At 38.2% G+C, this 72,089-nt stretch overlaps 1 protein-coding gene across 2 annotated transcripts; it reads right to left on the reverse strand.

The window, feature by feature from the left end:
• Positions 1 to 8,779: 8,779 nt before the first annotated feature.
• On the reverse strand, positions 8,780 to 44,356 carry LOC122001436. Of its 2 annotated transcripts, none has more exons than XM_042556175.1 (3): positions 43,942 to 44,356; positions 9,279 to 9,403; positions 8,780 to 9,182 (listed from the first exon to the last, which is right to left on the reverse strand). In XM_042556175.1, the coding sequence occupies exons 1-3, from the start codon at positions 44,345 to 44,347 to the stop codon at positions 8,985 to 8,987; spliced, it is 729 nt and encodes a 242-aa protein (XP_042412109.1). In that variant the 5' UTR covers positions 44,348 to 44,356; the 3' UTR covers positions 8,780 to 8,984. The 2 variants fall into 2 exon arrangements, with proteins under 2 accessions (XP_042412109.1, XP_042412107.1); XM_042556173.1 differs by having other exon boundaries at positions 9,279 to 9,415.
• Between the last annotated feature and the right edge of the window lie 27,733 nt (positions 44,357 to 72,089).

Consider the following 72,089-nt stretch of genomic DNA (forward strand, 5'->3'; position numbering starts at 1 on the left):
ACACGGACACGTAGGTGGAGAAAACCTCACACAAAGGTGTGCTAGCACCTTGGTGAGATTCGGCCAAGCAAGGAGGAGAGGGAGAGGGAGAGCATGAGAGGAAGAAGGAGGAAGATTCAACACACTTGAATGAAAATGAATTCAAAATTCCTTCACAAAGTGGTCGGCCACTTTCTTCTTGTGTAACTCCCCATTAAATGCAATTAATGTGAAGTTAATAAGAAAATGGCTTTGTAACTTCCATGAGGTGGCACCCATGATGATGTAGAATATCATTTTTGGTCCACCTAATGCCAACTCACCAATGAGGTGGCAAAAGGTCAAGTCAAAATTGACCTTTGGACTTCCTTCTCAAGTCAAGTCAAACTTGACCCAATCTCTACCATGGTTGATCTAATCTAACCATTTGATTCGAGTCAACTTAATATAATGAATCTAATTCATTAAATTAAATTAATTCAATGAGTCAAAATCTAAATTAGACTCATTGAACACATGAATCAACTTGAGTCGAACTCAAGTTAGCCCAATTAGGATTACTCTTAATCCAATTTGATTCATCAAATGAATCTAATCCTCTTGGTTCATCATATGAACCTAATCTCCATCTAATTGTCCTAAGTGTGTGACCCTATAGGTTCTTGTAATGTTGGCAATGCCCTAAACCCATTTAGGAGCATAAGTAATGAGCGGTATCTAGCAACACATCATTACTATCCAAGTTACAAGAATGTCGAGATCCGACATCACCTTGTGACTACCAATTGTGACTCCTCACAAAATAATGACAAGTGTCCTTCTATCCTAGACATCTAGATTGATCAATATGAGGCATAGACCGTGTCATCCTCTAATCAATCTAAATCTTGAACTCCAAGTAGACTCACTCGATCAAATGAGCTCAACATCTAATGTTGACTCATTTGGGCATAGCCATGCACTTAGTGGTCTCACTCTATCAAGAATACCGATGTCGCTCCCGTCATATGGGAGGAATAGATCATCTAAATCTAGTACAAGCCCAGAGGGCAGAGATAGCTGATAAGTTCCTACAGCAACAGCAGCAACCCGTGCTCCATTGCCTACTAGTAGGTCCACCTCGCCCTTTGCCAATGCTTTGTTATTTCTCAGCGCCTGCACATCAGTACAAATGTGAGAAGCACATCCAGTATCTAATACCCATGTTGTAGAAATAGATAGATTGACTTCTATAACATATATACCTGAAGTGGAAGTCTCACTTCTCTTCTTCTTAAGATCCTCCAAGTATACCTTGCAGTTCCTCTTCCAGTGCCCGGTCTGACCGCAGTGGAAGCAGGTAGCATCCTTGGCGACCCCTCCTTTAGGCTTCAGTGCCTTGCCTTTGCCCTTGGTTTGGGACTTTCCCTTACCTTTGGGCTTGCCCTTGCCCTTGTGCTTCTGGACCATCAGAATGGGCTTAACCTTCTTAAGGTTAATCTCAGCAGTTCGTAACATACTAAGTAACTCGGGCAGTGGCTTGTCAATCTCGTTCATGTTATAGTTGAGAACGAATTGACTATAGCTATCTGGCAAGGACTACAAGATCAAGTCAGTGGCCAGCTCTTGGCCAAGTGGGAATCCCAGTCTTTGTAGGTTCTCTATGTACCCAATCATCTTGAGTACATAAGGACCTACAGGAGCCCCGTCCGACATCTTGCACTGAGATCTCAAATCTCTCATGCCTCGCTTGTCCCGATATAGTTGGCGAAGATGCTCAACCATATCAAAAGCGCCCATCAACTCATGTTGCTTAGCTCGAGTTCATGATCGCGAGCATTAGACAGGACACATCTAATGCGTCGTCTTGATGCTTCTTGTAAGCATCTTTGTCAGCTGGCATTGGCAGGAGGAGCCTCGGAATGGGCTGCTCTTACGCTCCTCGGTGAGAACTATTCTCAAGTTCCTGCATCCAGGAAATTCGCTCCGTTGAGCTTGTCCTTCTCAAGGGCAGCGGGGAGAAGGAATTCGTGTTCGACGTCATGGTTATCTACAATAGAAAATTTGCGAAATAAATATCATATTCTTTAAAAATCATTTAATTAGGCCTTTAACTAAATGATGCTCCCACTGAATACTATAATTCTTGTGGGACAAGATCCACATCATACTAACCCTTGAGTTAGCTTTGGCTAATACACCCAAGGCTTAGTATGATCGGTAGGTAACGATTACCAATTACATCTCTATGCAACTCTTGTTTATAGAATAAAATCCGCATTTATATTAAAACTCGAGTTAGCTTTGGCTAATACGCCCGAGAATTAATATAAACGTGATTTTATCCTACCTTTCCAACTATTGGAAGAATGCCTATAGTTGACTCGATCCAACCGAGTAACTAGGAATACTCAATCTAATTGAGTTTGTATTCACCCATGCGTTGATAGGCGGGACCAAGATTATCCCTCCGTACCCTACCAAGATAATATGTATTGCTCTGCTTTGGCAGATTCAACAATACATGTGATCGAGGTAGTGATAGGTATCACGGCACGGTTAGGCATTTTAGAGTTGGTTCGATCTAGATCTAATCTAATCGAGAAGGATGCATCTTGTGCACGACTTAGATCTAATCTAATCGCAAGGGTGCATCATGTGCACGACTTAGATCTAATCTAATCGTTAAGGCACTAATTAATTAATTAATTATTAAACATGCATCAAATACATAACAATTAATTAATTAATCTATTTGTGATTTAGTCATGGTCCTACTACGATCTTCTCAAGCCAATGAGAAGATCGATTGCTCAACCTAGGGTCAACAGCTTCTCCAAGCGCCTCCCTTTGACCACCTTGTGTTGCTCGTGCCCTCCTCGGAACTCCGTCTCGTGTGGACCCTCCATCGCTCCAATTTGTACATTACAATTTGAAACTCGAGTTACATTCAAGTCTAAATCTAATTTACAACAAGAATATAAGAGAAGGCACGACGCGCAGGTCGCGAATAAATAAAACATACAACACGCGCAAACACATAACGACACGCAGGCCGTATTATGAATTACAACACAACCAATCATATTGGGTTTTTGGGCCATGACTATCACAAAATTTATATATAATTCAAAATTATATATTTTCATAATTTTCTATAATTTTAAAATTAATTTTTTAAAATTTTTACAAGTAAAATTTCCCGGCGGTCCCGTTTAGCGCAATCGCGGAACGGATCCCCTTGCGGGGCCCAGGGGCAGCGCCCCTACCCGCGATCTAACCATCGCGAGGGTTCCTTTGCGATCCAACAGCGCCTAAACCCGCTGTCCCAAAACGATTTGGGCCGAGACATTGCCGTTTCGGAAAAATCTTCCCGGCGAGTTCGTTTTTAGCGATTTCGGGTGCAACCGCGGAGCAAATCCCCTTGCGGGGTTAGGGGCAGTACCCCTACCCACAATCTAACCATCGTGAGTTGCTCCTTTGCGATCTAATGGCACCCGACCCCGCTGTCCCAAACGGATTTGGGGCAAAACGAAGTCGTTTAAAAGAAAACTTTCCGGTAGACGAAGCCTACAAGTGCCGAGACACTTGTGCTTCTCTTCTACGGAAAAATTACTCATAAAAACTCTAAAAACTCAATTTTTACAGAAAATCACAGAAGGTATATTTTTCATAAAAATACAAACGAACTCGTACAAGTCTTTGCACGTGGCTCTGATACCACTATTGGGTTCTTCGGGCCGCGAAAACCGCTTTTTCGCGTCGCGGAAACCCCGAGTAACCCAAAGCCGTAGATCCGTGCAAAGATTCGTAAACAAAACTTTTTCGAAAAACCTTTTCTTGTACGAGTTTGTAAAACTTTAGATCTACACTAAAGTTAAGATTATACCTTTGATACGCGCCCCACGCGAGTCCCGCTCGTCCAAATGATGCCGGATCTCAAGACCGTCAAGTGTCGGTCCTCTAGAAGTATCCACACGGACACACTAGATGGAGGTGACCAAAAACCAAGGTGTGCTAGCACCTATGTGGTTCGGCCAAAGGAGGAGGAGAGGGAGAGGGAGAGCACGGCGAGAACCCAAGGAAGAACAAGAAGCTACACCACTTGAATGAAAATGAAATCCACACACATCACAAAGTGGCCGGCCACTCTCCCTTGTGAAAACACCCAAATTAATTGCATTAATTGCAATTAATATGAAACCATTAAGAGAGTGGCTTTGTAACTTCCATGAGGTGGCACCCATGATGATGTGGAACATCATTATTGGTCCACCTAATGCCAACTCACCAATGAGGTGGCAAAAGGTCAAGTCAAAATTGACCTTTGGTCTTCCTTCTCAAGTCAAGTCAAACTTGACTCAATCTCAACCATGGTTGATCTAATCTAACCATTTGATTCGAGCCAACTTAATATAATGAATCTAATTCATTAAATTAAATTGATTTAATGAGTCAAAATCTAAATTAGACTCATTGAACACATGAATCAACTTGAGTCGAACTCAAGTTAGCCCAATTAGGATTACTCTTAATCCAATTTGATTCATCAAATGAATCTAATCCTCTTGGTTCATCATATGAACCTAATCTCCATCTAATTGTCCTAAGTGTGTGACCCTATAGGTTCTTGTAACGTTGGCAATGCCCTAAACCCATTTAGGAGCATAAGTAATAAGCGGTATCTAGCAACACATCATTACTACCCAAGTTACAAGAATGTCGAGATCCAACATCACCTTGTGACTACCAATTGTGACTCCTCACAAAATAATGACAAGTGTCCTTCTATCCTAGACATCTAGATTGATCAATATGAGGCATAGACCGTGTCATTCTCTAATCAATCTAAATCTTGAACTCCAAGTAGACTCACTCGATCAAATGAGCTCAACATCTCATGTTGACTCATTTGGGCATGGCCATGCATTTCGTGGTCTAACTCTATCAAGAATATTGATGTCGCTCCCGTCATATGGGAGGGATAGATCTCATCTACATCACTCACATCCCTCTGCATAATTTGTTACATACCCAGTAATCGCCTTTATAGTCCACCCTGTTACGGGTGACGTTTGACGAAACTAAAGTACATAACTCCTTATGTAGGGATCCATGGTGACTTCAGGTCAAAGGACTAATAGTCATACTAATAGCCACATGAGAAAGTATATGACACTCATATAACGATCCATGATACTTTCTCATGGCGGGTCATTCAGTATACATTCTCTAATGCATACCCATGTGTCAGCTTGATATCTCTATATCCATGACTTGTGAGATCAAGTCATCGAGCTGACCTACATGCTAGTCTTATTGTATTAACATTGTCCCTGAATGCTAATACTCGATTAGGAATGATTTAGAGTAGTGTTCCCTATATCATCTCACTATCGATTCAACTAATCGATTGATATAGGTATGAACCTTCTACTCAAGGACGCTATTATACTTAGTCTATTTGGCACTAATATAAATAAGTATAATAACCAAACAAATGTCTTTATTAATATAAAAGAATATGATATACATGAGTCCATACAATCATCAAATGATTGGCTCTAGGGCTCTAACTAACATGCATCTCATACATTCATGGCATATTATGGCATACATCAACATATATGCTAAAATAGAAGATGACATGGTTATAACCTCATCTATTATGATCTTCTCAAGTCAATGAGAAGATCGAACGGTCAACCTAGATAAGAGCATTTTCTCTAAGTGCTTCCTTGGTCGTTGTATGTTGTTGTCTTTCTCCCTTTTCACCATCATCTAGTAGACTAGCTCTTTTAAAATTTGTACATTACAAAATCTAAAGAAAACTCGAGTTACATTCAAGGGTTGTTTAAATTTATAACAGGAATGAAAAAGATGAAACGCACGATACGCAGGCCATATTATGAATTACAACATATACACATACATCCAATCACATTGGGGTAAAGGGTCAAAACCATGCATCATGTCATATAGCATTCACAGTAAATCTATGACATATAATTTACTATGATTTCAACAACGAATTACAAGCCGCAACGCCATGGTGGTCTCACTAATCGGTTAGTTGGCGGGGGTCAAGGGGGCAACACCCCTTGCGGGGGGGTTTTAGGGGGCAGTGCCTCTGAAACAAAATTATTTAACAAACTCATTTGAATGAGTTGCTGCCATACATAAGACCACCATGTACCCAAGATAAACAAAACTGTTCACAATAGTTTGTGTGTTTCACACAATCTGTTCTCAACAGATGTCAACTAGAGGCCACCCATAGCCATGTATATTTCTGTAGAATGAAATCAGACTATAGTATGCGTTCATTGTTGGAATGTATACTAAAAATCTAACTTTTGTATAAATATTTATTTAGAAATAAGAATCATATTGGTCAAATGTCTATATTTATGCTAAATGTAGTTGTTCATTTAATTTATATTGTAGATAACATGGTGTGAGGAGACACATAGAAGATCATGTTATCAAATCCTTATAAATTATAAATAGTAGCTCACGACCAAGATGGAATGAGACAAACCATTGGAGTGGTTGTAGCGTAATTTGGTAACAGTTTATCTTGACTATAATATTACACTAGTGCACTATGAGTGTATTGAGTAGGATCATTTGAGGTAGTTTCTTTTTATACTGACTATATAAAAGAACATAATCTCTGTTATTATGGAAGTCCGTACTCTTAATCATGATATAATAACAAGCACGTATATTTAATATTTATTTCTCTAATTTATCAAAGGGTGTGATTTAGTTCGTTAAATCAATAGGTCCGATAAGTTGAGAAATAATATTATTTATATGGTGTGTTGTTGATTATAGAATGAAACTGTGTCCTAGTAATCTAAGTTGATGATATCTCCTTGAGGAGCTCATAAGGATTGTCATATAAACCCTACATGTGGACCTAGTCCGTCATGACAATAAAGTTGAGTGGTACTACTCGGAGCTAGATATTAATTAAGTGAGTTGTCAGTAACTCATTTAATTAGTGGTCATTCGATATCTTAAGCACAGGGAGATTAATGCACTCATAATAAAAAGGAGCTCATAATGTAATTTGGGATTGGTGCAGTAGTTCAATAATAACTCTTTAGTGGTATGAGTTATTATTGATGAACTTGAGTTGGGTGTTCGGCCGAACACAGGAAGCTCAAGCTCATTGGGAGACCAAAACTAATTTCTCCTCTCGATTCCTGTTGTAGCCTCTATAAATCCTTGTATCCATAAAGTCCACTTCTTACCCAAGTAATAGGTCAGTCACATCCTTACTTGGTGCAAGGGGGCTAGCCAAGCATGGGCTTGGAAGCCAAGAGGTGGCCGGCCAAAGCTTGGTGCCCAAGCGAAGGGCCGGCCACATGAAGAATAAAAGGAAAAGGAAGTTTTGTTTTGAAATAAAATTTTGTTAAAATTTTTCCTTATTTGTAGTTATCTATAATGGTTAAAAGAGAGATTTTATTTTGTTAAACTCTTTCCTTTTTGTAGTTATCTACAATGGATAAAAGAAAGATTTCAATTTCCTTTTATAATCATCCTCATGGTTTTAAAAGAGAGTTTTAAAATTTTAAAATCTTTCCTTTTATAACTATCTACAAAAGGATAAAAGAGAGATTTTATTTTGTTAAAATCTTTCCTTATTTGTAATTATCTATAATGTTTAAAAGAGATATTTTAATTTTTGATAAAACTTTCTTTTTTTGTAACCATGATTTAAAAGGAGAAGTTTTAATTAATCTTTCATTTTTGTAGTTGTCTACATGTTTTAAAAGAGAGAGATTGATTTTAAAATATTCCTTTATTGCCATGTACAATAAGAAATTTAAAAAAGAGAGATTTTAATTGTTATTAAAATTTCTTTTTTAAGGGAGGCCACAAATAAGGAAGTTTTAATTATGTTTAAAACTTTCCTTTTTTGCCATGAGCAAAGATTATAAAAGAAAAGGAGGTGATGTCTTAAGGGTTACACAACCTTAAGCCCTCTCTCTTATCCTTGGTGTGGTCGACCCCTTCCCTTCTCCCTTTCTCTTAGGCCAACGGCACTCTTTCATCTAGTCTCCTCTTTTGCTTCCTTAGGGTCGGCGGCATAAAGGATTGGAAAATCCTTGTGGCCAGTTGCTTGGAGAGGAAGAAGAAGAAGAGGAGAAGCACTTGGTGGACGGTTGCTTGGAGGAGGAGAAGAAGGAAATTTCTTATTTTGACATCCCTTGGTGGCTCGAGAGTACTTGGAGGAGAAGAAGTGGTTCGAGTGTATTCTATCTTAGTATATCGTTATTCACACGACGTCCAAGAGGAGGAGAAGAATACAACAGAAAATCAAGAGATCTTTAGCTACAAAGAAAGGTATAACTAATTATTTGTTTCCGCATCATAACTAATTCATGTTCTTTTATAGTCTATTTTACTGTAATCAAATATAAACCACCCACAAGTTGACAAAATTGGTAACTAGATAAATGATTACTCCAATAGATCTTGAGATTAATACCCCGTTAGGTGTCCAACCTTCCATATAAGGGTAAAAACGATCCTCATAATTTATATGTATATATCTAGCCAGGAGACCGACAATATATATTGGAGTGAGCGTTATCAAGCTCCAAAAGAATTCATCAAATATGATTTTGTAAATGATCTCTCTAAATTGAATAAAGGAACAGAACTAATGTTGCAGAGACATTTTAACAAGGATGTAGAAAGACGCAGGAAAATGGAAAATAATGAAAGGTGAGGATACTTCGAGTAGTCTCGGCACTTGAATTATCTGGAAGACTGTCACAGTTGGAAGAAAAATCGAGGCACTCAGTAAGACACCAACAAGCTTACAGGATGGATCCCTTTGTACAAAATGATAGAATGGAAAGAACATCAAAAACTGTATGATAAAGACTCATAATAACATCTTATAGCATCACAATGACTAGGGATTACAAGACTGAATTGCCATCTACAGAGTTGACTCAGAGATGAGGTTTAAAAGAAGTGTTTATATTGCACAAACAGAGTTTGCTTCACAAGTCTTTCCACACATTATAATCAGTACCGGAGCTGTTTTTTATTATATTATCTTGACAGCCAAGAATAAAAGTGGCCCGTGAAGGATCAATGTTGATTATAGCATGTGCAGTTCCCTGTGGACTCACAGCTAGCACAACCTCATCAGGTCCAAAAGTAACTTCTGTATACCCTTTGTCTTTAGGATTTTCCAACTGAATGAGGGAATAGAATTGAAGACGTTAGAACTCCAGCCATGTATGCTATATCTAAAATCATGAAATAGGAGTGCATACAAAATAAAGATTTACCCTAAACTTTGTCTCTGCACCCCAAAGGATAAAGGTCTCGTTGCACATATTATGCCGGTGATTGCCTCTAATACCTCCAGGTTGGATCTGACCCACATGAACTGATGCACATTTTAGTGCCCTTCCTGTAAATATGCCTACCTAAAATAGTTAGATACACCAGGCCATAACTTGTGACTTGACATCCAAGCAAGGAAAAACGTAACTAGAGTACAAAATTAACAAAGTGAAAAGACCTGAAAAATATATTGCTTAGCTACTGGAGAATGCCTGAAACTACAGGATGAACTTGTAACTCTGTAACATCAACAAAGTGAAATCCAATCCCGGTCGATAACTGACAATAACTAATACTTCATATATATATTAGAACCGTAGCAAATAGATGAAGACAGTGTTGGATTGAATGGAAGATGATAAGATGCTAGAGGGCGTGAATAATTTTAACCTTCGAATATCTTTCTTAAAAACAAGATAAGTGCGCAGATATTAAAGTAAAATAAGAAAGAGCAAAATGCTGACAAAAGTTACTTACGTGGTTTGATACTCATGATCCTTACTCTATGGCCTATGGACTTTTATGAGAAGACTAACTTTGGCATTCATGTATAAGATGAATATATTGTTAGACCCCGTGGATGTTTTGATGTGATCAACTAAGTTGGTTAGGTCCTGCTTTGTGTTTGAACCCTGTGTCTGAGTGTGCAAGAGCTTAGGAGCGCAGGAAGTCGAGCGGAAGACGCAGCAGCTAGCGAGAAGGACGACACGGGAAGGGAGCCGACGGGCTCGGTGCGTCCGAAGGACGAGAGAGCTGCGGAAGAGTACACCGGTGGGTGAGAAGAACGTGTGCAGCGTTCGAGGGATATTAAGCCGGGGAGGAAGGCTGCTCGAGGAGAAGGCTATAAATTGAATTCGGGTGAGCCCTATTTCGGTTGGCCGGAATCACCCAAAAGAATGGGACTTCGGAAGACGAAGCAAAGAAGCAAGCAAGCTGGAAAAAGCTGCCAGCCAGCTTGGAGGCGCCTCCAGCAGGCTTGGAGACGCCTCCAGCTTGGAGGCGCCTTCAATGCCTGTTGGAGGCGCCTCGGACTTGGCAGAAGTGAACGTTATCCACTCTCTCGATGGAGGCGCCTTGGACGTCTATTGGAAGCGCCTTGGACATCCGAGATAGAATTTCCAGAGGCTATATAAAGGCCTCTGGAACTAGGAATTAGATATCAATTGTTCCATCAACTCTGTAATCAATTCCTAACAATAGTTCTGAGCCGTTAGTGTGTAAAAGGCTTCTCCGCCTTCAGCAAAGGAGACTTTTCTAGTGCGCTCTTTCATTGCCCTGGATTAACAACCCTCTTGGTTGTAACCAGGTTAACTCCCGGTCTTCTCTGTCCTTTTTGTTTAATTGCTTTATTATTTTATTGCTATTGCACTTTTGAGTTGAAAAATCCGAGGAGGGTATAGTTTTAATTTTTTTTAGGCAATTCACCCCCCTCTTGCCGGCCAAGGACTAACCGCCGTCTGAAGCAACAAAACGATGGTCGGAGCTAGCGATTATCCACCAGTTCGAGAGTTTTCTTCATGGAAACAACAAATGGAGGTATATCTTAATACAGATTTTAATATTTTTTCAATAATAAAATTTGGATATGAAGCACCAAAGACAACGAATGGAGAAGAACTCGAGATACACCTCTAGAACAATAAACAACGTGACGAGTCTATGGCAAACGCTCGAGCTGAATTTCACCTTCTAAGCGTACTACCAAATGAAGATCTCGATAAAATTGGCGACTACCGAAGTACAAAAGAACTTTGGGAAAAGTTCTTAAAACTCCACGAAGAACCAATTGAAGTTGAATCCGACTCCTCGATGGACACTGATCCGACGTCAGAAGAGTCCGAAATCGAGGTAAGTGCCGAGACAGAACAAGCAACCGAACCCCAACTTGAAGATCTAGAATGCTCATCACAAATGAGCATCGATAAAGGGGGAGAATCTGTGGAAGAAAGCAACTCAACAGGGGGAGAATCAACCGCCGACAAGGTAAGTCAGGTATGGTCTCCACCTCTTGGCAAATTAATTGATTCAATTGAAATATTGCCGAAAGATTCTTGTGAATTACTAATTATTTTGTCGAAAGAATATTTTGAATTAAAAACTGAAAAAATATTAAAGAATATTGAGTTAAAAGACACAATTTGTCAATTAAGAGATTTCAACAAACTAACAATAGAAAATATACAATTTTTTGCATGCTCAATATTTTTTGCTACAATTATAAAAAACTGTGATTTGAGAAATTATGAGAAGCTAAAATGGAAATTTAAGAATCATAGAGAATTTTTAAATTGAAATGATTAGACTTAGCACCTTCAGAAAAGAAAATTAAACAGAAAATTTCCTTATGTGGCTTTTACTATAAAGTGGTTGTTGCTCCAATAACCAAGAAAACCTAGTGCCTCGCCACTGCTTGAAAGCCAAATATAGAAATGAAATGTTTAATTAATTTTTTGATAAAAGCATTAAAAGTTAAAAGTTAAATAATGCTTTGAAAGTTTTTTTTACATTTTTATGGAACAACAACAAACAACAACCAAGCCTTTTCCACTAGGTGGGGTCGGCTGTATGAATCCTTTTACGCCATTGAGCTCTATCTCCTATTATATCATCATCTATATTTAAATAAATTTTATCTTGTTACATTTTTATGGAAAATTCAAAAAAAAAAATCATTTTAGTTAGAAATTTTCTTTGGAAAATTTTTGTAAAAGTTCATATTGCTCAGAAATTTTTTGAAAATTCTAAAAATTCATCTTGCTCAGAAATTTTTCTAACTTAAGTATTTGCTAAATATTTTTTAAATTATTCGCTTATTATTATCCTGTTTTTGCTGTGATCAAAGGGGGAGAGAAAAGTATAAGTTTAGGGGGAGAGAATTTTTAAATCAGAGAATTTTTAAATCTTAAAAATTAAAAATAGTTTTAAATTCTGTTTAATTCTTAATTAAGTAGTTGCAATTTTATTTATTGCAAACTTATGCTTAAAATGTTAGTTTAGTCATTTTCTTTAAAAATTACTATTTGTCTATTTTTACCCTAACTTGAACTTGGGTTGATGCACATCAAAAAGGGGGAAATTGTTGGACCCCGTGGGTGTTTTGATGTGATCAACCAAGTTGGTTAAGTCCTGTTTTGTGTTTGAACCCTGTGTCTGAGTGTGCAGGAGCTTAGGAGCGCAGGAAGTCGAGTGGAAGACGCAGCTAGCAAGAAGGACGGCACGGGAAGGGAGCCGACGGCCTCGGTGCGTCCGAAGGACGAAAGAGTTGCGGAAGAGTACACCGGTGGGCGAGTAGAACGTGCGCAGCGTTCGAGGGACGTTAAGTCGGGGAGGAAGGCTGCTCGAGGAGAAGGCCGAAAATTGGATTCGGGTGAGCCCTATTTTAGTTGGCCGGAATAACCCAAAAGAACGGGACTTCGGAAGACGAAGCAAAGAAACAAGCAAGCTGGAAAAAGCTGCCAGCCAGCTTGGAGGTGCTTCCATCAGGCTTGGAGGCGCCTCACTTCAATGCCTGTAGGAGGCGCCTCGGACCTGGCAGAAGTGAGTGTTGAGTTTCCGGATAAAGTTTTATCCACTCTCTCGATGGGGGCACCTTGGACGTCTATTGGAGGCGCCTCGGACATCCGAGATAGAATTTCCAGAGGCTATATAAAGGTCTCTGGAACTAGGAATTAGATATCAATTGTTCCATCAACTCTATAATCAATTCCTAGTAATAGTTCTGAGTCGTTAGTGTGTAAAAGGTTTCTCCGCTTTCAACAAAGGAGACTTTTCTAGTGCGCTCTTTCATTGCCCTGGATTAACTATCCTTTTGGTTGTAACCAGATTAACTCCCGGTCTTCTCTGTCCTTTTTGTTTAATTGCTTTATTATTTTATTGCTATTGCACTTTTGAGTTGAAAAATCCGAGGAGGGTATAGTTTTTGTACAAAGTAAAACCTAAAATCTCGTGTCTTTAGGAACCACGAGTTAGGCCTTTATATAGAAAAGAAGAAATGAACCAAAAGACCAAACTACCCCTATACTTATTCTAACACTCCCCCTCAAGCTTGAGAATATAGATCATATACGCCAAGCTTGTTACATATGTAGTCAATCCGAGGACCTCCAAGTGATTTAGTGAATATATCTGCTAGCTGATCATTTGAGTTGACAAAACTAGTAGATATTTCTCCAGATATGACTTTCTCTCTGACAAAGTGACAGTCAACTTCAATATGCTTTGTTCTCTCATGGAAGACTGGATTTGAGGCAATATGCATAGCGGTCTGGTTGTCACATATGAGTGACATTTGTGTAACCTCTCCAAACCTTAGTTCCTGAAGCAACTGTTTTAACCATATAAGTTCTTGACTGACAATAGCCATAGCTCGATATTCTGCTTCTGCACTGGATCTTGCCACAACATTCTGTTTTTTGCTTTTCCAAGAAACAAGGTTACCTCCGACAAATATACAAAATCCAGAAGTAGATCTTCTATCAGAGGGAGATCCTGCCCAATCTGCATCAGAATACCCCACGACTTGAGTATGTCCTTTGTCTTCATATAGAAGACCCTTTCCTGGTGCACCCCTGATATATCGAATAATGCGAGTCACGGCATCCCAATGTTCTTTGCACGGAGAGCTAAGAAACTGACTTACTACACTTACTGCAAATGAGATATCCGGACGAGTGACAGTAAGGTAGCTTAGTTTCCCTACCAATCGCCTGTACCGTTCAGGATCTGAAAGAGGCTCCCCCTGATTTGGCAGGAGCTTGACATTAGGATCCATGGGATTGTCGACTGTCTTTGAGTTTAACATTCCTGTTTCTTCCAAAATATCCATTGCATACTTCCTTTGGGATATAATGATCCCATCTTTAGACTATGCCACTTCTATCCCTAGAAAATATTTGAGTTTGCCGAGATCCTTTGTCTGGAAATGTTTGAAAAGATGTTGTTTTACTTGTGAAATCCCAAGATGATCATTACCTGTGATGACAATATCATCAACATAAACCACTACATAGATGCAACCAGTAGACGAGTGGCGATAAAAAACAGAATGATCAGTTTGCTCTGGGTGACTGCTTGAGACCATATAAAGATTTCCGCAAGCGACATACAAGACTAGAAGACTCCCACTGAGCAACAAAACACGGAGGTTGCTCCATGTAGACTTCCTCGAGCAGGTCACCATGTAAGAATGCATTCTTTATGTCCAATTGATGAAGAGGCCAATGGCGAATTGCAGCAATAGACAGAAAAAGACGCACAGAAGACATCTTGGCAACAGGAGAAAAGGTGTCTCCATAATCCAATCCAAATACCTGAGTATAGCCTTTAGCGACAAGACGAGCCTTAAGCCGATCAACCGTGCCGTCTACACCAATTTTTACCGTAAACACCCATCGACAACCAACCACTGACTTCCCAGGAGGTAGAGGAACGAGATCCCAAGTCCCACTGCTCTGTAAGGCACTCATTTCATCAAGCATAGCTTGTTTCCATCCTGGATGAGCAAAGACATCACCTGCAGTCTTTGGAAGAGAAACAGACGACAGGGAAGACAGACAATAATAATAGGATGGGGAAAGACGATGATAGCTTAAAGAAACATAGTGAGGAGAAGGATTACGAGTGGAACACATACCCTTTCGAAGTGCAATAGGAACATCAGAGTCAGGAGATGGGACCAGAGGAAACGACGAAGGACTTGGCTCCAAAGATGTGCCCACAGCAGTGTCAGTGTTGGTCGGCGGCAAAGCAGAACGAGGACGATGCTGATAAACCTGCAAAGGAGGAGACGAGGCCGGAGGTGATAGAGGCGCCTCCGGAGGGTAAAAGATAGTCACTGGTGCAGGTGGAGAGGGAGAAACCTGTGAAGCGGAAGGACCAAAAAAGGAAACCGACTCAAAGAATGTGACGTCAGCAGAGATGAAGTATCGACGAAGAGTAGGGGAATAACACTTGTACCCTTTCTGAGATCGTGGGTACCCAAGGAAGACACACTTATGAGACCGGGGAGAGAGTTTGTCAATGCCAGGATCAAGAGCATGAGCAAAACAAATAGAACCAAAGACCCGAGGTGGTAGAGGATGAAGGGATTGATGTGGATAAAGTACCTGATGAGGTATTTTACCCTGGAGAGTGGATGAAGGCATGTGATTGATGAGATAACACGCAGTAAGTACCGCATCACCCCAAAACTGATGAGGGACATGAGAATGGAGAAGAAGAGTCCGAGTGGTTTCAAGGAGATAACGATTCTTGCGTTCTGCAACCCCATTCTGTTGAGGGGTATGAGGGCAAGACGTACGATGCAGCACACCATGAGATGTCAAGAAGGTACGAAACTGAGTAGACAAATACTCGCGTGCATTATCACTTTGTAAAGTTCGAAGGGAAGTACCAAATTGAGTTTTTATTTCAAAGAAAAAGGATTCAAAAATAGAAAACAATTCTGAACGATCCTTCATTAGATATAACCATGTACAACGGGAAAAATCGTCTATAAAAGTAACAAAATACCTTGCCCCCATTGTAGAGGAAACACGACTCGGACCCCAAACATCAGAATGAACCAAAGCAAAAGGAGACATAGCCCGACCTTCAATACGAGGAGAAAAAGAACTACGAACATGTTTGCCTAATTGACACGACGCACAAGATAAAGACTCTAAGTGAGAAAGACTAGGATGTAACTGTTTCAACTTATTAAGACCTGGATGTCCCAACTGAGCATGAATAAGTAGTGGAGATGCCGCCGCCGAACCAACAAAAGAAGGTTGTTGAAGTCGATATAGGCCATGGGATTCACATCCGAAGCCAATCATCCTCCCCGTACTCCGGTCCTGTAAGGAAACAGATGTGTTAGTAAAAGAAATAACACAATCAAGAGATCGAGTAAGTTGACTTATAGACAATAAATTAAATGGAGCGCCGGGAACATAAAGAACATTATGAATGGAAAGAGATGAAGAAGAATGAACAATACCAATACCCAGGAATTGAGTTTGAGAACCATTGGCCATGGTGACCATTGGTAGAGTACCAGAAGTAGTGAGAGAGGAAAATAGGAATTTATTACCAGTGATATGATCAGTGGCCCCAGAATCAAGAACCCAAGGACCCGAAGAACGAGATATGCCAGCAAAGGAAGTACCAGCGTCTCGAAGCCTGTCGATCCTCAAACCATTTCAGAAAGTCAGTATAAGAAGGTGTTGAAGTCGAATCAGGTGTTAACTGTGAAGTGGAAGCTGAAGGAGCAACAGAACTCTGAACAATCTGAGCAGCACGAGGAGGACGACCATGTAGACTCCAGCATTTATCAATCGTGTGTCCCGGTCGGTGGCAATGATCACACCAAGGGCGTCCTTTGCCACCCTTGCGAGGTGGAGGTCCTTTGTGTCGAGAGACCAAAGCTGACGAGTCGACAGGAACAGAAGAAGGCATCGTCAAGACTTTGGCCGGGACACGGAGAAGAGTCACCCAGGTATTTTCCATAGTAGCTTCTGTGGGGCTGCCCAGGATCTGGTCACGGACATGAGAAAATCTGTGTGCAGACCATATAAAGCCAAAGAAATAAAAAATTTCTTCCGATTTTCAAGCTCTTCAACAGGATCAGCCGCAGGTGGGAGCAGTTCATTGAAGTCACAAAGAAGGCTAGAAACTGAACCCAGATAAGTTAACATTGAATCCTTAATCTGGTTGGCGTTGAGGATAGTCATGAGATCTTCACAAACTTGATAGAGTCGCCGAGAGGTGTTTGTAAAGAGTTGTTGGGCTTGTGTCCAAACAGCTTTGCAGGTTTTGTGAGTACGGAAGATATTCTTAAGAGATGAATGGATGGTGGCTCGGATAATACAACACAACTGAGCGTCAACCTTCTTCCACAGAGGACGATCGGCGTCTTGAACATCTTCTTCAGTTTGAGTGAGATGTGTCTCATACCCCTGTCCAACAAGCCAAAGTTCAATGTGAGATGCCCAGGAGATATAATTTTTACCATCCAACTGCTCGGAAGAGAGGGGTGCAGTAATATGGTTGGTAAAGATTGAGGTATCTGGCTTTGGAGCGCCAGATGTAGCCATGAATAAAGCTATGAACCAGACAGCGCTTGCTTGATCTCTCAAATCGGAAACAACAACCGGAAGGAGCTCCACCTCAATCAGAAAGGGCAAGGGCTGCTTATGACAGAGATGCTGCTGGTGGAGGTTCTTGGCTGCTGATGACAGAGATGCTGCTGGATAAAGGCTGTTTGCTTGATCTTGGCGATCTCATAGACGTGGCAAAGGGTGAGGGAGGAGGACGCGACCAACTCGAGGCCCTATGATGGACTTGCAGATGGCCTCGATGGAGAGATGCTTGCAAGAGACGTCTGCTGGAGAGGCCACGGCAGACGAAGACAGCGCCACTGGAGAACTCGCGCGGCAGAAGGAGACGGGCTCACTGCTGGAAAAGAGAAGGCGCGCGGCAGCGCGGAGGCGACGCGAGAAGACAGCGGCAGCGGGTGTGCGTTCGAAGGAGGGCAGCGAGGCGACGTAGGCGGCGGCGCGTCGTCGACCGTCCAGGAGACGCGGAAAGAGGCCGCGCGAGGAAGGAGGCGGCGAGAGAGAGACGCGGTGAGAGAGAGAAGCGGCGCTGAGATAAGAGAATTAGGTTTAGGGTTTTAACCTGGCTCTGATACCATGTACAAAGTAAAACCTAAAATCTCGTGTCTTTAGGAACCACGAGTTAGGCCTTTATATAGAAAAGAAGAAATTAACCAAAAGACCAAACTACCCCTATACTTATTCTAACAGTTTTAATTTTTTTTAGGCAATTCATCCCCCCCTTGCCGGCCTCCGCTGCACCTACATATATTCCATATATCATGAAATCTAATAGTGCATCTAGATTCTATAATATTTTTATTATAATAGTCATTTTGAAGAATAAGTCATGTTACCAATCTATAAAAAGATTTAGAATCCCTTGTATTTGAAAAGTTTTTGAATTAATATAATTTTTAATTTCAAAATGGTATCAGAGTTATCTATTTCCTTTCTCTTCTCATCAAAATATCTGCTTTCTTCTTTTTCTCTTATTTTATTCTATTTTTTTCTTTCTTTTACTTATGACGGCTTCAATCGAAATTCTAAACCAACAATCTCATAATTCACATATTTTTTTCTTTCCTCCTCTCCTTGTCATCACATATTGTTGAATTGCATCCTCTGTATATCTGTCATCATCTCTGCCTTTCATAGTTTTGTTTCACCACTATCATTAATCCCTTATTTTCATCCATTCTCAATTTTGAGTTCCCACCTCGTTACTAGATTTCCATTGGCCTTCATTGTCAATTTTTTTTACCAACCTTCATGGCTGGAATTTTTTCTTTTTGCTCGCCTTTCATTGCTGATTTTTCCTATTTCTAGCCTTCATATTCCTTTTACCGGTTTTTATAGTTATATTTTTCCCTTTTGCTCGATTTTCATTGCCACTTTTTCCTATAACCAACCTTAATAATTGAATTCCTTTTACCCGCATTTATAGTTAGATTTTAATCTTTTGCTCAACATTCATAGTTGTCAAAAGCACAAGGCACACACAAAAAAAAAACTCAACGATCTTGGGGCTTAAAGCACAAAGCGAAGCACACGCTTTACAGAAAAGGTGCAATAAACAAAATATTTTGAAAAAACTAAAAATAAATCAAAAGTTTTTAAAAATATGATAGATGAAATATCAAATATCAAAATAATCATTATCTTCATATTTATCTTCGTTGTCCAAATCTACGTCACCAGCTTCATCGCTTGATTTGTATCAATTAGTATCTTTTTCTTCAGTTTCATCATCAAGGTTGATCTCTTCTTCATCTACAAGACTAATTCGAGCTGAAGATTTCTCTCTTTTTGCTGAAGTAGATCATGATGCTCCTTTTGAAGTAGACGCGTTTCGAGATCGAAAGTCAATACACATTTTCACCAACCCCGGAGGTTCATGCTACATCACTCCAACGCATCTTCACCTTCATAGAAAAAATCATTATCGTCTTCATGATTGTCATCCAATTTTTCCAACAACCATTCATTACTATCATCTATCTCTAACAAACCAATAGGATCGATCTTATCTTGCATGTCATATCTTCGACTCAAAGTTTTGTACTTGATATATACCAAATCATTCAATCGTTGTTCAGACGACTTATTTCTTTTCTTCGAATGTATATGCAAAAAAAATTAAAAAGTAAGAAATTAAGTCCATAATAGAAATTTTAATATGTATTAAAAAACTCCAACTTATATGTTCAGAAACATTCTAATTACGTTCACAGCCTGAAAAAGAACATATGAGGTTCAAAATCTTTATTGTAAATATTTTTAATTCAAGTGTTGATACATTATAAGAAGACCACCAATAAGCTTGAAACACAAAAACATATAAGATTAACTTTATTACCATCCAATATTGATATCGCACAATATATTATTTACGAATTTATCCGGTGATTTTGAAGTTCTTTGTCTGAAATTAGAAAACCAAAAAAGTTATTCCGCATTCTTGTATTTTTCCAATTTATGATCTTATCTTATAAATCATCACCTCACCAATCTAGATATGTAGTTATACAAACCCTCCATCACTTCTGCATCATTTTCTATGCCTTGAGTAAAAAAACTCTGGATTCAAGAAATATTTGACTGCGTGCAAAGGTCGATAGGGTTGAACATTCTATCTTTTCTCAATGAATTCAAAAACACTACGATATTTCTCTTCATTGTTGTTAAATGATGCAACGATAGCTTCTTCTGCTCTGTCCATTGACTCATAAATATAATCTATAGGAGACCTTTTTTCATCGTCTACCAACCACAATACTTTCACCAATGAGCCGCCAACTTTTAATGCAAAAATCATTTTTTTTCAAAAAAAACAAGACATCAATATCACTTCTATATATTTTCCAACCGCCTCTTTAGAAAATTAACTATTTGCCCACTTTTCATATGTAAGCATCTTTCTCAGATACATTTGTTATACGTGAAACTACTTTAAAGTCAAAAAAACAATTGTGAAACATGTCTTTGTGGTTTTTACCATGTCTCTCGGCGTAATAAACTCTCTCATCATGCTCAATATTTGTGGTCTATTGTAAATATAACCATTCATCATTAACGATTATTCATATAATTTTATGAGATGAGGAATTTTGAATATATCATCAAGCAACAAATGTAAATAATGAGCAACACAGGAGTCCAGAACAAGTGAAAATTAATTTTCCAAAAGACAATATGAATCAACAAAGTAAATTTAGTAAAAAAAAACTTAATTAAAAGTATTACCTGTACTAACATCGCACCTTGCATTATTTATTACAACCTGAACCACATTTTTTTCTCCAATGCGATACACAAATTTAGAAAGGTTGTGTGACAATAGCCTAAAGCATCAACTGATTCAACCAATGCGCTTCCTTTAGAACCATTTACCAAAAAAAATTATAAGAGTCCTACCCTTTTTATCCTTCCAGCCATCTATCATGATTGTGCACCTAAACTTAGCATAATCTTCTTTGTGGGATTTGAGAAGTATTTATTTGACAATTCTTTTAAATACTTAACCCTCACTTCATGATATGATGGAGATTTCATCCCCGATCCAAATTGCTCAATAGCTTTATTAGCTATATATAGCTATCAATTAGCTAGTTGTCAATTCATTTAATTATAGTTTCTTAAGATAGATTCCAAATTTTGTATATAAATATTCCTCATTTTACAATAAAGGATTGTGATTCTTTTTATCTCAAATAACATGGTATCAGAGCAATCAAAATTAGGGATTTGAAATTAGGTTTCAATCTCCATTCTTCTACCTTTCATGTACTTTCATCTGGATTGTGATATTATCTAGTCGCCTATGCATATTCGTCTCTACCGCTGTGTTTCAAAGTCTTATCGCTGACAATAAGTCTTATATTATGACAGATATGATGCCTATGATGTCTAAAATCACAAACCATAAGTTAAATGATTCGAACTATTTAGATTAGAGTAAGACTATTTGTCATTATTTATAAAGTATTGATAAAGATGGTCATTTGACTGATGATCTACCTAAAGATGATTCGAAACAGACATGCCTTAGAGAGAATGCTCGCTTATTTCTTCATATTCAAAATTGTACTGATAATGAAGTAATTGGTTTGATCAATCATTGTGAATTTATTAAAGAACTGATGAATTATTTGGAATTTTTGTACTCTGGAAAAGAGAATATTTCCCGCATGTTTGAGATTTGCAAAGCTTTTTACCCTGTGGAAAAACAAAAATCAATGATTTTATAGCATTCAAGAAGACATGAGTAGCTTAATATGTTGTTGACCTTTATCCCTAATGTAAAGGTTCATCAACGCCAATGAGAACAGATGGCAATCATGAGCTTCCTCACTAGCCTATCTCTAGACTTTGAGTTTGCTAAGTCACAAGTTCTCTCTGGTTCTGAGATCTCCTCTTTACAATATGTATTTAGTCACGTTCTCCATGCAGAAAGTATTGCACTCATTCCTCTTAGTGGTGCTTTAGTAAGTCGCAATATTAATTATATACCTGGGAGATCAACTAGTCACAGTGAAAATAAAGGAGGTGCTTCACATGACTTTGAAACTCAAACGCCGAATTCTAGTAGTATTGTATGCAACTACTGCCATAAGACAGGCCATATGAAGTTTGAGTGTAGAAATCTTCAATACAAAAATCAATAAAAACACTAGTTCTCAGTAATGCTAAGTTCTCAATAAACACAACGCATGTCTTCTTTCCTCATCCTCCAAATGGGTCATTGATTCTAGTGTCACGAATCATATGATAGATAATCGTAATCTCTTTTCTACTTTTCAGTTCAAGCTAACACTCTTACAATTACTTTTCTACTTTTTAATTATTTTCTTTATCGTTCGTTTTGAAATACTAAGTGATTTCAAAACTATCTTTGAACATATTTTAACATATGTTATAAAATATTTTTTTCATTTTGAAAAGTTTTTATAACATTTTTTTTCCTCACTCAAGTAATCCTGAGAATTATTTTCTTATAACAAATTTTCTCTGCACACTTTCTTAAATATCTATTTAAGTTTTTTTTTATGAATGTCAAAGGGGGAGGGTGAAGGGGTTAAGTTGATTAAACAAATCAATCTAAATCCAAATAACTTAAACCATATTATTTATCTATTTTTTCATTTTTTTCTAACTTAACTCATTGCATCAAAAAGGGGGAGATTGTTGGTGAGGTTTGTAGTAACGGTCTAACTCAGGTTTCGATGAATGACAAATAAGCTAAGTTAGGTTTTGTTGTGATCTAACAACTTGATTAAGTGTGCAAAAAATCCAGTTAGGTTAATGAGCCAACCGGATAGCTGGTACAAAGTCCAGCTAGGTCGATAGGCTAATCGGGTATCTGGCAAGAAATTCAACTAGGTCGACGAACCAACCGGATAGTTGATACGAAGTCTAGATAAGTCGAGGGACGGACCGGATATCTGGCAAGAAGTCCAGCTCGGTCAACGGACCGACTGGATAGCTAGCATGAAATCCAGACAAGTCGATAAGCTGATCGGATGTCTAGCAAGATAGTAAGTTAAGGTAAGGAGAGTGACCAAGTGAGGATGCATCCCAGTTGAAGGGACATTAGGCGTCGATCCAGTTTAAGTCCATTCAGGATCCCTAAACTAAGACCTTAACTAGTTTCTGGTCTAAGAAGGACATAAACTAATTACTATTCTTTAATTATAATTATGCTAACACTTGTTTTGCGGGTTTATTGGACTAACATTGTTTTGCAAGACAAAAAAAAGAAATTGTCTTCGGGTGAACAGTGCCCGAAGGCGCATTCCATGGCCATGGAAGGCCCCTTCCGCAGGATAAACTTGGTCGTTGTCGCGAATAAGAGCCGAGCCGTTTGAGATAGAGTTTGACCAATTGAAGGTGTCTTCCACGCCTATAGAAGGTGCCTTCCACAGCCTATATAAGGCAGGCTCGACCAAGCAACCTACAACAACACATATACGAGTTACTACACGTTCATTTGAGGTTCCGATTGCTCCGAGCTCCTGCTATGACTCTGCTGCTGCACTCGACGACTACTTCGAGGACTTCCAATCGTGGCCGACAAAGTGACATCGACACGAGCGCTCCCACTTTAATCTCTAAGTGTCGGTAATTTTCTTTTGTAATTAATTACTGCAAAAGGACAAGTGCAGTATGTGCAGTGTGTTGCACTAATTCAACTTTCTTTGTACTCAATTTCCTCTTCCAGACGTACTGAAAGAGGCCTTTAGTGGATTACCCGTCGATAAGTCCACGGAACCTGGGTCTTGGAGTAGGAGTCGCCAAAGGCTCCGAACCAAATAAACCGTTCGTGTCTTCTTGTGTTCTCGTTCTCCTTAGTTTTCCGCTGCATTCATACTTTGATTTTAAAATAGAAAAGACGAGTTTTTGAAAACCACGTGATTCCCCCCCCCCCCCCCCCCTCCTCTCACGTATGATCGATCCAACATTTTATCATTGTAGTTCTTATACATAATACTTGTAACCTTTATTCAAATTACTAGTAGATTGTCCATCGAAAGCACTCAACAAGTGCAAACCTAGAAGGAGTCGTCACAAGCTCCGAACAAAATAAATCAAAGTGTTAGCGATTACTTTTTTTACTTAACTTATATTCTGCTACGTTTTACTCGATTGTGTTTTAAAATAACGTGAAAGTCATGAGTGCTATTGACCCTCCTCCAACGTAACGATTCTACAATTGGTATCAGAGTGGGGGCGCTCTAAACTGGTACAACTATTGTTCGAGCAATCTTTTTCGTTTCTTTTTCGTTCGTTATTTGATAAAAAATATTCTTATGCCTTTTTTTCATTTTCAAATTTTACCATAAGTTAGAATTGGTCTAATAACCTCTTCTCGTTAAATTTTTTCTCAAAATTGGTACAACACCAGTCGAGCCACTTTTTTCGTCTTTTCTTTTTTATATCGTACTACTAATCTAAGACTAAGTTTTAGAATAAGTTTCATTATTTTTGTTGTTGCAAGATCTTCAATAAAATGCCCAATCAAGAAGGTTACAGTACTTCACTCCCGCCCCTTTTCTCTAGCAAGGACTTCGGATACTAGAAAGGATGAATGGAGTATATTTGAAAACGCAAGTGAAAATATGGATCATAATCCAAAATGGATTCACATTTCCCACCGAAGATGGAGTACTCATCCCCTGCGACAAGTGGGACACACCAACAAAGAGGAAGATTGAGGCGGATGCAAAAGCGACAAGTACTCTCCAATGCGGCCTAACCAAAAAAGAACTGAATCGAGTCGACCCTTTCTCAGGCGCAAAAGAATTATGGGAATAACTCATCGAACTACACGAAGAGACCTCCGATACAAAAGTAAATAAGATTTAGTTCTTAATAAATTGTATAACATTAAAATGTAGAAAGTTGAGTCGGCGAGTCAGTTACATGCTCGTATCCAAGATCTACTGAACGGTCTCCACGCGATTGGACAAAAAGTGAAGAACCACGACGTCATGGTACGTGCTAAACGCTTTTCCGAGGAATACATTATGGGCATCAATAGTAGATGCCTACAAGGTATATAAGGACCTTTCCTTAATTAAATTAGACGAGTTATTTTCCGAATTCGAGCTTCACGAACAAATTAAGGCACTGCCAGTCGAGAAAGGTATTGCTTTGGTCCTAGGTACAAGCAAAACGAGGAAACCAAAAACCAAAAACCAAAATTAAATCCAAGTCCGAAGACGAATCGGACTCAAAAGATGACAATGAATTACCGCCGAGCTCATGAAACTGGTACGAAAACTATATAAAAAGAAGGGTTTTATTAAACGAATCAAGAAGGTGACTCGATCGAACACGAAGGTCAAGTCCGAAGTTACCTGCTACGGCTGCAACAAGAAGGGACATTACATGCCGGAATGTCCAAACCAGAAGTAAATTAGAAGGAAGGCTTTGAAAACAACATGGTTTGAATCCTCGGAAGACTCCGACGAAGAACACAGCAAGTGAGCTTCCTTCTACCAGTACAAGCTTACGTTACCGAAACCGAGTCCGAGTCCAGAACCGGAGCTGAATCAGAATCTAAATCCAGCTCAGAAGACGATTCCACTGTAAGTCTATCAATAATTAGATTACAAAATTTAATTTCTAACTTGTCTAGAAAAATGGCAAAATCCAACATCCAAGTCAAGTCACTCCAAAAGGAGGTAACAGCCCTTAAGGAAGTGACTAACCCAAGCTCTTTGACCAAATTTATTTAAGCTAGAACTTCAACTCAAGTCCAACAACTTGAAGAAGAAAATTCCAACTTGAAAGTCAAGTCAAGGTACTTAGGGACTCGTTGGAACAATTTATTGGTGCGGGAAACATCCGACGATCGAACCTATATTTTGATTATGTCAAAGGGTTCAAAGTTAAGCTGTTTTGTTATCTGATATCTTTGATTGAGATTACAGGAAAATCCTAAGTTTACTTAGGCAAAAGTCCTAGCTGCGGTTAGGCAGGTGAAAATCCTAGGGGGTGGTAACCCTAGATCCTAGGGAGTGGTAACCCTAGGTGAAGAAAAGTCCTAACTGCGGTTAGGCAAAGGGAAAACCCTAGGGAGCGGTAACCTTAGGTCCTAGGGGGTGGTAACCCTAGATGGGAAGTCTTAGCAGGTCGAAGCTTCAGGCAAAAATCCTAGGGGGTGATAACCCTAGATTGAAAGTCCTGGTGTCGCGAACCGGGTGGAAGACTGGGTAGGTCGTGGAGCGGACGTCCAGCATGAAGACCGGAAGCTTCAAGTGCTGAGCAAAAGTCCAGTTGGTCTGGAGGATCAACTGGCAACAGGTATACTCTCCTGAATAGAGTAGGTGAGAGAGATTTAATTCTTAATAAATTGTATAACATTATAATGTAGAAAGGTGAGTCGGCAAGTCAGTTACATGCTAGCATCCAAGATCTACTGAACGGCCTCCACGCGATTGGAAAAAAAGTGAAGAATTACGACGTCATCAGGTACGTGCTAAACGCTTTTCCGAGGAATACATTGTGGGCATCAATGGTAGATGCCTACAACGCCCCCGCCAATCCGTCACAGGGCCAACACGGAAGAGGTAAATCACGGGCGGCAGCTAGCCTTTGGAATAGTGACTAGCACATAAGGGAGGCATTTACCTCGGCTTTGCCTTGATTTCTTGGAATAGTGCCTACAAGGTATATAAGGACATTTCCTTAATTAAATTAGACGAGTTGTTTTCCGAATTCGAGCTTCACGAACAAATTAAGGCACTGCCAGTAGAGAAAGGTATTGCTTTGGTCGTAGGTACAAGCAGAACGAGGAAACCAAAAACCAAAATTAAATCCGAGTCCGAAGACGAATCAGACTCAAAAGATGACAATGAATTACCACCAAGCTCGTGAAACTGGTACGAAAATTATATAATAAGAAGGGTTTTATTAAACGAATCAAGAAGGTGACTCGATCGAACACGAAGGTCAAGTCCGAAGTTACCTGCTACAGCTGCAACAAGAAGGGACATTACAACCTAGAATGTCCAAACCAAAAGTAAATTAGAAGGAAGGCTTTGAAAGCAACATGGTTTGAATCCTCGGAAGACTCCGACGAAGAACACAGCAAGTGAGCTTTCTTCTATCAGTACAAGCTTATGTTACCGAAACCGAGTCCGAGTCCAGAACCAGAGTTGAATCAGAATCTAAATCCAGCTCAGAAGATGATTCCACTGTAAGTCCGTCAATAATTAGATTACAAAATTTAAGTTTTGACTTGTCTAGAAATATGGCAAAATCCAACATCCGAGTCAAGTCACTCCAAAAGGAAGTAACAACCCTTAAGGAAGTGACTAACCCAAGATCTTTGACCAAATTTGTTTAAGCTAGAACTTCAACTCAAGTCCAACAACTTGAGGAAGAAAATTCCAACTTGAAAGTCAAGTCAAGGTACTTAGGGACTTGTTGGAACAATTTATTGGTGCGGAAAACATCTGACGATCGAACCTGTGTTTTGATTATATCAAAGGGTTCAAAGTTAAGCTGTTTTGTTATCTGATATATTTGATTGAGATTACAAGAAAGTCCTAAGTTTACTTAGGCAAAAGTCCTACCTGCGGTTTGGCAGGTGAAAATCCTAGGGGGTGGTAATCCTAGGTCCTAGAGATGGTAACCCTAGGTGAAGAAAAGTCCTAACTGTGGTTAGGCAAAGGAAAAACCATAGGGGGCGGTAACCCTAGGTCCTAGGGGGTGGTAACCCTAGGTGGGAAGTCTTGGTGGATCGAAACTTCGGGTAAAAATCTTACGGGGCGGTAACCCTAGGTTGAAAGTCCTGGTGTCGCGAACCGGGTGGAAGACTGGGCAGGTCGTGGAGCGGACGTCCAGCATGAAGATCGGAAGCTTCGAGTGCTGAGCAAAAGTCCAGTTGGTCTGGAGGATCAACTGGCAACAAGTATACTCTCCTGAGTAGAGTAGATGAGGACGCGTTCCCCGCTGAGGGAACAGTAGGCGTCGGTTCGACCTAGGATTTCCGGTCAGAAATCCAAAGTCAGAACCGGACAGTCCGGTGACTGTCGGACATTTATTTTTATGTTATTATTATGTGCTAACTTTGTTTTGCAGGATGTGTTGTTGTTTTGTGGACTAACGTAGCTTGCAGGACGAATAAAGAGCTCAAATCCTCGGATGAACAGTGTCTGGGGTACCTCCATGAAGCTTGGAGGTGCCTCAGATGCTTTGGAAGAAGGAGCGCGCGAAGTCAAGCTGGAGGTGCCCTCAAGGAGTGCTGAGGCGCCTCGAATGGGCTTGAAGACGACCTCCATAGCATTGGAGGCGCTTTCAAGAGGATGAGCGGCGACTTCGTCAGCCCTTATCTTCGCTGCGGAATCAGCGAAGTTGAGGGCGCCCTCAAGGAGATTAAAGACGCCCTCAACGGGCTTTATAAGGAGGTCTCGAGCAACAGCACGATCAATCAAGTGCTAAGCAATCTTTCTTCAGCGCACGACTAACAAGACGATCCGGCTAATCCACAACAAGATCCCGACGACCCGAAGCTACGAAATTTCAATTCTTTGTTGTCGGTATAACTTTTTCAATAATGTCATTGTAATAATTCTTGTAATATTTACGCAATTATAGTTGTTGCCCAAAGTAAACGCTCAACGAGCGTGGGCCTTGGAGTAAGAGTCACCCAAGGCTCCGAACCAAGTAAATCTTGGTGTCTTTCTGTGTTCCTTTATTTATTATTCCGCAGCGATATCCGATAAGTTTTCGAAATATGAAAAGTGAAAGTCACGAGCGCTATTAACCCCCCCCCTCTAGCGCATCTCGATCCAACAATTGAAATCAGAACGGGGTCGCTTCGATTTGGTGCAACCACCAATCAAGCATTTTTTCATGGTGATTTTTAGTTTTTCGGAGTCGACCAGAATCGATATTATTGTCGCCTTCCGATCTATTTCTTTTTCGTAATCGAATTTTTCCTCGAAGTTGGTGCAACACCACTCGAGTTCGCGTGTTTATTCTTTATTTATCCCGCACTACTAATCCAAGATCAAGTCTTGGAACGAAGTTGTTTTCTATTGTTGTGTGCGAGATTTCGTTTTTATGGCTCTCTAAGAAGGCTACAGCACCACCCGCCCATCGCTCTTCACCGGAGAAGACTTCGGCTACTGGAAGGGTCGAATGGAGTCGTACCTTTAGACTCATTTCGAAGTATGGATGATCGTCAAGACTGGCCTTGAACTCCCAACTGACGACAACGGCAAACTGATATCGTGCGAGAACTAGGATGCAACTCTGATAAAGAAGGTAGAAGCAAACGCCAAAGCAACCTGTACACTTCAGTGCGGCCTAACCAAGGAGGAGTTGAACCACATCGGCCCATTCTCGAGCGCCAAAGAATTGTGACAAAAGCTGATCGAGTTGCACGAGGGCACGTCCGACACAAAGGTAAGTAAGCGTGACTTACTACTTAATAAATTATATAATATTAAAATGCAGGAAGGTGAGACGGCTAGCCAGCTTCATGCCTGTATACAAGATCTGCTCAACGGACTCCACGCAATCGGATAGAAAGTGAAGAACTGCGACATCCTAAGGTGCGCCCTAAATGTCTTTCCTAGGAATACCATGTGGGCATCCATGGTCGATACTTACAAGGTATCTAAGGATCTATCTTTAATTAAATTAGATGAATTATTTTCTGAATTTGAATTGCATGAACAAATTAACGCTCGATCGGTCGAGAAGGGTATAGCTTTAATTGCAAGTACAAGCAGAGCGCGCAAACCAAAAGCAAGACGCAGAACCGAACCGGAGTCAGAAGAAGAACCAGACTTAGACGATGATCACGATGAAATTACCGCCGAGCTCGTGGAACTGGTCCGGAAGATGTGCAAGAAAAAGGCGAATTAAACGAACACAAAGGTCAAAACTAAAGTTACTTGCTACGGCTATAACCAGAAGGGGCACTACAAGCCGAATTATCCAAACCAAAGGCAACGAAGAAGGAAGGTGTTGAAGGCAACATGGTCTGAGTCATCAGACGAATCCGAATCCGGCGAAGAAGAACAAACAAGCTTTCTCGCTCTACCGGTATAAGCAAATATTGTCGAAACCAAGTCCGATTTCGAGTCTGAAACCAAGAGCGAATCAGAAACCGAGTCCAAGCGAAGCCACGGATCTGTATTCGTTTCTGAATGACCTAACCCCACTCTAAGCTCTCTTATTTCTGGTATTAATTTAGAAAATTTAGTTTCTTATTTGTTAAAGAAATTAACTAAATCCAACGTCCAGGTCAAGTCACTCTAAAAAGAGGTAACAGCTCTTAAGGAAGTGACTAACTCGAGTTCTTTGGCTAAGCCAGTTCAAATTGGAAGCTCAACTCAAGTCCAACAACTTGAGGAAGAAAATTCCAATTTGAAAACTCAAGTTAAAGAACTTAAAGACACATTGGAACGGTTCACGTTGGATTCCAAGAATCTTAATCTAATTTTTGGAAAACAAAGAGTCATTTACAATAAATCCGGACTTGGATTTAAGATTAAACAAAAATTCAAATCGTATTTGTCAATTATGAATAGATCAAATAAAAACATAGTTCAAGCATGGGTCCCCAAGTCGAACTTGATTAATCAAGTTGGACTTGGACTATATTGATTCCCCAAGGATTAGATCAACTACCTTGATAGAGCATATCGAGGCTATGATCCAGGGGGAGCCAATAGAAAGACTGTTTTTAAAATTGTTTGATGATTGCTTTTACTGTTTTTATATAAATGCTTAGATTAGGCTAGTTTAAGGACCCCGACGTTATTTACACTTAATTGGTTAGTCCTAGGAGTTTCAAAAAAAAAATTAGATATGCAATTTCTTTGAAAGGCTTTGTCTAGAAGTGGTGGATGATCTCATACCCAAGAAGGCCTAGTGCCTCGCCACAGCCTGGATGTCAATCTTTGAAATGTGTATTTAATTGACTAATTGGAAAACCTAAGTCTAACTCAAATGTAAATTAATCCTAAGACATAATATAAATTAAAGTTAACAATCTCACAACAACATACAAGGTTCCCTGATTGACAACTTAGAATCGGGTAAGATGGACCTAAGATGAACTTAGTCGATTTATTTAACCTAATTTAACCTAATCTAATTAATCAACCTTAATTAAATTTAATCAATTTAATAAATTTAACTTAATTAATTTTAATCTTAATTTCGAAATTATAAATATAATTAATTTCAAAATCTCACTTAATATTATAATTAATTTTAAAATCTCACTTAATGTTATAATTAATTTTAAAATCATAATTAAATTATTTCTTAAATTATTTTCAAAAAGTTGATTATTATTAAGGTTCAAATCATAATTAATTTCATAATTATTTTAAAAATCATAATTAATTTCATAATTAATTTTAAAATCATAATTAATTTCGAAATCTTACTTAATTTTTATAATTAATTTTAAAATCATAATTAAATTTAAAATTTTACTTAATTCTATAAATATTTTCAAATTATTTTTCAAAATGATCATTACTTTCACATCATTATAATTACCATAATTAATTTCAAAAAATTAATTATCTTTAATTAATTTAAAATCTCAATCATAGTAAAAGTTCAAAAATCTTAATTATTATAATTAATTTTTTTTTAAATTATTAATTTTTAGACTTTCAAAAATCTTAATTAATTTTCAACTAAGCAAATTAATTTTCAACTTATGCTTAAGATTATCATTTCAAACTTTTTTAATATATTTTCAAAATCTTCAAAAAGTTAAATGTTTACTCATTTTTTAAAAAATTCAAACTCATTGAAAATTTAAACTCATATTTTAAATCTCAATATTTTTCTTAAATATTGATAAAATTAAAATAAAGTTGACTTCGTCTCACACTCACTCATAAGTTGAACATACTTGATGATCTAAAATGGGTGAGATGGAAAATTAGGGAAATATAAAATAACTATTTTTTAATTACATGCTTAGACTCTAGAATCCTCAAAATTATTAAGGCATTAATCAAAGGGGAGTGAAGGGAGTCGAGCTAAGTTTTTAAAAAAAAAAAATCAAAATTTCAATTTATTTTTTAAAAATGAAAAATAAATTATCTACAAAAACTAAGTATTTACTCAAGTAGTTTTCAAATCACTTATTTAGGTAAGTATTTTTACAAGAAAATATGTTTTTAAGTTAAGTTTTTAACTTTAAATCTAATATTCTATCAAAATATTTTTTTAAGCTAAAGTTTTTATCAAAATATGTTTTAAGTTGAGTACTTTTAAGTAAGTTCTTCTTCAAAACTTTTACGTTATTAAAATTCTCAAAGTCTTTCTAAAGCAAGTCGTTTTAAGGACTAAATACTTGACAAAACAATTATCTTCAAAAGTTTAACTAAGACTTTCATAAAAATGTTTTCAAAGCAAAAATTTAAGTAAGTTTTTTTTTCCAAACCTAAGTGTTTATTAAACTCTCTTTCAGCTATTTTTTTAACTATGTAATTTTCAAAACTAAACATTAAATTTAATTAAAGTATTTTCTAAACTTAGTTATTTAGCAAGGTGTTTTATCAACACAACCATTTTAAAGCTGAAAATTAAGCTAAGTTTGTTTTTCGAAGAAGATATAAAAGTTTCAAAACTTATGTTTATCTAAGTTTTTGTTGAAAAAAATTAAATATTTTTTAAAGCATTTCTAAATTAGTTAAGTATTTTCAAAGCTAAATTTAGCTAAGTGCTACTCTTCAGGGGGAACTTAAAATTACATAGAATATTTTCTATTACTTTTCTCTACTCTTTCTTTTTGATTTATGTCAAAGGGGAAGAGAAAAGTCAAAGTTAAGCAAATTAAGATTTAACAAAATGAAAAAGCAAGTTAAGAATTTAAACATGATAAAAGAGAAAGCATAAGTTTTTTTTCAATAGTGCATTAATTTTTTTTCAATCAGTGCATTAATGCTCATGATGCTTATGTTTAAATTTCCTTATTTTTCCTTATTTAATTGTTATATTTTTTTACTTAACTTTGAACTGTATTGTCATAATCAAAAAAGGGGAGATTGTTGGTGCGGGAAGCATCCGACGATCGAACCTGTGTTTTGATTATGTCAAAGGGTTCAAAGTTAAGTTGTTTCATTATCTGATATATTTGATTGAAATTACAGGAAAGCTCTAAGTTTACTTTGGCAAAAGTCCTAGCTACGGTTAGGCAGGTGAAAACCCTAGGGGGTGGTAGCCCTAGGTCCTAGGGGGTGATAACCCTAAGTGAAGAAAAGTCCTAACTGCGGTTAGGCAAAGGAAAAACCCTAGGGGGCGGTAAGCCTAGGTCCTAGGGATGGTAACCCTAAGCGAGAAGTCTTGGCGGGTCGAAGCTTCGGGCAAAAATCCTAGAGGGCGGCGGGGTAACCCTAGATTGAAAGTCCTGGTGTCGCGAACCGAGTGGAAGACTGGGCGAGTCGTGGAGCGGACGTCTAGTATGAAGACCGGAAGCTTCGAGTGCTGAGCAAAAATCCAGTTGGTCTAGAGGATCAACTGGCAACAGGTATGCTCTCCTGAGTAGAGTAGGTGAGGACGCGTTCCCCGCTGAGAGAACAGTAGGCATCGGTTCGACCTAGGATTTCCGGTCAGAAATCCGAAGTCAGAACCGGACAGTCCGGTGACTGTCGGACATTTATTTTTATGTTATTATTATGTGTTAACTTTGTTTTGCAGGATATGTTGTTGTTTTGTGGACTAACGTAGCTTGCAGGACGAATAAAGAGCTCAAATCCCTGGATGAACAGTGTCTGGGGTGCCTCCATAGAGCTTGAGGCGCCTCGGATGCTTTGGAAGAAGGAGCGCGCGAAGTCAAGCTAGAGGCGCCCTCAAGGAGTGCTGAGGCACCTCAAATGGGCTTGAAGGCACCCTCCATATCATTGGAGGCGCCTTCAAGAGGATGAGCGGTGACTTCTTCAGCCCTTATCTTCGCTGCAAAATCGGCGAAGTTGAGGATGCCCTCAAGGAGGTTGAAGGCGCCCTCAATGGGCTTTATAAGGAGGTCTCGAGCAACAGCATGATCAATCAAGTGCTAAGCAATCTTTCTTCAGCGCATGACTAACGAGACGATCCGACTAAGCCACAACAAAATCCCGACGACCCGAAGCTGTGAAATTTCAATTCTTTGTGGTCGGTATAACTTTTTCAATAATGTCATTGTAATAATTCTTGTAATATTTACGCGATTATAGTTGTTGCCGAAAGTAAACGCTCAACGAGCGTGGGCCTTGGAGTAGGAGTCACCCAAGGCTCCGAACCAAATAAATCTTGGTGTCTTTCTGTGTTCCTTTATTTATTATTCCGCTGCGTTATCCGATAAATTTTCTGAATACGAAAAGTAAAAGTCACGAACGTTATTCACCCCCCCCCCCCTCTAGCGCATCTCGATCCAACACAATTCACTTTAAGTTCCAAGAATCTTAATTTCATTCTTGGAAAATAAAGAGTCGTATACAATCGATCCAGACTCGGATATAAGACAAAACACAAATTCAAATCATACTATCCTTAGTGAATCGACCAAATAGAAAACTAATCTAAGCATGGGTCCCTAAGTCTAACTTGATTAATCAAGTTGGACTTAATCAATATTGGATTCCCAAAGATCAAATTCATTATCTTGATAGACCTTATTGAGACTATGATCCAAGGGGAGTCAATAAAAAGACTATTTTATTATTAAATAGACTTGTTTGATGTTTGCTTTATTGCTTTCCTTATATATACCTAGATTAGGATAAATAAGAACTTAGACTTGATCGACACTTGACTAATTACCTATAATTTTCAGAAAGAAAATTAATTATTTAATTTTTTTAAAAGGCTTTGTGATACTCAAGAAGGTCTTATACCTCACTACAGCCTTGAAATCAATTATTAAAATGGATGTTTAATTAATTAACTGTTAAACTTTAGTCTAACTCAAATGGAAAGTAATCCTTAAATTTTAATCTAAATTAAAGATAAAATTAATCATCTCATAAAACAGATAAGGTTCCATGATTGACAATCTAAAAAAAGGATGATATGAATTTAGCTTTAAAATATTAAATTCAAGCTTAAACCTAACTTAATCTTTAAATCAAAACAAATATAATTTAAATTAATTAAACTTAACTAAACTTAAACCGAATCAAATTAAACTTAATTTAATCTTCAAAAAATAACTTTCAAATCATAATTAATTTTTAAATTTTAAATAATTTCAAAATTGATTAACTTCAAAATTAATTAATTTTTAAATTATAATTGATTTTTAAATTTTAATTAATTTCAAAATCTTTTTATTTCTAAATGTTAATTAATTTTTAAATCATAATTAATTTTCAAATTATAATATAATATAAACTTAAATTTTTCAATGTTCAAAAATTCAAACCTAAATATTTTCTAAAATTCAGAGATAATATTCTCAAAATTAAAATTAACTCTATCTTACATCAACTCATAAGGTTAACTATATTTGATAATTTAAAAAGAGTGAGATGGAAAATCAAGAAAAAAGATAATAACTTTTATATTTTTTTAACCTATGTTTCCTATGATTAGACTCTAGGACCCTCAAACCTAAATAATTTATTGAAAAAAAAAATTAAGGCATTAATTAAGGGAAAGGAAAAGAAATTAAATTTAGTTAAACATTTTTTTAAGTTAAATATTTTTTCAAAGTTAAGTATTTTTTAACATCTCAAAGTTAAATTTTTTCAAAGTTAAAATATTTTTCAAATTTTCAAAATTAAATATCTTTTTAAGTTAAAGTATTTTTCAAAATTTCAAGGTTAAATTTTTTGAAAGTACTTTTTCAAAGTTAAGTTTTTTTTTTTAAGTTAAAGTATTTTTCAAAAAGAGAGTAAGTACTTCTCAAAAAGTAAGTTAATTTTTTAAATAAAGTACTTCAAAGTTAAGTTTTTAAGAAAATTCTTTTAAAGCTATGAATTTAGCTATGTATTTTTATAAGGAAATTCCTTTTCAAAGTAAAGTATTTAGCAAAGAAATTCTTTTTAAAACTAAACCTTTTTTTTAAAAGAAACTCATTTTAAAGCTATGTTTTTTTGAAAAGAAAGTTAGAGTGATAAGTTCAGGGAGCTTAAAGTTAAATTTTTGAAAAGATATTAAAAGTTAATTTTTTTTATTACTATCTTTACAAGTTAATTTTCTCTCTACTTAGTATTCTTTCCTATTTATGTCAAAGGGGGAGAGAAAGGTTAAAAGTTAGTCAAAGATAACTTAATAATTTTTTATAATTGAGGATTAAATTAAGGAGGAGCATCTGTAATTTATTAAATCGCTAAATTGGTTTATTTATGCTGAATTTCCATACTTATGCTACATTTTTTTATTATGCATTACTTAACTTTGAATTGTGTTGTCATAATCAAAAAGAGGAAGATTATCAGAGCAGGAAACCCCAGATAATCGAACATAAATTTTAATTATGTCAAAGGGTTCAAAATTAAGGTTTCTTTTTGTCTAACAAGTTGAACTGAGAGTGCAGGAAAGTCCTATGTGATTTTAGGCAAAGAAAAAGTTGTAGTTGAGGCTAAGCTGGTGGAAAGTCCTAACTGCGGTTAGGCAAAAAGTTGACGGGTTGAGGACATTGGGTGAAATCCTAGAGTCAAGGACATTAGGTGAAAATCTTGGGGGTCGCGGAACTAAGTGGAAGACTAGATTGGTCGTGGATCGGACGTCTAATATTAAGTCCTAGAGTCTCAGATGTTGAGCAAAATTCCAGACAGTCTGGAGGACTGATTTGGCAAAAGATAAACTCTCATGAGAGGAGTAGGTGAGGATGCGTTTCCCGATGAGAGAACAGTAGTCATCAATCCGACCTAGAATTTCAGCAAAACTCAAAGTCAAAATCGGATGGTCTGAAAGTTGTTTACTTTATACTATTGCCTGAACTAACTCTTTTTTTATAGAAAAACTTGCCTAGACTCAAGATTTAAAATTTCGACCCGTACCGAGGTTTCGGTCCTAGACCGGAACGATACAATTTCGGTACCGTATCATATAGTGCCGATATAGTTTCGATATTTTTTAAATATAAAATATATTAATTAAAAACTAAAATATTTAACATAAATATTTTAAAAATAAACAAGATAAAAAATAATCTTTTAAAAAGGAAAGAATATGAAAATAGATAAATAAATAAATAAAAATTTTATTATAATTTTAAAATTAAAATAAATGAAATATAAAATTAATTAGATAATTTTATTAGGGTTTAATAAAGTCTCTTTAGATTACCTCTATCATAGCTAGGAGTTGATTAAAATAATTAACCTAAGTTTAATTTTTAAAAAAAATCTGAAATCCGACACCACTCGCGAGCCCGCACGACTTTGGCGTTGTCGTGGGGTTGCGCAACCAGCCATGGCCGTGGAGATTGCGTGACTCCTTCAACGCAACCACGTTGGTCGTGCGACCCCTCTGCAGTGACCACAGGGTCGCACGATGCCTCTGCGGCAGCAACGGAAGGGTTATGCGACCCCTCCGCTACTGTTGCAGGGTCGAGCGACCCCTCCGCTGTGACCACGGGATCGCGCAACATGTCGCACCTATCATCAGTCTGGTGTCGAGGTCGTGTCGGTGTCAGTCGTCAAGCGGAATGAGACGTTTCGCCCGTTTTGACCGTTTCGGCACGGTGAAATCTTAGAGCCGAGGACGTTAGGTGAAAATCTTAGGGGTCGCGAACACTAGGTGGAAGACTATATTGGTCGTGGATCGGACGTCTAGTATGAAGTCCTAAAGTCTCAGATGTTGAGCAAAATTCTAGACGGTCTGGAAGACCGGTTTAGCAAAAGGTAAATTCTCATGAGAGGAGTATGTGAGGACGTGTTTCTCGAAGAGGGAACAATATGGATCAATCCGGCCTAGAATTTCAGCAAAACTCAATGTTAGGATCGAATAGTCCGAAGGCTGTTTATTTTATACTATTGCCTGAACTAACTCTTTTTTTATAGAAAAACTTGTCTGGCCTAACTTTTTTTTTTTTTGCAAGAAAACAAAGGCAAGAAAAAGTGGTCCGGGAGTTGGTAGAGCTCCAGGCGCCTAGACTCAGGACGTCCAAGAGTGGTCCAGGCACTCGGGATCGGATCAACCAGGCACCCTTAGGCAATGAACTGGCGCACTCCGATTGGTCGGCCTACAACAGTCCAAGCAAGTGGTCCGGGTGCCCGGAGATGGATGAGTTTTGCTGGATCGAGTTTCGATGAGAGCATGCCACGTCAATCCTGTAGGGCCGCCCAAGGGAGGTTCCAGGTGTCCGGAGTAGGCTATAAAAAGAGAATTCGACCAGCACCTTGAACACAACAATTAAAAGAAGTTTTTCTCTTGCGCGCTACTCAAAAAATGCTTCCACGATGCCTAAACATTGCTCCGACAATTGAAGACTCGCAACTTCATATCTTTACAAGTTGTTGGTATAGTTTTGTTTACAGTTTTATCATTGTATTTCTTATACATAATACTTGTAACCTTTCTTCTAACTACCTTACCCATTGAAAGCACTCAATGAGTGCGAGCCTTGGAGTAGGAGTCGTCACATGATCCGAACCAAGTAAATCAAAGTGTTAGCGATTTCTTATTTTTACGTAACTTATATTCCGCTGCGTTTTACTCAATCGCGTTTTAAACAAGCGTGAAAGTCACGAGCGCTATTCACCCTCCCCCCCTCTAGCGCAACGATCCTACCGTCCTTGTTGGACATTAGGGTCGGAACTACAATGCGTTCCTTCTAGAGAACATCCTAATATAAGCACAATAATTTGATAGATTCATTCATTAAATATTTATCAGTAAGTTCACGATGGTCGGCAACCTAACGTGTAACCCTCGTCCTTTTTCAACCAGGCTTGGGACTGGCTTTGGCAGGGTTAAAACACGACATGGAACACAATGATAAAATGCGGTAATGGAAAATGGTGATGGAACATGGCAGCAAAATGCAATCGTAGAATACAACAGTTGAATGTGATGGCCTGGGTTGTTAAAGGCGCGCCTCAAGCGCGCCTGAGGCGTCAGGCGCACAAGGCGCTGAGGAAAGCGCCTTCGACAGCGCGAGGCGGGCGCTGTTCGCCAGGCGCGCGCCTAAGCACGCCTAGGGCGCTTTCGCGCCTCACAGAAGGCGTGATCGAAGCGCATCGCACGATCGTAGGGCATCGCGCAATCCTTCCCATTCACGATTTCTAACCAAAAAACCATTTCAAACTTAATTTGGTTTGGAATTAGGGCACGGAGAAGAAAAGGGAAGAAGAAAATAACGGAAGGAGAAGAAGAAACCTTGCTGAAGAGTCGCGCCATCCTCCACTGCCGACGCCGCCGCTGAGTTGCTTCCATCGCTGCCCAGGTATGCGTTGTTTCCTTCTTTTTTTTTTTTTTTGTTTTTCTATTCTTCACTTCATCTTCTTCTTCTCATCTTCTTCTTTTGTAATCTTCTTCGCTTCTTCGCTTCGCTTCTTCGCTCCTCTTCGTTTTCTGGTTTTTCTTTTTTTCTTCTTCTTCTTCTGTTCGCGTTTTCACTGTTCACTTTCGTTTCTTCTCTGTTATATCTTCTTCCTCTTATTTCGTTTTTGTTTTTACCCTTCCCGTTGAAGGCAAGACAGCAGACAGCACTATTCTTTTTTGTTTTTCCCTTCCCGTTGAAGGCAAGACAGCAGTATTCTTTTTTGTTTTTCCCTTCCCGTTGACAGCAAAGCAGCAGGCAGCAGCAGTTTTGTTTTTTGTTTTTTTCCCTTCCCGTTGACAGCTGCTGCTGAGTTGTGATGTTGTCCCATTTCTGCTGCTACTGTGATGCTGTACCCTTTTTTTTATTTTTTTATTTTGCTGTTTTCTTTTTGTTTTTTTATTTTATGTTGCTGGGACTAAAAAATTGTTGCTGCTGTCCCTGTTTACTAGTACTTTTAGCTAATTAAAACAATGTGCTTGTTGGTAATATGATGTGCAAATATTTTCTCTCCCTTTTTGCATAAGCAATTCAAGCCTGTGATGTTGTCCCTATTTTTTCTTTTTATTTTCCTATTTTTCTATTGCTGGTACCAGTGGTACAATACTTTTCTATTATTGTTGATACTAGGTACAGACATACAGTAGTTTACCATTCCATTAATTCATTAATTTTTTTTATTTTTTTTTTAATTTTTTAGGTTATTTTCTTGTTCAATTATCATGGAAGGTAGTAGTGATACTCCAACATATATATCAAAAGATCCGGCATGGAATTATTTTCAAAGAGTTAATCCGAATAACAAAAATGATTTGATTTGTAACTTTTGTCAAAAAGTTACAAAAGGAGGTATCTATCGTGCAAAACAGCATCTTGTTGGAGGGTTTCGAAATACTACGACTTGCAAGAAATGTCCGCCTCATGTACGTGAAGAAATAAAAAATTTCATGGAGAAAAAGGCGGAGAAAAGCAATCTTTCTAAACTTGCGACATTAGATTTTGAGGATGATATTGATATGGATGATATTGGAGCTAAAGCTGTACCGCCTATAAGTACAAGTACAAGTTCTAGATCAGTGAATATGCAAAAAAGGCCAAGACAAATAGGTCCAATAGATACATATTTTGCTCCTAATGTGCAAAAAAATGTTGAAAGTAGAAAGGGTAAAGAGAGACAAACTACGATAAATGAGGCATACAAGAAAGAATTGAGGGAAAAAACTTGTATGCTATAACTGAGTGGATGTATGATGCGGCAATTCCTTTTAATGCCGTTAACTATTCAAGCTTCAAAAGGATGTTGGACTTGGTTGGCCAATATGGTGTAGGTCTAAAAGGACCTAGTTATCATGAGGTGCGGGTTCCTTTTCTTAAAAAGGCTATTGATAATGTGACTAATGATTACATTAAGTCGTGTGAAACAGAATGGGCAAAGTATGGTTGTAGTTTGATGGCAGATGGGTGGACAGACAAAAGGCAGAGGACATTGATTAATTTTTTAGTGAATTCTCCTAAAGGTTCAGTTTTCATCGAATCGGTTGATGCTTCTGATTATGCAAAAACTGGAGAGAAAATATTTCAGTTGCTTGATCGATTTGTGGAGCGTGTAGGAGAAGTAAATGTTATTCAAGTTGTAACGGATAGTGCAAGTAACAATGTGCTTGCTGGTAAGAATTTATTTAATTTTTTCTTATCATTATGCTTTTTCTTATATATGTTAAAATTATCTAGTTTTCTAACTTCTTTTATAGGAAAATTATTAGAAGCAAAAAGACCACACTTGTATTGGACTCCTTGTGCTGCTCACTGCGTCGACTTGATCTTAGAAGATATTGGGAAATTGCCTGATTTTAAAGCAACATTGAAGAAGGCAATGAGTGTGAATGCTTACATTTATGTTCGCCCCGGCATGGTAAATATGTTGAGGCAATTCACAAGACAAAAAGAGCTTTGTCGGGCGGGTGTCACAAGATTTGCTACTGCTTTTCTCACTCTTGAAAGGATGCACCTACATAAGCAAAATTTAAGAAAAATGTTCATTTCAAAGGATTGGACAGAGAGTAAATGGGCAAAAGAAGCGCGCGGGGAAGAAGGTAGCTAAAATCATCATGACACTTAAATTTTGGAGCAGTATTGTGCATATTTTAAAGATACATGGTCCTTTAGTCCGTGTTCTGAGACTGGTTGATGGCGAAAGAAAACCTGCAATGGGCTATATTTATGAGGCTATGGATAGGGAAAAAGAAACAATTATGAAGGCCTTTAAGGAGAAAGAAGAGAAATACAAAGAAGTGTTTGAGATCATTGATAAGAGATGGGAATGCCAACTTCATCGGCCTCTGCATGCTGCAGGACATTATTTGAATCCAGAATATTTTTATTCATACACAGATTCAAATATATGTGGAGAAGTGGTGAATGGTTTGTTTGAAACTATGGAGAGATTGGTTTCAAACGCTGCCGAGCAAGATAAAATCACTGCCTAGCTCTCTATATATCGAAAGGCAGAAGGGTTATTTGGGAGGAATGTGGCAATTAGACATAGAAGAGCATTATCTCCAGCAGAATGGTGGGAATGCTACGGAGCAAATACCCCAGAATTGCAAAAGTTTGCTATTAAAGTGTTTAGCCTCACTTGTAGTGCTTCTGGTTGTGAGCGCAATTGGAGTGTATTTGAGCAGGTATGTAATAAATATAAATGTAATACTATTAGTATGTTACTTTTATAAGTAGAAAATATTTTTTGTTATTTTGTTATACTTATTGTGATTTTTGACATTTTGTAGATTCACAGCAAAAAAAGGAATAGGCTAGCTCAGCAGCACTTAAATGATTTGGTATTTGTGAAATACAATCGTGCCTTAAAACTTCGGTATGACGCACGTGATAAGATTGACCCCATCTCTTTGACAGATATTGATGATAGTAATGAATGGTTGATGGGTAGAATGGATGGAGAAAGTGATAATGAAGAAGATGAGTTGGTTTTTGAAGGTGATGACTTGACATGGGATGTCGTTGCTAGGGCTAGTGGAGCTGAAGAGCCTGAATATTGTACTAGAGGAAAAAATATTGCATCCATGACCTCTAGTTCACATGTTAGGCCTAAATAAGTCGAGAAGGGAAATACATCTTCCTCTATGAGACACTCATCTCTAAGACTTTGAGATGAAGAAGAAGAAGAAGAAATTGAATCTGAAGAAGATGAAGATAAAGAAGAAGAAGAATACAATGAGGATGATCTTGAGCTTGATGATTAATTTGACTTATTACGCTTGTTTTGATGAACTTTGTTAGTTTAAATTAGAAAGTTGAAACTTGAAAGTTTGAAACTTTTATTAATTTTATCATGGTGTTGTTTTACTTGTTATATTTGATATTGATGATGCTGCTTTACTTATTATATTTGATATTGATGTGTGTGGAATATTAATAGTTATCATATTTGATATATTTTATAAGTGTGTCAATAGTTTAGTAGTCATCAACCTCATGTTCAAGAGGCGCGCGCCTCAGGCGCGCCTCACGCCTCGGGCTCTATGAGCCCTTTGCGCCTCGGTGCACCTCGCGCCTCTAACAATACTGGTGATGGCAAACAGTTAGGATTACGAAGGAGTGGGTCATGGTTGATTTTGTGGTGCTCAATTCCTCTTGTCATTTGCACAAGGTAAATAACGGAAGATAGTACGATAGCTTGAGAATCCTCATCTTTCTATGAAATTCAATTTCATCCATCTAAGTATATACAATATAAGGCTGCTTTGCATCCCGATTTAAGCATTCAGCCTAATTATCAGCACAATTTGTTTTCCCTTTCAAATTATTCTTACATGAATTATTGTTTCCTTGTATAAGAGTTAATGTTCACATTTTCGTACCTTGAAGCTGCACTTGCATATAAGCTAGTTCCTCTGTTTGATTGCAACCAATTTAGGACCATCCTGAGAAATTGATTTTATAATGATCTACTCACAAAATAGATTGTTCATATACTTGCTCAATCTTATTGGTTATAAAAATCAATTTCCAATCAATAGTACTAAAAGAGGCTCATTTGCTCAATGGGCATCAGCTAATTGAATAATAGGAAGAGGTGATTTAGGAATAGCATAAATCATGAATTAGTTGGTTCACCTCAATGAACATCTCTATATACAAGAGAATAAGAATACTGTAAAACAAACATCAGGCTGACTTATATATCTATTGGAAATAACTTGCAGCTTTTGTCAGGTTAGCAATGGATAATGGTATCATATTTCACCTCTTCCTTCCAACAAAAAAAATGCGCATTTTAAATTACATCATAGAATTATCTGTTCATTTCAGTCAAAGTTAAATTCCTAATATTCAGCTTCATTACTCATCCATTAAGCATCTACAATGCTAATGAAGTTTTTAAAAAGAGAGATTTTCAGAGGAAGTTGAAATTAGGTTAAGTTATTCTACAAAACAAACGTTAATCACATGTCAATATTCATTTTCGTCTGAATAGAAAACAAGAGTAGCAATAATCACGAAGAGCATACATGAGAGAGAAATGGCATAAACATGAAGTGTCGAAGCACTAACCTGGAAGTCCAGCCTCTCGAGCAGCCTTGACAGGATCCATCAACCACCCCCTCCAATCTCTAGCGATCTTCGAGGGGAAATCCACGGCATCAAATCTGACGACATTAGCATCTGAATCAAGCGCATTGAGGCTCCGGGCAGAGGATTGAGAACCATTAGACGACCCCGAGGGGAAAGAGGAGCGGAGGCCAGCTGATGTCGGGTGCTCCAGCTGAAGGAAGAGCCAGGTGAGGAGGACGAAGAGAGAGAGCAGAAGGGGAAGGGCGGAGGGCCGCTTGAAGAAGAAGACAATAGAGGATAGGGCTGCCGCTGCCGAAGAGGAGGAGGGAGAAGAGAGGGGCGGAGGAGGTGGCGGAAGATCGGAGTTAGATCGGAGTGCGAGGGTGATCTTTCGAGGGTTCGCCATGTTCGGGTTCGAACCAAAAATAGAAAAATTATAAGTTGCATCTGGTTTTAAACGAAATAAATGTGAAAACAATTTCTTCACAGGGAATTGTTACGTAGATCCGCCAAAGTAAATATTATATAAAAAATCAATATCAAAAATTTTAAAATGAATTAAAATTAAATATTATAAAAAAACTAAAAAGTAATAAAAGGTAATAAAATCAACGTATTTTATATTAAAAATAATAAATTAAATTTGTTATATAAAATTAATGTTTAACAGATTTGATTAAATAAAATATTTTAAAAATATAAAAATTCAATTAGAGTTATATTTATTTTTTTATTCCGTTTAAATGAAATTAACACCACCATTATATTTTTTTTAATTAATTTAACATACGGGTTACTCGAAGCATCTTAACAATTTAATTAAATTTTTTTAACAAATGATACAAATGTATTTTCTAATTTAATACATACTAGTCACAAGTGACACCCATAAATTAGACTTAATAAGGATATGTCAAACTCATACAATTATATAACCTGATAAAGATACATCAGGCTCAGTGCAATATAGAGACGACGCTCGAGAGAATCATAGTTACTGTAACAAATTCATCCTTAAAAAATTAATTTAATTTTTTATATCAAATATTAAACTGATAAAAACAAATACTATATTTAATCTTAATAAAAAAAACCCGTAAATTAGATTTGGTAAGGGTGTATCAAGCCCGTAAAGCAACACTCGAGAACCCCAGCAACAACCTACTGTAACGGACTCTCCCTCATAAAAACTTAATTTAATATTTCTTAGCCAAAAAGCTAAGAAAAGTATGTTTTTTTAATGTCGTCGGCCCAAAATATTTATAGAAGTTTTTCCGCCCATAATATTATCAATCCTAAAATGTGAGACTAAAAAAAATCATGATAGTGCACCCTAATTAATTAATGAAAAAATTCTCAATAATACGTTACAGCTGAGTCTTAAACTCTAGATATTTGATTGATTCATTAATGAGAAATTCCTAATAATACATTGCAGCGGAGTCTCAAACTCTAGAAACCTGATTAATTAATGACAAAAATTTCTAATAATACACCTCAGCAGTATCTCAAAATTTAGATCTCTGATTGATACGTATGTTGAAATTACTAATAAATTTTAAAATTATTTTCAATGTAAAAAGAAAAAAATTAATATAATTTAATTTTAGACTTCACCAGAAATGTTTGTAAAAGTTCAGATTCTTAATAAAATAATGAGATATTTAAAATTATCATATAAATTCGATTAAATCTCACTAAATTGAACCAATTTTGTATTCTCAATGCAATGTAATTAAAAATAAAAGAATAAAGACATAAAACTAGTGGCAATTACATTATGTGCTTCCTGAAACTCCATTTGAGTTAGATGTAATTAATTCTATTTTTTTTTTTCGATAATATAGGTATTCAATTTTTTATAACCAATTAATTCTGAAGATAACTGATTTGATCCTATAAAAATTTTTCATTAGCTACTAGAATAAATTAGAATGTGCTCATAAAGATTCATCTAGATAGTGAGTATTCTTAGATCCACTGGAGAATTAATTCTATATTCAATTGTTCAATTGTTGGTTCATCAAATTGCAATAATGTGTGGCAAAAAGGTGATAATACTTATTCCAGTGCGCCTCCATAGTCCACACTAAGGCCTACGAAAGGGTGGTAAAATATGATACTGAGCGGTCTCATAGGTGTGAGGCACTTATTCCTTAAGGGAATGAACCCTAGGGGATTCAAACCTTACTCACATGTGATAATTCTACCATCTTAGTATCAACTCAACTACAATCATGTGGTAAAAAGGTGAATACACTTGCGCCCAACGCCTCCGCCAATCCACCCTAGGACCAACATAAAGAAAGTAAATCATAGTAACTGAAAAGGCAAATGGAAAGTGGGATGAGTTTACATGGATTACAGGGATTTACGCTCCGTCAATCTCGAGATTTGCCCCCAAAATCTTATATGACAATCAATATGCCACTTACTAACTCGGCTAAACTTGTGGAGACATCAAAATCACAAACATTATGGTAAAAAAGGCAAAACGTTCGCCCCCAGCGCCCGCCAACCCGTTCGAGGGCCAACACGGAGGAGGTAAATCACGGATGGCTACTAGCCTTTGGAATAATGACTAGCACATAAGGGAGACATTTACCTCGACTTTGCCGAGATTCGAACCCCAGACCTCATTATGGTAACATCTCATACGCTAACCACTAGATCCATCCGAGGGGACCATCAACATCACAATCATGACCCATATACATGTAGTATCTCTCTCTCATTTTCTCCCTCCAAGCAATGTTTTCGTCACTTCCTTTCCTCCACTATAGCACCCCAAATTGCTATGTTGATTTTTGAAGCCCATCTTTGTGTCATACTCAATGTTTTTTTCTTATCTTTATGTCATACTCAATGTTTTTTTCTTTTGTTGTGTTATCCTCTCTTTCCATGTCTCCCACATAGTACTTTTCAATCCCTATCTTGAGTCACCATTGCCTAATATATTTGGTCCCTTTCGGTTAAATGTCATTTTCCTGTTCGAACTCCTCTTTTAAATTTATCCTCCAACGTGACTCCTCACAACACCCTCTTCATTAATGTTGGTGATCTCTAGAGTCAACTAAATACTTAAATTGACTAAGGTTTCCCTCTAATTAATTGAATTAGCTCAGAGATTCTTTCTTCACTTAATTGACACCCTTATATGTCTATGCAAAGTTCAAGAACGAGGTTCAGCGTCAACCCGGAACTCATTGTTCCTTAATTGAAATTAATTTCACACAAGCCACTAAATAGTCTAAGCTCCTACTTAGTCATACACATTATCCTCAATAATATTTTACCCAAAAGTGAAACCCAAAATTGCATTTCATTCATAATTTCTCACAAATCAGATTGCTTTTAGGTCTTCAATGTTGTTAATTGATGTAGCTGAGAATGGTAGTTGTGTCCACAAGTGGGGTTCCCATGAGGTCTCAAATTTTATTGGCTCATTATTTTAATATATTAAATATATTTTTATATATATTTTTTAAGAGAATTAAAAAGAACCTAATAAAAAATTTACATGATTTCATTCTCTGGTCCAAAATTTCGGATTTTGTAAAGATAGAGCCATAATTTAACATTTTAAATTTATTTTAAATTATGTATATAATTCTATAAAATCTAATTTATTCCTCTTCAATATCTCTCAATCCTAGTCTTCTCTCATTACGTTTCTCTTTCGTTGGTAACGCTTTCTCCTCTAATCGATATAAACATAAATTAAAATTTTTTATCCATATAATAGAAAATAAAAATGCTAATTTTTTTTAGTTGTCCCTCTTCTTTCCAACTCCCCCTCTCTGTGCTTCTCTCACATGTTAAGATTAGGGAAGAGAAACACACATAATATTGTCACATTGATTCGGTCGGTACTACTATGCTCATTGCTTAATTAATTTCAAATGTTGATGCATTAGTCCATATTGTGACTGATCGAAATAGAAGATTTTATTATTTTTAAGAAATAACGAGTTAGATACTGTTGAATATGTGTGAATGGAGAAGAGATGGAAGAGGATAGAAGCTCCATTGTGAATGAGACTTTAGTCCTACATTGAGAGTTTCATGGCATGTTGGTATGTTTATATTGATTCACATACATTGAAGATGTGAACAAATGTATGGGGAGAGAGACTCTCTCTCACATGTGGGTGCGTAGCTAGATCGGTCGGGGTAAAATTTACCTAAGTGGAACAACTAATATTTTACCATATAAACTTTTTGCTGTTCTGTAACGGATACATTAAATTTGAGATTAATGCATAATCAAAACAGTCGAGTGATAATGAGTGAAACGGTGGTCGTTTCACTGCTCAGCGAGTAATTGTCATTAATCGACCATTAATGTTGCCATTGATCTAAGCTCCTATATAAAGAAGCTGCGATCACAAGCAGAGGACACACAACAACACAAGCAGAAGCTCTCCACCTTCATTCCCTCCTCCTCTGTCGTGCAACTCCTACTCGGCAGAGTGCCCGTGATAGCAATCAGGTGTCATTCAATTTGTCGTGATCACCAGTGCTTGGTGGGAATCACGATCAACCGTTGTATCTTGGGAAACAAATATCCCTAGTGAGCCTCGAAGCACAGCCAGAGGTGGGCGAATCTATTTCAAGGAAACTAGGACTCTCTCAAAGCTCAGTCCTTTTTTCTAGCTCGGGAGGTTGTTTGCTCGCTCGAGCTCCTCTACTCCTTCAGTCGCTTGCCTTGTCTGCTTCTCTCGATCGACCACTTGCCTGGTCAGCCTCTCCACTTGCCCTTTCGATAACTTTGCACGGCTGACTCAGCTTAACCGACCAGCACTTCTCGCTCGGGTTGCATTTCTGCTTCGGCCGACTGCCATCAGCTCGCTCAACCTATCTGCTTCGCTCGACCGGCCTCTTTGATCGCTCGGCCTGTCTGTTCACTTGCTCGATCGGCCTCTCGCTTGGCCTGTCTGCTTCGCCTGACCAACCTCTCGCTCGGCTTGTCTTCTTGCCCGACCAGCCTCTTGCCTAGTCTGCTCTCTATCTGGCCGAACTTGCTCAGCCTTACTGCCCGGTCAGCCAATTATCTTCCAATAATCTTGAAATAGGCATCAAAGCAGTGACATGAGAGATTTGGCAATGCCATGAAGGAATGTGGATTCAAGATTAATGAATGTGATAAATGTGTCTACATGAAAGCTACAGAGAATGACTACGTCATCATATGCCTATATGTAGATAATATATTTATCATTGGGAGTAATAATAAGATAATCAAATCCACTAAAGATATGTTAAACTCGAGATTTGACATGAAAGACATGAGTCTAGCTGATGTGATTCTAGGAATCAAAATTCCTAGAACGATAGAAGGATTTGTTCATAGTCAGTCTCATTACGTGGACAAGATTCTTGAGAAATTCACCAAGGGTGATACTACATTGTGTTGGGACTTTCGAGCCGCAAAAACCGCTTTTTACGTTGTGAAAACTCCGAAGTCCCATGCCACCGGATCCGTGCGAAGATAAAATTTTCGTGTACATGTTTTCTATCCTAGATCTATATTAGATCTACATGGTTAAGAGATTACCCTTGTAACGAAGCCCTTCGCGAATCCTGCTCATCCAAAAGTTGTCAGATCTCGAGTGTGTTCAAGTGGACACACCTCTATACGTATCCACATGAACAATAGAGATGGAGAAAACACTTAGAGTGTGCTAGCACTCTAAAGGTGTTCGGCCAAGGAGGAAGAGATGGAGAGCAAGAAAAAAGGAGGAAGAAGATGAAGTTACACAAAACAAAATGTAACTCACAAAATAAATTAAGTGGCCGACCACTTCAAAGAGGGGTTTATAAACTCCATGGAATACCAAGAGTCACAACTCTTGATTTCCCTCATGAGGTGGCACACACATGTACTATCCTTGATGATGTGGAACATCATCATTGTCTCACTCTATGTCAACTCACAAATGAGGTGGCATTGGTCAAGTCAAACTTGACCTTTCATCTTCCCTTCTCAAGTCAAGTCAAACTTGACCTCTTCTCTCCCATGGTTGATCAAATCTAACCATTTGATTCAAACCAATTTAATTTAATGAATCTATATTCATTGAATTAAATTGATTCATTGAACACATGAATCAAATTGATTCCAACTCAATTAATTTAATTTGGATTACTCTTAATCCAATTTGGTTCATCACATGAACCTAATCCTCTAGGTATATCAAATGAACCTAATCTCCATCCAATTGCCCTTTGTGTGTGACCTATAGGTTCTTGTAATATTGGCAATGCTCCTAAACTTATTTAGAAGCATAAGTAATGAACGGTATCTAGCAACACATCATTACTACCCAAGTTACAAGAATGTTGAGATCCAACATCACCTTGTGACTACTAATTGTGACTCTTCACAATATATGATAAATGTCCTTCTATCCTTGACATCTAGGTTGATCAATTTGAGGCATAGACGGTGTCATCCTCTGATCAATCTAAATCTTGAACTCCAAGTAGACTCACTATAATCAAATGAGCTCAATATCTCATATTGACTCATTTGGGCATGGCCATGCACTTAGTGGTCTCACTCTATCAAGAATAACGATGTCACTCCCGTTATATAGGAGGGATAGATCCCATCTACATCACTCACATCCCTTCGCATAATTTGTTACATACCCAGTAATCGCCTTTATAGTCCACCCAGTTACAGGTGACGTTTGACGAAGCCAAAGTATGCAACTCCTTATGTAGGGAACCATGGTGACTTCAGGTCCAGGGATTAATAGTCATACTAATAGTCATATGAGAAAGTTTATGACACTCATATAACGATCTATGATACTTTCTCATGGCGGGTCATTCAATATACATTCTCCAATGCATACCCATGTGTCAGCTTGATATCTCTATATCCATAACTTGTGAGATCAAGTCATCGAGTTGACCTACATGCTAGTCTCGTCGCATTAACATTGTCCCTGAATGTTAATACTTGATTAGGAATGATTAAGAGTAGTGTTCTCTATATCATCTCACTATTGATTCAACCAATCGATTGATATAGATAATAACTTTCTACTCAATGATGCTATTATACTTAGTTATTTGGCACTAATACAAGTAAGTATAATAACCAAAATAAATGCCTTTATATACATAGGAATATGATATAATGAGTCCATACAACAATCATCATATGATTGGCTCTAGGGCTCTAACTAACAATCTCCCACTAGCACTAGTGTCAATTAGTGTAGGCTCTAAGGCTCAATGACCTAGTGTGACCATCATGCTTTCTCTGTGCCAAAGTCTTGGTCAAGGGATCAATGATGTTAGCCTCTGTGGGTACTCTGTAAATCTTCACATCTCCTCTATCGATGATCTCTCTAATGAGATGGAAGCGCTGTAGTATGTGTTTGGTCCGCTGGTGTGAGCGAGGTTCCTTAGCCTGCACAATTGCTCCATTGTTGTCACAATAGAGCTCTATAGGACCAGCTATGCTAGGAACCACCCTAAGCTCAGTAATGAACTTGCGGATCCAAACTGCCTCCTTTGCTGCTTCGGATGCAGCAATATACTCGGCCTCTGTTGTAGAATCAACAACTGTGTCATGCTTCGAACTCTTCAGCTCATAACACCACCATTCAAGCAAAACACGAATCTAGACTGCGATCTATAATCATCCTGGTCAGTTTGGAAGCTGGCATCACTATAACCCTTTACAGCTAGCTCACTCTCGCCTCCAAATATCAAGAAATATTATTTAGTCATTCTCAAGTACTTAAGAATATTCTTGACCGCTATCCAGTGACTTTCACCTGGATCTGACTGGTATCTGCTCGTCATGCTCAAAGCATACGAAACATCAGGACGAGTACATAGCATGGCGTACATGATAAATCCTATGGCTGAGGCATAAGGGATCGTACCCATGCGGTCTCTCTCCTTTCTAGAAGAGGGACTTTGAGTCTTCGAAAGACTCACACCATGTAACATCGGCAGAAATCCCTTCTTGGAGTTCTGCATGGCAAACCGTAGTAATACCTTGTCAATATATATACTCTGACTTAGGTCAAGCAATCTCTTAGATCTATCTCTATAGATCTGTATGCCTAGAATACGGGTTGCTTCACCTAAGTCCTTCATTTGAGAAATAATTCCCCTGCCAAGTCTTTACAAACTGTAGCAAAGGAATGTCGTTCCCAATGAGTAGTATGTCATACACATACAACATAAGGAAGACAACTGTGTTCCCTACAACCTTCTTGTAGACACAGGGTTCATCTTTATTCTTGATGAAACCAAACTGTTTGATCGCATCATCGAATCGAAGATTCCATCTCCGAGAAGCTTGCTTTAGTCCATAAATGGACTTATGCAGCTTGCATACTCTGCCAGTATGTTGTGGATCTACAAAACCCTTAGGTTGTGTCATGTACACATCCTCGAGCAGGTTTCCATTCAGAAACGCGGTTTTGACATCCATCTGCCAGATCTCATAATCGTGGTATGCTGCAATAGCAAGCATGATCCGAATGGACTTAAACATCGCTATTGGAGAAAAAGTTTCATCATAGTCAATACCATGAATTTGTGTGAAACCTTTAGCTACCAGACGACTCTTATATATCAGTTCATCCATGTCAATCTTTCTCTTAAAGACCCACTTACATCTAATGGGTTTTATCCCTTCAAATGGATCAACCAAAGTCCATTGGTGTACATGGATTCCATTTCGGATCTCATGGCCTCTAGCCATTTCTCAGAATCTGGTCTCATCACAGCTTCTTGATAAGAGGTAGACTCATTCTCAATGAGCATAGCATCATCATGGTCAGACAAGAGAAATGAGTATCTCTCAGACCGACGACGTACCCTATCAAACCTGCGAAGAGGTAAGTCTACTTGAACTAGTTATTGTTCCTCAACTCCTTGTGGAACAATCTCATCATCCACAACACTTTGTGATTCTAGTTCAACTTCCATCAAGGCTTCAGTGCCATGGTCCATATCTTGAACTTCTTCAAGATTGAACGTACTCCCACTAATTTTCTAGAAACAAAGTCTCTTTCTAGAATTACCCCAGTCTTAACCACAACTACTTTGTGTTGACTGGGAATATAGAAGTAATATCCCTTCGTTTCCTTGGAATATCCTATAAAATAGCACTTATCGGATTTGGGTCCCAGTTTGTCTGAGACTTGACGTCGAACGTAAGCCTCACAACCCCAAATCCTCATAAAAGACACCTGGCCATCTCTCCCAGTCCATATCCTATATGGTGTCTTTATCACAGCCTTGGATGGAATACGATTGATTATGAAGGCTGCTGTGTCCAGAGCATAGCCCCAAAGAGACATAGGGAGATCTGTTTGACTCATCATAGATCGTACCATATCTAATAAGGTACGATTCCTCCTTTCGGATACACCATTCCACTGTGGTATTCCAGGAGGAGTGAGCTGGGATAGATCCCACACTCAGCTTGATAGTCACGAAACTCATAGCTAAGGTATTCTCCACCTCAATCTGATCGAAGTATCTTAATACTCTTGCCAAGCTAGTTTTGTACTTCATTCTTGAATGCTTTGAACTTTTCAAAGGATTCTGACTTATGTGTCATCAAATACACATAACCATATCTACTGAAGTCATCAGTAAAGGTAATGAAGTACCTATGACCACCTCTAGCAGCGACATTGAAAGGGCCACATACATCACTATGTATAAGTCCTAACAAGTCAGTCACTCTTTCACTGTGTCCACTAAAGGGAGTCTTGGTCATCTTGCCTAGTAGGCATGACTCGCATGTCTCATATGATTCGAAATCAAATGAGTCCAGCAAATCTTTTTTATGGAGCTGGGATAAGCGCTTGTCATTTATATGACCTAAGCGACAATGCCATAGGTAGGTTTGGTCATTTCATTTGATTTGAACCTTTTGGTATTAATGTTATAGATGGGGTTCTCTAAGTCTAGAATATAGAGTCCGTTTATCAGAGGTGCACTACAATAGAACATATTGTTTAAATAGACGGAACAACATTTGTTCTTTATGATAAACGAAAAGCCTTTCTTGTCCAAACAAGAAACTGAAATTATATTCTTAGTAAGAGCAGGCACATAACAACATTCATCTAACTCTAGTACAAGCCCAGAGGGCAGAGATAGAAAGTAAGTCCCTACAGCAATAGCAGCAACCCGTGCTCCATTGCCTTCTCGTAGGTCCACCTCGCCCTTCATCAATGCCCTACTATTTCTCAACACCTGCACATTAGTACAAATGTGAGAAGAACATCCGGTATCTAATACCCATGATGAAGAAATAGAGAGATTAACTTCTATAACATATATACCTGAAGTAGAAGTCTCACTTCTTTTCTTCTTAAGATCTTCCAGGTAGACTTTTCAATTCTTCTTCCAGTGCTCGGTTTGACCGCAGTGGAAGCAGGTAGCATCCTTGGCAACCCCACCTTTGGGTTTCAGTGCCTTGCCTTTGCCCTTGGGTTGGGACTTTCCCATACCTTTAGGCTTACCCTTGCCTTTGTGCCTTTGCACCATCAAAATGGAGTTGGGCTTAACCTTCTTAAGGTTGAACTCAGCAGTTCTTAACATGCTTAACAGCTCGGGCAGGGGTTTATCAATTTCATTCATGTTGTAATTTAGAACAAATTGATTGTAACTATCCAGCAAGAATTGCAAGATCAAGTCAGTGGCCAGCTCTTGGCCAAGTGGGAATCCCAACCTCTGTAGATTTTCTATGTACCCAATCATCTTGAGTACATATGGGCCTACGGGAGTCCCGTCTTGCATCTTGCACTGAAATAGTGCCTAGAGATCTCGAATCTCTCGTGCCTAGCTTATTCTTGATATAGTTGACGAAGATGTTCAATCATATCATAAGCACCCATCAACTCGTGTTGCTTCTGAAGCTCAGAGTTCATGGTCGCGAGCATGAGACAAGACACATCTAATGCATCATCTTGATGCTTCTTATAAGCATCACGGTCAGCTCACGTGGCAGTGGCAGGAGGTGCCTCAGGAATGGGCGTCTCCAGGACGTATAGTTTCCTTTTCTTAGTGAGAACAATTCTCAGGTTCCTGTACCAGTCCAGGAAGTTAGCTCCATTGAGCTTGTCTTTATCAAGGACAGAACGCAGGGAGAAGGTGTTCGTGTTTGACGACATGGCAATCTACAACAGAAAATGTAGAAAATAAATATCATATTCTACTAATCATTTAATTAGGTCTTTAATTAAACGATGCTTCCACTGAATTATAGATCTTTTGTATAATCAAGTCATGGATGTGGTCAAACCACACTCACTAGATTCTAACCAACTAGCTATAATTCTTGTGGGACAAGATCCACATAATACTACACCTTGAGTTAGCTTTGGCTAAATCGCCCAAGACTTAGTATGATCGGTAGGTAACTAATTACCAATTACATCTCTATGCAACTCTTGTTTATATGATCAAGATCCACATGTATATTAAAACTTGAGTTAGCTTTGGCTAAATCGCCCAAGAGTTAATATAAATGTGATTTTGACCTATCTACCAACAATTGGGAAATGCCTATAGTTAAACCCGATCCAATTGAGTTTAACTAGTTTTACTCAATCTGATTGAGTTTGTACTCACCCAGGCGTTGATAAACGGGACCAAGATTGTCCCTCCGCATCCTACCAAGATAATATGTGTTACTCTGCTTTGGCAGATTCAACAACAACATGTGATCGAGGTAGTGATGGGTATCACGGCATGGTTGACATTTTGAGTTGACACGATTTAGATTTAATCTAATCGTTAATGTGTATCATATACGTGATTTAGATCTAATCTAATCGTGGTGCATCATATACGCGATTTAGATCTAATCTAATCGTTAAAGCACTAATTAATTACTCTACTCTAGTATGCATCACATACACACACAAGCAATTAATTAAATTGTGATTAGTCATGGCCCTACTACGATCTTCTCAAGCCAATGAGAAGATCGGATGGCCAACCTAGGGTCAACAGCTTCTCCAAGCTCCTCCCTTTAATCGACATGTGTTGCTCGCACCCTCCTCGTAACTCCTCCTCGAGTGGACCTTCCACCGCTCCAATTTTGTACATTACAAATTTGAAACTCGAGTTACATTCGAGTCTAAACTATTTTACAATAGGAAATAAAATAGAAAGACACAATGCGCAGGTCGCGTATCAAATATACAACATGCACAATTACACAAAAATGGCGCGCAAGCCATATTATGAATTACAACACATGTAACCAATCCAATTGGGGTTTTTGGGCCATGACCATCACAAAAAACTACATAATTCTAAATTATGTATTTTATATAAATTTCTGTAATTTTACTACTATTTTTACAATTTTATGAGTTACAATTTCCCGGCGGTCCCGTTTAACGATTTTCGGGCACGATCGTGGGACAACGCCCCTTGCGGGGTTAGGGGCAGCACCCCTACTCATGAAATGAGTCTCACGAGTGTCCTACTACAATCTTATAGCGCCTTAAGCCGCTGTCCCAAAACTATTTGGGCGAAACCTTGCCGTTTCGGAAGGTTGTTCTCGGTATACGAAGCCTACAAGTGACCAAGCACTTGTTGCTTTCGCATCTCCAAGAAAAATACTCATAAAAATTATAAAAATCGTAAATTTATAGAAACTTACAGATCTGATATTTTTCATAAAAATACAAATGAAACATGTATACGCTTCACACATGGCTCTGATACCACAGTTGGGACTTTCGAGCCGCAAAAACCGCTTTTTGTGTTGCGGAAACCCCGAAGTCCCATGCCGCCGGATCCGTGCGAAGATAAAATTTTCATGTACATGTTTTCTATCCAAGATCTACATTATATCTACATGGTTAAGAGATTACCCTTATAGCGAAGCCCTTCGCGAATCCCACTCGTCCAAAAGTTGTCGGATCTCGAGTGTGTTCAAGTGGACACACCTCTATACGTATCCGCACGAATAATAGAGATGGAGAAAACACTTAGAGTGTGCTAGCACTCTAAAGGTGTTCGGCCAAGGAGGAAGAGAGGGAGAGCAAGAAGAAAGGAGGAAGAAGATGAAGTTACATAAAATAAAATGTAACTCACAAAATGAATTAAGTGGCCGGCCACTTCAAAGAGGAGTTTATAAACTCCATGGAATACCAAGAGTCACAACTCTTGATCTCCCTCATGAGGTGGCACACACATGTACTATCCTTGATGATGTAGAACATCATCATTGGCCCACTCTATGCCAACTCACAAATGAGGTGGCATTGGTCAAGTCAAACTTGACCTTTCATCTTCCATTCTCAAGTCAAGTCAAACTTGACCTCTTCTCTCCCATGATTGATCAAATCTAACCATTTGATTCAAACCAATTTAATTTAATGAATCTATATTCATTGAATTAAATTGATTCAATGAATCCAAGTCTAAATTGATTCATTGAACACGTGAATCAAATTGATTCCAACTTAATTAGTTTAATTTGGATTACTCTTAATTCAATTTGGTTCATCACATGAACCTAATCCTCTAGGTACATCAAATGAACCTAATCTCCATACAATTGCCCTTTGTGTGTGACCTATAGGTTCTTGTAACGTTGGTAATGCTCCTAAACCCATTTAGAAGCATAAGTAATGAGCGGTATCTAGCAACACATCATTACTACCCAAGTTACAAGAATGTTGAGATCCAACATCACCTTGTGACTACTAATTGTGACTCTTCACAATATATGATAAATGCCCTTCTATCCTTGACATTTAGGTTGATCAATTTGAGTTATAGACGATGTCATCCTCTGATCAATCTAAATCTTGAACTCCAAGTAGACTCACTATAATCAAATGAGCTCAATATCTCATATTGACTCATTTGGGCATGACCATGCACTTAGTGGTCTCACTCTATCAAGAATAACGATGTCACTCCCGTTATATAGGAGGGATATATCTCATCTACATCACTCACATCCCTCCGTATAATTTGTTACATACCTAGTAATCACCTTTATAGTCCACCCAGTTACGGGTGACGTTTGACGAAGCCAAAGTATGCAACTCCTTATGTAGGGAACCATGGTGACTTCAGGACCAAGGATTAATAGTAATACTAATAGTCACATGAGAAAGTATATGACTCATATAACGATCCATGATACTTTCTCATGGCGGGTTATTCAGTATACATTCTCCAATGCATACCCATGTGTCAACTTGATATCTCTATATCCATAACTTGTGAGATCAAATCATCGAGTTGACCTACATACTAGTCTCGTCGCATTAACATTGTCCCTGAATGTTAATACTTGACTAGGAATGATTAAGAGTAATATTCTCTATATCATCTCACTATCGATTCAACCAATCGATTGATATAGATAAGAATCTTCTACTCAAAGACACTATTATACTTAGTTATTTGACACTAATACAAGTAAGTATAATAACCAAAACAAATGCCTTTATATACATAGGAATATGATACAATGAGTCCATACAACAATCATCATATGATTGGTTCAAGGGCTTTAACTAACACATTAGTACGAACACTGATAGATACGAGTCAATATCTATCGAAAAATCTAGGTTAAAGTATCTCGCAGATAGAGTACTCTCGAGTGATTGGAAGTTTGATGTGTTGGTACCCCAAGGTTGTTTTGATGTGATCAAATAAGTTAAGTTAGGTCCTGTTATGTTTAACCTTATGTCAAAGTGTGCAGGAGCTTAGGAGCACAAGAATCAAGCAAAAGACATAACTAGCGAGAAAGACAGCACGGGAGAGAGCCAATGGGCTTAGTGTGTCTGAGGGTCGAGGTGTTGTGAAAGAGTACACCGGCAGACCAGAAGGAACATGCAATGTTTCCGAGGGACGAAAAGCTAGAGTGGAAGATTGCTCAGGGAGCAAAAGAGAAGCAAGCGAGAAGGTCAGCACGGGAGAGAGCCAATGGGCTCAGTGCGTCCGAGGGATGAAGCTGCGGAAGAGTACGCTGGCGGACGAGAAGGAAGCATGCGATGATTCCGAGGGACGAGAAGTAGGAGCGGAAGGTTGCTCGAGAAGGCCAGAAGTTGGGTTTGGGTGAGCCCTATTTCGGATGGACGAAATCACATAAGCGAGTGGAGCCGAAGCAGAAGACCCGAACCGAGATGAGCAGAACTAGAGCAGAGGGCCCGAATCAAAAAAGTAAACCTTGTTGACTTTGTGGGTCTAGGCGCCCAGAATGGGTCCGAGCGCCCAAAGTCCGGGCGCTCAGAACCTAACTTTTATCATCATCGACGTGGACATTGACCGTTGCATCAGGGATAGAAATCTATCCCACTCCAGGCGCCTGGAACCCTTCCAGGTGCCCTGACCAAGGCTATAAATAAAGCCTTGGTCCAAAAGCTTAATAACAACAAGCAATTTGAGTTCCAACACTTGTGCGTTTTACTTTGTTAATTTAGCTTCATCTTCTTGTGCTTTCACTTCTATAAGAGGTTTTTCCATCTAAAGGAGATACTTAGTGCAATTTATTTTCTTAGATTAACAACCTCCCCGGTTGTAACCAAGTAAAATCTGTGAGTCTCATCTTTTAGTTTATTTCTTTATTTTATTTTATGCAAGTGTTCCTTTAAGCCCGAGAAAGGTTTGTTTTTGTTTGTATTTGTGCAGGGCTATTCAACTCCCCTTCTAGTTGGCCAACGAGTCCCAATATGATGTACCTGATCAGTTGTACACAACCAGACTTGGCCTACGCAGTAAGTAAACTAAGTAGATACACGAGTAATCCCGATGTTGCACATTGGAAAGAGATAATAAGAGTACTGAGGTACTTGAGGTATACTCATGAATATAGACTGCACTATACAAGATATCATGTTGTGATCGAAGGATACAATGATGCAAGTTGGATATCTGACATAAAAGACTCCAAGTCTATGAGTGGATATGTATTTTCACTCTTGGCGATGCATCTATTTCTTGGAAATCTTCTAAGCAAACTGTAAAAATTAGATCCATGATGGAATATGAGTTTGTAGCTTTTGACAAATGTGGTGAAGAGGATGAATGATTACAGTAATTCTTAGAAGATATTTCACGATGGTCGAAACCTGTGCCGGTAATTTGCATATATTGTGATAATCAATCAACAATTGGTCGGACACAGAGCCATATGTATAATAGTAAGTCTAAACATATACATCATAAATATAATACTATTAGACAACTACTCTCAATAGGAGTTATCACTGTTGACTATATGAAGTTAATGGATAACCTAGCGGATTTGCTAACCAAAAGTTAAATCGAGAGTTAGTTGCAAGCTCATCACGAGGAATGAGCTTGATGCCGTTGTTAGCAGTGTAGAGGACACCCAACCTATGCTGACTAGAGATCCCAAGAATTAGGTTCAAAGAAACAACTAATTTGCACAGACTAGACACACTGTGGAGAATAGCCCAATGAAATAGTGACTAGACCAGGGTAAGTTGATGGACCTTTAATGATCAAGAAGAGTAGATAGCAACTCTTGAGGTATCACCTATGTGAGAAAGAAGTGGGGCCGCTTTGAAGAGAATTGGAGGCACAATTCTTAGAGCTTCTCACATAACCAGGCGTGTTCATGGCCAAGAATGAACACACTCATGAGAACTGAGTTGTATCAGGGAGAGTCTTGGGCGAGATTTGTCACTGCTTACACAGACAATAATATAATTCAAGAACATTGTATTTACTATCAGCCAGTAAGCAACCAGATCTTCATAAGGGAAGGTTCAAAGGATAAAACCTACCTATCTAATACTTGACTCAACTGCTTAATACTATCACATACCTTATCTCCATTCATGTGGGGAATTGTTGAATATGTGCGAATGGAGAAGAAGTGGAAGAGGATAGTGTTGGTTGGTCCTAGGAAGATCGTACTGGTTCCACTGTACAAAAATTTTGTACAAGTGTCGAACCTTTCTTAAACAACCTATTGTGTTCTTTAGAAATTAAATTGGGAATCACAACATTATTGATTCCAAATTTAACTTATCTATTCTTAATGGTTTAGACTTGGATCGCAAGCAGAACTTAACACTATTGATCCAAATCAACCTATGTTACAAATTCAATTAAATATCTATTTTGGAAATCGGTTCCCAGGACAAATATGGCGAGGCACATGACCTTCTTGGGTATGGGAGCATCCACCACTGCTTCGACAAAACCTCTTAACAAAATTAAATATTTAATTTCCTAAAATAACATTAGGTAAACCAAAAAAGAACAATCGAATCACAAATTTGAAAAACAAAAAAAACACAACTTCGAAACAAATCCGAAACTCTAAAATCATATGCCTCTTGTATTTGGAATTCGTATAAAGAAGAACTAGCATGATGCAGAAAATAATTACTAGTTATACCTCTTCTTTGTATGCTAATAACCTCTAGATCTTCTGCCGTATTCCTTGCCTCCTCTTGGACGTCGTGTGGGCGACGATCCTCCAAGATGAACACCACCCAAAAGGCTTCTTCCTCCTTCTCTAGTATTCGACCACCACCACCACCAAGGAGCAAAAGAGAGCAAGGGGAAAGAGAAGAGGAGAGGGCCGACCACAAGAGGGAGCACAAGCAAGAGAATAAGAATTGATCTCTCATGAGGCCTCCCCTCCCCTTTTTTTATATTACTTGCCCAAGGCAAATAAGGAAAGACTTTTACAAAAATTAAATCTTTCTCTTATTTTTTATTTTCCCCTTTTATTTTTCCTTTTCGCTTCTTTGATTGATTCAATTGATTGGCCATCCCCTTGCTTGGGCACCAAGTAAGGGTGGCCAACCCTAAGAGAAAGGAAATAAAATCTTTTGTAAAAATTTTATAAGCAAAGAAAGAAAGCTCTTATAAAATTTTACAAACTCTCTTTTAATTTCCTAACGTGGATGTTAAAAAAAGAAAGTTTTAAAAATTAAAACAAAGTTTTAAAATTTAAAACTTCTCTTCTAAAATTTCCTTTTTTAACATGGTTACAAAAATAGAAAGTTTCAAATTTAAAAACTCCCTTCCTTTTTTTTCTAAAACCATGAGGATGGTTAAAAAAAGGAAAGTTTTTAAAACTTTTAAACTTTTTTTTATATCATGTGGCCTAATTCAAATAAGGAAAGTTTTATAATTTTAAAATCTCTCTTTTAAAACTTGTAGATATCTACAAAGAGAAGATTTTAAAAATTAAAAACACCCCTCCTAATTTGAATTATGTGGCCGACCCCCTTTACAAAACTTGTGACAGGCCCCTTTAGAGAAGATGGTGGCCGACCCCTTGGCTTGGTCACCAAGCCTTGGGCTGGCCCTTTCTTGGACACCAAGATGGGCTTTTCATAGGTGGATATGAGGCATTAATGATGCTACGACAGGGACCTAGAGGAGAAATTGATTTTGGCCTTCCGACGAGCTTGAGTATCCCGTGTTTGCCTCGAACACATAACTCAAGTTCATCAATAATAACTCATTCCACTAGAGAGTTATTATTGTACTACTGCACCAATCCCAAATTATATTATGGGCTCCTTCTTATCATGAGTGTGTTAGTCTCCCTGCGTTTAAGATATCGAATGCACATTAATTTAACTGAGTTATTGATAACTCACTTTAATTAATGTCTTAGTCCAAGAGTATTACCACTCAACCTCATTGTCATGTCAGACTAAGTCCACTTGCAGGGTTTAACATGACAATCCTTATGAGCTCCTCTTGGGGACATTCTCAACTTAGATTACTAGGACACAGTTTCCTTCTATAAGCAACATCACACACTATAAGTAATATCATTTCCAAACTTATCGGGCATATTAATTTATCGAGCTAAATCTCACCCTTTGATAAGTTAAAGAAATAAATACTAAATATATATGCTTGTTATTATATTAGGATTAAGAGCATACACTTCCATAATAACTAAGGTCTTGTTCTTTTTATTAAGTCAGTATAAAAAGAACTTATCTTAAATGATCCTACTCAATACACTCAGAGTGTACTAGTGTAATTTATTAGTCAAGAGAAACTAATACTTAATTACACTACGACTATTTCAACGGTTTGTTCCTTTCCATCTTAGCCGTGAGCAATTGTTTATAATTTATAAATAACTGATAATATGATCTTCTGTGTATGACACCGCACACCATGTTATCTACAATATAAATTAATTGAACAACTACACTTAACAAATAAATGTAGACATTTGACCAATGTGATTCTTTTATTTCAAAAATAAATGTTTACAAAAGTTAGGCTTTTAGTATACACTCTAACAATCTCCCACTTATACTAAAAGACTAAGCTGCTATATCTGCTGCCATACATCTGATTCTCATCCCCTCCACATGTCGATCAAAAGCTTTCACCGGAAGGGCCTTAGTGAAAGGATTTGCCAAGTTATCTGCTGATGTAATCTTGGCGACGACAACTTCTCCTCGCTTGATGATACCTCGTATCAGGTGGTACTTGCACTCTATATATTTACTCACTTTATGGACTCGTGGTTCCTTCGAGTTTGCAACTGCACCGCTATTATCACAATAAATTGTGATGATTTTGGGCAAGCTAGGAATCACATCTAAGTCCATTAGGAAGTTCCTAAGCTATACAACTTCTTTGGCTGCCTCAGAGGCTGCCACATACTTAGCTTCCATGGTTGAGTTTGATACGCATTTCTGCTTAGCACTCCTCCATGCAATGGCTCCACCTCCTAAAGTAAACACATAGCCTGATGTTGACTTACTGTTGTCCCTATCTGATTGGAAGTCTGAATCCGTGTAACCTATAGGGAGCAAATCTTCTGCTTGGTAAACTAGCATATAATCTCTAGTCTTTCTCAGGTACTTCAATATATGCTTTACAGCAGTCCAATGTCCTTGTCCAGGGTTACTCTAATATCTGCTAACCATGCCCATGGCAAAATGGATATCAGGTTTCGTACACAGCATTGCATACATTAGGCTTCCCACAGCCGAAGCATAAGGAACTGCCTTCATGTCCTCTATCTCCTTTGATGTCTTCGGAGACATCTCTTTAGATAAAGCTACTCCATGCCTAAAAGGTAAGAAACCTTTCTTGGAGTTCTGCATGCTAAAACGAGTAAGGATTGTATCTATATATGAAACTTGAGATAGGCACAACATCCTTTTCTTGCGATCTCTTATGACTTTGATCCCAAGAATGTGTGCGCATTCTCCTAAGTCCTTCATATCGAATTGTTTGGACAACCATACCCTTACGCCCAATAACACTTAACATTGTTGCCAATTAACAAAATGTCATCTACATATAGCACAAGAAATACCACCACGTTTTCGTTACACTTCTTGTATACACAAGACTCATCCAAACACTAAATAAATCCATATGACTGGATTACTTCGTTAAACAGGATGTTCCAAGATCTTGAAGCTTGCTTCAGTCTATAAATGGAACGATTCAGCTTGCACACTAGATGTTCTTTGCCTTTTTCAATGAACCCCTCTGGTTACTTCATATGAATGTTTTCTTCAAGACTTCCGTTAAGGAAAGCTGTCTTAACATCTATTTGCCAAACCTCATAATCCATATGAGCGGCAATGGATAAGAGTATCCAGATAGACTTAAGCATAGCTACTGGTGAAAAGGTCTCCTCATAATCGATTCCCTCTTTCTGAGTATACCCTTTCGCAACAAGCCTTGCTTTGAAGGTTTCTACCTTCCTGTCTGTCCCTATTTTCCTTTTGTAGATGCACTTGCATCCAACGGCTTTTACACCATCTGGTGGTTCTACAAGCTCCTAGACTTTATTAGAATACATAGACTCTATTTCAGAATTCATTACCTTTTGCCAAGATACTGCATCTATATCTTGGAGTGCTTCGTCATATGTCCGGGGATTAGGTTCATGTTTACCCGGGATCAAGTCTGAAGACTCTCCCAAAAATATGAATCTCTCAGGTTGTCTCACAACCCTCCCACTACGACGAGACACTGTCTGCAGTTGTATATCATGTGTGACACGTGTTGCAGTCTCTTGTGATACTTCATCTTGTACTGTTGGTACTGAAGTAGACGTGTCCTCTCTTATTTCTTCTAGAACAATTTTACTTTTGGGCTTGTGGTCCATTATATAGTCTTCTTCTAAAAACTGGGTATTGGTGCTAACAATGACCTTCTGGTCTTTAGGACTATAAAATAAACCACCTTTCGTTCCTCTAGGATAACCCACAAACACGTGAACTTCTGTACGAGATTCTAACTTATCAGCATCTACTTTCAGCACATGTGCTGGACTACCCCAAATCTGAATATGTCTTAGACTGGGCTTTCACCCATTCTACAATTCTGTGGGAGTAGAGGGTACTGATTTAGAAGGTACTAAGTTCAGAATGTGCGCTGCTGTTTCTAGAGCATATCCCCAAAACTAATTTGGTAATTCTGAATAACTCATCATCGATCTAACCATCTCCATAAGAGTCCTATTCCTTCGTTCTGCCACACCATTCTATTGGGGTGTACCAGGTGCGGACAACTGGGATTGAATCCCGGCCTCTGATAAGTAATTCATAAACTCTCCTAAGAGGTATTCGCCACCACGATCAGACCGTAGTGTTTTGATACTTTTATCAAGACGTTTCTCCACATCAGCCTTGTACTCTTTAAACTTATCAAAGCATTCAGACTTGCGGTGCATCAAGTAAATGTATCCGTATCTCGAATAATCGCTTATAAAAGAGACAAAGTATTCTAATCCACCTCTTGCCTGGATAGACATAGTACCACACAAATCAGAATGAACCAGTTCTAACACATCTTTGGCTCTATGCCCCTTGGCCTTAAAAGGTCTCTTAGTCATTTTACCTTCCAAGCAAGATTCACAGGTTGGAAAATTTTCCAACTCTAATGAACCCAAGAGTCTATCGGCTATAAGCCTTTGAATCCTACTTAAGTTAATATGACCAAGCCTTAGATGTCAAAGATATGTTTGGTTCATTTCCGAAGGTTCTTTTCTCTTATTAGAGTTAGAAGATATGTTATTAATTTCCATTTGTTGCCTTGAGGGAGAAATTGGATTTAAGGTATATAAATTATCAACTAATGCACCAGAACAGATAATAACCCTATTTCTCTTTATAACCACATTGTTATTGAAAGAAACAGAATATCCATACAAATACAGTTTAGAAACTGAAATTAAGTTCTTTTTAAAACTGGGTACATAAAGCTAATTTTTTAAAATCAAACTTCTATTCCTATAAAAAGATAAGTAGACGTCTCCCACTGCAACAGTCGCTACCTTAGTAGCTTTGCTCATGTAGACGGTTATCTCTCCTTCAAATAGTCGTTGGGTTTCCTGGAACCCCTGCAAAGAGTTGTAGACATGATCATGATGATGTCCCCTTGAGGAGCTCATAAGGATTATCATGTAAATCCTGCAGGTGGACTTAATCCGACATGATAATAAAGTTGAGTGGTACTACTCTTGGAGTCAGATGTTAATTAAGTGAGTTGTCAGTAACTCATTTAATTAACGACATATGATATCTTAAATGCAGGGAGATTAACACACTCATGATATGTAAGAGCCCATATTGTAATATGGGATTAGTGTAGTAGTTCAATAATGACCCTTTAGTGGTATGGATTATTATTGATGAACTTGAGTTGGGTGTTCGGGTCGAACACAGGAAACTCAAGTCCATCAGGAGGCCAAAACCAATTCCTCCTCTCGGTCCCTGTTGTAGCCTCTATAAAGCCTCGCATCCACCCATCCATAAAACCTTGCTCTTCAACTCGAGGGGAAAGGATACTAGTGATACTAAGGAAACATACCATCCAAGTCATATGAGCAAAGAGAGGCACCTAAAAATTTCTCATGGAAATGTTATCCCAGCAAATCCTTTGTCGAAGAGTAGTCCTCATCAGGAGAGCTCTTAGAGGTTACTGTCTAGTCAGTGGTCATTCTTGGTCCACACCAGTCATTAGGCTCCCTTATGGATTGATGATTGGTAGCTAAATGGGCTTTAAAAAAGGGATCGAGTCTCCCCATGACCTAGATAATAGGAAGGGCTAAACCTATAGAAAGGTGGCCTTCATCCAAGGGCCCCAAGAAACTCAATTGGGCCCTTGCTTGCTAGTCCATAGTCCTGGGCGGGAATGTACCCACATCAACATTATTTAGAGCAATTTTCCCTAATTCCATAAGAGATGTTCCCATATCCTTATGAGTGTGTGAAAGGGACATATGGGCAATTTTCTTGGAAGAATCTTTTGACTAAGTTGTATAAAGAGGAGATAATCACCTAAAGTAGCTAAGTTGAGTTTTTTTTACAATTACTTTGTTTTTTCTTAATCTTGTTCACTAATTTAAGCATAAGAGGTTTTCCCTAATCCCATAATCGGCTTCTCACATTTGCGTTGGTGGTGTTATAGGGTCACAAGTATATGTAAGGCCCTGGGTGAAAAAAAAATTAAACCTTTGACATTATTTTTAAAAAAATTTCTCTCACTCTTTGTCATTTGGATTTGGGACAACGGTGGATTTATCTTTTTTTAATAAATTAAAATATTATTTTTAATATATATATATATATATATATATAATATTTAATTTTTTGTTTTTTTTGAGAAGTAAAATTATTAATTAAAATTTCATATTCAAGTTTTGTTTTAAGGAAATAATAAGTGTACAATTCCAAAAACAAGTGCATTCAGAATTATTTAAAAATAAAGAAAGAAAGAAATATGTCTAATTACTCCAATGAAAGACAAAGAGAATAACCGCCCTTATAAAAAGAAACAAATAGAGGAAATAAAAAATAATAAAATGAGATAATAATAAAAAGAATCATGCTCCCGTCCTTAACTCATGTGAAGCACAAAAAGTAAATAAATAAAAAAATAAATGTACAAGACAAAACTCAATACAATCTCTAGAAAATAAGATAATAGCGGGATCAAATCCATCATTATCATTTATCAAGAACTAAATGAGTACTCTTTCTATGCATTGAACAAAAGGAAAAATAAATCATATTTTTATCACATAACTAGAATAGTTGTAAATGATAAAATGGATACAAAGGGGAAATTGAAAATTTTATGACTGTAATACATCTAAATAAAAGTTAAACTTAATGTCTATCAAGGAAGTGAATTGATAGAAGTATTTGTTGGAAGAAATAATCTGTTGCCGGAGATTTATGGGGTATTAGCTAAATTTAAACTACACTAAATTAAATTTAACTTACAGTTGAGATGACCTGAGAGGATAATCTCAAGTTGTCAGTAGGGGATGGTTTCTACTAATTGATGAGTGAAGACCGAGCTTCAAGTCCGAGCAGCAAAGTTCAAGCGGACTTAATGGTCGGGCAGGCAAGCAGTAGATTGGCCAACCGAACAGTAAGGCCGAGAAAGTTCGGCCAGATAGAGAGCAGACTGGACAAGAGGCTGGTTGGGCAAGAAGACAGGCCAAGCAGACAGGTCGAGCGAAAGGCCGGTCGGGTGAAGCAGACAGGCCTAGCGAGAGGTCGGTCGAGCGAGAGAACAGACAGGCCGAGCGGTCAGAGAGGCAGGTCGAGCGAAGCAGATAAGTCGAGCGAGTTGATGTCGATTGGGCGAAGCAGAAATGTAACTCGAGCGAGAAGTGCTGGTCAGTCAAGATGAGTCAGTCGGGTAAAGTTTCCGAGCGGGCGAGCAAAGACGCTGACAAGGCAAGTAGCCAATCGGGAGAAGTAGACAGGCCGAGTGATTGAAGAAGCAGAGGAGACCGAGCGAGTGAACAACCTCCCGAGCGAGAAAAAAGGACCAAGACCTACAAGAGTCACAGTTTCCTTAAAACAGATTCACCCACCTCCGGCTGTGCTTCGAGGCTCACTAGGATCGTTTGTTTCCCAGAATACAACAGTTGATCGTGATTCCCACCAAGCACTGGTGGTTACAGTGAATTGAGTGTCACCTAATTGCTATCACAGGCACTTTGCCAAGCAGGAGTTACACGACAGAGGAGGAGGGAATGAAGGTAGAGAGCTTCTGCTTGTATTGCTGTGTGTCCTCTGCCAATGATCGCAGTTTCCTTATATAGGAGCTCAGATCAATGACAACGTTAATGGTCAATTAATGACCATTACTCGTCGAGCAGTGAAACGACCATCGTTTCACTCATTATCACTCGACCATTTTGATTCTACATTAATTTCAAATTTAATGCATCTGTTACACAGGAGTAAAAGGTTTACGTGGCAAAATGTTGGTTGTTCTACTTGGGCAAATTTTGCCCTAACTTGTCCTGCATTCGGTGCGCGCAGGTAGTGCTCGCACACAAGTCAACATAGTTTAGTGCAATCTGGGCCCTGGATTTGCAGTCCCCTATGCACTCATGCGTGAGAGAGAGCCCCTCTCCCCATGCATTTGTTCACATCCTCAATGCATGTGAATCAATATAAATCAACCAACATGCCATGAAACTTCCAATGTGGGACTAAAGTCCTATTCACAATGAAACTTCTATCCTCTTCCACTTCTTCTCCATTCACACATATTTAGCAATCCCCCACATGAATGAAGATAGGGTATGTGATAGCATTAAGCAGTTAAGTCAAGTATTAGATAGGTAGGTTTTACCCTTTGAACCTTCCCTTGTGAAGATCTGGTTGCTTACTGGTTGATAGTAAACATGATGTGCTTGAACTATACTGCCGTCTATGTAAGCAGTGACAAATCTCACCCAAAACTCTCCCTGATACAACTTAGTTCTCATGAGTGTGTTCATTCTTGGCCACGAATACGCCTAGTTTTGTGAGAATCTCTAAGAATTATGCCTCCAATTCTCTTCGTAGTGGCCCCACTTCTTTCTCACATAAGTGATCCCTCAAGAGTTGTTATCTACTCTTCTTGATCATTAAAGGCCTATCAGCTTACCTTGATCTAGCCACTATTTCATTAGGTTATCCCTCACAGTGTGTCTAGTCAATGTAGATTAGTTGTTCCTTTGAACCTAGTTCTTGGGATCTCCAGTCAGCATAGGTTGGGTGTCCTCTACACTGCTGACAACGACATCAAGCTCATTCCTCATGATGAACTTGAAACTAACTCTCGATTTAACCTTTGGTTAGCAGATTTGCAAGGTTATCTTTTGACTTCACATAGTCAACAATGATAACTCCCGTTGAGAGTAGTTGTCTAATGATATTATGTCTACGACGTATATGTTTAGACTTACCATTATACATATGGCTCTGTGCCCCGACTAATTGCTGATTGACTATCGTAATGTATGCAAATTGTTGGCACAGGTTTCGGCCATCATGGAATATCTTCTAAGAATTACCTTAGCCATTCAGTCTCTTTACCACATTTGTCAAGAGCTACAAAGATTTCATCGTGGATCTGGTTATTACAGTTTGCTTAGAAGATTTTCAAGAAATGGTTGCATCGCCAAGAGTGAATATATATCCACTCAAAGACTTGGAGTCTTTTATGTCAGATATCCAACTCGCATCGTTGTATCCTTCGATTATAACAGGATATCTCGTATAGTACAGTCCATATTCATGAGTATACCTCAAGTACCTCAGTACTTTTATTATCTCTTTCCAGTGTGCAACACTGGGATTACTCGTGTATTTATTCAGTTTACTTACTACGTAGGCCAAGTCTGGTCGTGTGCAACTCATCAGGTACATCATGTTGGGACTCGTTGGCCAGCTAGAAGGGGGTTGAATAGACCTACACAAATACAAACAAAAACAAACCTTTCTCGGACTTAAAGGAACACTTGTATAAAATAAAATAAAAAAATAAAATAAAAGATGAGGCTCACATATTTTACTTAGTTATAACTGGGGAGGTTGTTAATCCAAGGAAATGAATCGTGATAAGTATCTCCTTCAGACGGAGAAGCCTCTTATAGTAGTGAAAGCACAAGAAGATGAAACTAAACTAACAAAGTGAAGCGCACAAGTGTTGGAACTCAAATTGGTTGCCGTTATTAAGCTTCTGGACCAAGGCTTTATTTATAGCCTTGGTCAGAGCGCCTGGAAGGGTTCCAAGTACCTGGAGTGGGATAGATTTCTATCCCCGATGCAACGGTCAATGTCCACGTCAATGATGATAAAAGTTAGGTTCTGGGCGCCCGGACCTATTCCGAGCGCCCGGACCCACAAAGTTAACAAGGTTGACTTTTTTTTGTCTTGGCCCTCTGCTCTTGTGCTACTCGCCTCGGTCCGGGGCTTCTGCTCTGGCTCCATTCGCTTGGGTGATTTCGGCCATCTGGAATAGGGCTCACCCGAACCCAACTTCCGACCTTCTCGTCCCTCAGAATCGTCGCATGGTTCCTTCTCATCCGCTAGCGTACTCTTCCGCAGCTTCGTCCCTTGGACGAACTGAGCCCGTCGGCTCTCTCTCGTGCTGACCTTCTTGCTAGCTGCGTCTTTTGCTCCCCGAGCAATTTTCACTCCAACTTCTCGCCCCTCGAAAACGTCGCACCTTCCTTCTCATCCGTCAGTGTACTCTTCCGCAACACCTCGTCCCTCAGATGCACCAAGTCCGTTGACTCTCTCCCATGCTGTCCTTCTCGCTAGTTGTGTCTTTTGCTCGGCTTCTTTTGCTCCTAAGCTCCTGCACACTTAGACATAAGGTTAAACATAATAGGACCTAACTTAACTTGTTTGATCACATCAAAATAACCTTAGGGTACCAACAATCTCCCCCTTTTTAATATGAGCAACCCAAGTTAAGCTAGGGTAAACAACTATAAATTTAAAACAATAAATTTTACAATAAAGTGCAAAAAGTAAAAATTTTAAGCTACCTCCCCCTAGACTTAATTCTCTCTTCTCCCCCTTTGATCACATAAAAAATGGGGTACCAAAAAAATCTAAGGGTTACTTTTATAAAATTCTGATTTTCAAATAATTTTTATCAAGATTTTGAAAATATTGAAAATAATTTTGATAGCACTAAAAATGCAATAACTTTTTAAAAAAATTCTAAGTAAAAAATTTTTTGTGTAACATATAAAATATATTTTGGTAAAGCAAAGTTTATAAGATAACTTAAAATTTTTTAAGTTAAACAGATTAAAAATGAGAAATTTTTCTAAGTTAAATAACTTTGTAGAGAAAAATTTGAGAATTTAAAAAAAATAAAAATTA

Source organism: Zingiber officinale, chromosome 7A (assembly GCF_018446385.1).
Source record: "Zingiber officinale cultivar Zhangliang chromosome 7A, Zo_v1.1, whole genome shotgun sequence".
In the NCBI taxonomy this organism is placed as follows: Eukaryota; Viridiplantae; Streptophyta; class Magnoliopsida; order Zingiberales; family Zingiberaceae; genus Zingiber; species Zingiber officinale.

What these genes read in the sequence shown, in the direction of transcription:
- LOC122001436 (XM_042556173.1), bottom strand. Translation starts at nt 44,347, where the DNA reads ATGGCGAACCCTCGAAAGATCACCCTCGCACTCCGATCTAACTCCGAT. An exon ending in TCGAGAGGCTGGACTTCCAG is followed by an intron (nt 9,416 to 43,941) that starts GTTAGTGCTTCG and finishes TATTTTAGGTAG; the next exon opens with GCATATTTACAGGAAGGGCA. An exon ending in GTGCAGAGACAAAGTTTAGG is followed by an intron (nt 9,183 to 9,278) that starts GTAAATCTTTAT and finishes TCCCTCATTCAG; the next exon opens with TTGGAAAATCCTAAAGACAA.